This window comes from Argopecten irradians, chromosome 11, assembly GCF_041381155.1.
Source record: "Argopecten irradians isolate NY chromosome 11, Ai_NY, whole genome shotgun sequence".
Taxonomy (NCBI): domain Eukaryota; kingdom Metazoa; phylum Mollusca; class Bivalvia; order Pectinida; family Pectinidae; genus Argopecten; species Argopecten irradians.
Genome location: NC_091144.1, coordinates 30,908,049 through 30,980,137, shown reverse-complemented (window position 1 = coordinate 30,980,137; position 72,089 = coordinate 30,908,049). Strand labels below are relative to the sequence as shown.

The 72,089-nt window shown below is 36.4% G+C and overlaps 3 protein-coding genes and 1 pseudogene across 3 annotated transcripts; 2 read left to right on the top strand and 2 right to left on the bottom strand.

The window, feature by feature from the left end:
• The first annotated feature begins 30,056 nt into the window (after positions 1-30,056).
• Positions 30,057-52,530, top strand: LOC138334565 (chitinase domain-containing protein 1-like; annotated as a pseudogene).
• A 706-nt stretch (positions 52,531-53,236) lies between these two features.
• On the bottom strand, positions 53,237-60,820 carry LOC138335289 (RAD52 motif-containing protein 1-like). The gene is made up of 6 exons (XM_069284308.1): positions 60,498-60,820; positions 57,483-57,755; positions 55,926-56,042; positions 55,399-55,534; positions 54,402-54,589; positions 53,237-53,917 (listed from the first exon to the last, which is right to left on the bottom strand). Exons 1-6 carry the CDS (start codon positions 60,600-60,602, stop codon positions 53,807-53,809), a joined length of 930 nt encoding a protein of 309 aa, XP_069140409.1. The 5' UTR covers positions 60,603-60,820; the 3' UTR covers positions 53,237-53,806.
• A 34-nt stretch (positions 60,821-60,854) lies between these two features.
• On the top strand, positions 60,855-62,981 carry LOC138335290 (protein N-lysine methyltransferase METTL21D-like). Its single transcript, XM_069284309.1, has 4 exons — positions 60,855-61,114; positions 61,814-61,991; positions 62,244-62,363; positions 62,798-62,981. Exons 1-4 carry the CDS (start codon positions 60,876-60,878, stop codon positions 62,915-62,917), a joined length of 657 nt encoding a protein of 218 aa, XP_069140410.1. The 5' UTR covers positions 60,855-60,875; the 3' UTR covers positions 62,918-62,981.
• Positions 62,982-66,589: 3,608 nt separating this feature from the next.
• On the bottom strand, positions 66,590-70,083 carry LOC138335288 (apolipoprotein D-like). Its single transcript, XM_069284307.1, has 5 exons — positions 69,929-70,083; positions 68,808-68,938; positions 68,522-68,604; positions 67,320-67,415; positions 66,590-66,933 (listed from the first exon to the last, which is right to left on the bottom strand). Exons 1-5 carry the CDS (start codon positions 70,028-70,030, stop codon positions 66,797-66,799), a joined length of 549 nt encoding a protein of 182 aa, XP_069140408.1. The 5' UTR covers positions 70,031-70,083; the 3' UTR covers positions 66,590-66,796.
• Between the last annotated feature and the right edge of the window lie 2,006 nt (positions 70,084-72,089).

Sequence of the window (72,089 nt, the reverse complement as noted above, 5' to 3'; positions counted from 1 at the left end):
TTAGTCTTATGGTCTAGTAGTGCCTTTTTGCTATTTTAAGGTTTTCACTTTATGTACTTTTTTCTGGAACCATGGAAACATTGCTGAAAATGGCAGATTTTTGTGTAAGAATCGTTTCCGGAGCATAACTCTAAAACCAGCAGAGATATTTCCATGAAAACTTCATAGACACATTGTTCTTATGGTCTAGTAGTGCCTTTTGCTATTTTTAGGTTTTCATTTTTTCCGTAACCATGGAAACATTGCTGAAAATATCATATTTTTGTACCAGGTTCGTTTCCGCAGCATAACTCTAAAATATATACATCTTTGTGTATATAGTCTAATATAAATGTCAAGGCTGTATACCTGATTCAACAAATGCAGCCCCGCTCTACTTGAATTATACTCCATCTTTCTTTAGCTCAACTTCCTTTTTCCTGGTATTTTTCATACACATGAGTCTCCACAATCAAACTTACTTCAGCTTTGATATCTCCATTGGCGGGGGATCTGAATGACTATGTCCTTGTTATTTTAATATTTGCACTGTAGCAATTTTGAGAAGCATAACCTTTATGACTATTGAGAAATTTACTTGAAGAGAAATAAAATGATTTGTCTCAGAACGCAGAAATAAAAGTAAACAGGCTAATTAAGCCTACACGTTAAAGTACTGTAAGAAAAACCGACCAAATGACGTTTATTAAGCTAAGAAGTGCCTATATAAATCAATATATGTGTATCAAGATCCATATTTGGTACATGTACATGCGTTATAAATACCCAAATTACATGTAATATAAAAACAAATATACATATATTTTGTCTCCATCTTGAATTAAACAGAAAAAATAATGATAGTACTGATATTTGTAGGTTACTGTGATTACAATAAAAACATATGTTCGATCAATATTTATACATGTAGTATCAACAAACTCCTCCATACAGAGATATAGAATTTGAGTGAAAAACTAAACTAAATTGAAGTTTAATGAATTCCTCAAATTAATTACTTTTAACAACGCCATGTAGTAGATTGTAACTTCTTGGTAATTATGTTAATTAAAACTCTCCGACGAATTGAATTAGTCGACAATAGCTTGATGAATTTGTTTTCTTGGATACATGAAAATATATAAACTGAGTACAAATAGTTGGACAAGTTTCGCGGCAGAGTTTGTAAATATTGTATTTATAATGTATACTTGTAGAATGATAAAAACGACACAGACGATACAATGGTGTGTATAATGTAAATAAGTATGACTAGAACTAGAATATTATTCCCATCAAATTTTAATCACATGCGCATGTAAGCGACATGGAATTATTGAATGTTAATTATCATTTTAAAAAGGGATTTTCGCTCATTTACACAGTCCAACAACATAAGCAAAATACAAATAAAGCATGTCTTTCCAATGAAACGACCTAAGAGTAAATTCAACGTTTGATCACAGTTGAAATAATTGGGCTTTAGAATTAGTTTTGCTTCTCACACTATGAAACAAAGTTTTCTGTGGGATGGTTACCTAGATGCTTTCCTTAAATTGATTAAGATGACTTTTCTGAAGATGAGGTAAAGAATGTCGCAGATTGTCTAGGCGGTTCCAGGGCCTTACATCTACATGTAGTCTAACAACCCAAATACAAAACCCTGGAAAAGGTTCAATTATCTATACGGTATGTAAAATAAGCTATATACATATATTTTATGTTACCCGCTACTCGATAACCTAAACGCTTCTGCCTTCGAGGCAAAATGAAACAATTTCGGGTTGATACGTTTATGACCTTTTTCCCTCTTAATATGTCCCATACCGAAGCCCTCGCGGGGAGTGTTTTTAACTTATTAATTATGAATTATTTAAATAGGATTTAAGCCATAACTAACTACTAAAAAAGACTTCCGTAGTTTCATGTGCTTACTGAGAATACTGATAAACAGAATTTCTGAAGGACAGATTGAAATATATTGAATGATATGCATTAAAAAAAAAATTCCCCTCAATAATGTAAATTGGGAATACAGTAATAACTGAGTTTACAATACTTCACCTCCTATTGAAGCGTAAAAGTGTATTTGAAATAAAGAAATTGCTCTGATATTTACACTCAAGCCAGGCAACCAATCAACCTGGTAGGATTTTCCAAATCGTTGTGTTATAATTGCGACTTAGCTACGTTGTAACAAAATAGACTATGTCGCATGCCTAATTGCGAATTAGTTGTCATATAAATATAATATAATTACAACACAGACTATATCAAACTACATTCCACCTTATGTCTGTTGCTTATAGTTATGAAGTTAAGTCCAGATGTGATCAAGTGTGACTGACAAAGTGACACATCACATTAAAGGTAGGTTTCGCCCAATGAAATATAAAGACTACGAAATTGAAATTTATCCTATACATAGATATAATCTTCAGATCATTTTCAATGCATACAGCGAACAATATGGGTGGTCAGTTGCCTAGCTTGACCAGGAAAATACTCCTCTAAAAATAGAGCGAAGTCAAGCTTTACATAGAACATGACGTATTTTTTCCAAAACGAGGCCGCAGCAACAAACGGAAGCGTGCACCAAAATGTCAGATAGAAGTGACAGTCTTGCCACGGCATGTTTAGTTAAAAAAACAAAAACAACAAATCGAAGTGCGAGGGACTGTTTATACATATCATATCATACGCTCGCTAACTTTGTACACCAAATATACACGTAGTTAGTCAGCGGCTGTTTGTGCGCTGGCATATGTGTTGAAATTTAACTCACCACGTGCAATGCCGTTACACGAGTCCCAACAGATCCCGGCAAGTTCCGCTTGAGATGTGGCTTCTGTTTCTTCTATTGCTACATGCCATCTCTGAATTTAATTCCCTATAGATATCCTAGGGTGCTACCTAATCCATTATAATTTCCTCCTCTTTGTTGCCGATTCAGATATATTTTTTTCATCGCACACACTTTCGTTCAGCCATTTTGTTTACTTTTAGTGCGTGACAATGCGCATGCGCCAAACTTCGACAACACAATCCATCGCAGCTTCATTTGCATATTATTTTGTCTGACGGACACCGTAATAAATCAAGGATTTCCTTCAATTTTGTATTCAAGACACATTTGTTCAATCTCAAACACATAAAGAAATTAAATTGAGATATTTTAATATGTATTTTTCATCTTTTCTTCCGCTTATCGCATTTCACAAAAAAATATTTATTTGGTTGGGCGAAACCTACCTTTAAGTAACCCTAAAACCAACATAAAGTTATAACATCTCGTTTAAATAAAATATTCCTAGAAGTATAACTACATATGGCGGCACTTAATTCCAATGACAACTTACATTGACAAGTAATATATATTGACTAGTGGTCGGGGTTTTTGGAGGACATTGTAAGTCCATAACTCCAATACATGGCCGTAACTACTCATCTATTTCACAATTATTTCCAACATGACATGGGGATATACAACTACAATAAGCTTAATTATCATGAAACACATCACAATGACACATCTGCCAACAATTACATGTGGGCTTAACCTTTGATTTTAAAATATATTTTATTTGTCCTTTTAAAGTTGACATTTAAAGGGTTGGACAGAAGACAAGTTCTAACAACTTATAAAATATCCGAATTGTAAAATATATACAGTACTTTAGTATTGGTTTAAACTCAAGTTAACGTTACCGTTGCCAACTCATTCAATTATTACTCTTTATTTAAGATTTTTATTAGGTTGCCTGACCATAGGGCATGGTGACCTATTGCGATAATCTTTTTGTCTGTCGTCGTGTGTCGTCCGTTAAAATTTCCTTGTGAACGTGATAACTGAGTAAATATAAACCAAGCCTTATGAAACATTGTATGCAACATTGGACAGATATCGGACGAATTCGACAATCAGCATGATTCGCCTGTACTTTACGGAGTTATTGCCCTTTGCACTAAAATTATTATTGAACCTAGTGAACGCGATTACTGGAGTAAATATAAAATGATCTTAATGAAACCTTGTATGTAGACTAACATTGGAAAGATCTCGGACGAGTTCGACAATTAGCACGACTCGATTGTAATTTATGGAGTTATTGTCCTTTGCTGTTTGTTTGATTAATTAACGTCCTATTAACAGCTATGGTGATGTAAGGACGGCCTCCCATGTATGCGGTGTGTTGCGTGTGTGTTATGCGAGGTGTGTGTTTTGGTAGACTGCTGTATATTCATGTTGTGTCTTCTTGTATAGTGGAACTGTTGTCCCTTTAATAGTTCTATATCAATGAAGCATGCCGCCGAAGATACCAAGCAACACACCCCACCCGGTCACATTATACTGACAACGGGCGAACCAGTCGTCCCACTCCCCGTTTGCTGAGCGCTAAGCAGGAGCAGAAACTACTACTTTTATAGACTTTGGTGTGTATCGGCCAGGGGACTGAACCCAGGTGCCTTCCTCACTGGGGAGACCGCTCAACCCAAGGCCAAAAGTGATGCAATAGGGGCAGAAGGTACAATTCAAACGCCCTACCTGTAGGGCTGACTTTTGCACTAATTATTATTATTGGACATTAAGAAAGCGATAACCTGAGTAATTATAAACCGATCTTAACGAAACTTTGTATGTAGACTAATATTGAAAAGATCTTGAGAGAATTCTAACATCAGCGTGATCTGATTTTTATTAAAGGAGTTATTGCCCTTTGCACTACTTATTATTATTGAATATATAAACCGATCTTAAAGATGCTCCACCGGCGACAGAGCTTAAAGGTGATAAAAACAGATTTTAAATATGCTATTTTTGTGTTGATATTTGTTTATTGTGATGCACTTTATGATTTCCAACAAAAAATACAGGTTGTATTTGACGTAATTTCAATAAAATGTGCTTGAAACGAAGTCCATAAACACCCTTGTCTAGAACGATCGCATCGCTTATCGCCCCTGATATCACCAGGTGGCCGTAGATTCGTGACGTCATCTGAGACCAACAGCTGTGACAAGAGCCGGGAAATTCAATGGGACAGTGTTGCGGTATTGGCGATTATAAATATATAAAACAGTCGCGCTACGTGTAGTTGCTATATTGATAAGTGGAAATGTATCCGTACATATAGTATACAATCTATAACATACCCTGATATAATAAAAACGATCGTTTACTCATTCTAATCGTTATATTCTGGGCTATAAAATTGTTATGTTCTTTAGGTCAAAAGTCATTTGACATCGTGTCCGTGTGTGTCAACTCAGGTTCGAGGAGGTTGCGGTTGACTTTTGTCTGTAAATTAAAACTCTAAACATACACTTTAAAGTTAATATCAACAAGAAGAAATAAAAGTTTACAAGAAAATGGACCAAAACAAAAATGACACTACATATACATACATATAATGGATATTTATAAAAGTAGACCCCGACATCCTTCATACCCTTTCTAAAACCCTATCATACCGCGACAAACGTGCCCCTTTCCTAGTCCGCTAAACCTGCCTATATTATTACGCTTTTTTTTTTTTTTTAATTTTTTTTGCCTAATATATAGTCAGCTTGCGGTACCTCTTAAAAATGTGAAATCTTAGGACAGATTTGGCCTACGCTACGTCAGCGGTATATTTCTAATATAACGTCCATGCAATGCCGGAAAAGCCTAATGATATAGGCAGGTTTAGCGGACTACCCCTTTCCCGCCTCATGTATGTATGTACTACATACCTCGATTTCCTATTTGGAAATCCTTCAGAACACCGCACAGAAAGGATTAGGCTTATTTATTTTTTAAAGTTCTGTAATAATTTTTACGGATTTATTCGACAAAATTTCGGGGCTTTCCGTGTACGAAAATAGAATAACATGTACAGTAGTAATAATGCACGCACGACCGATAAAAAAAGACGGGACAAAACATAGATACTAGATACAATGGCCAAATATGCATGACATGTACTCGTGGACAAGATATGCACGTTTAATAGTTCAACTAACACAGGGCCATGAAACAACTTATTTCTTATAAAAAACAAATCATTTACAAGACTGCTTCATTGTATTATCTAACCGTGCGCAGTTTTGGAAAATTTCAAAAGTATACGAACAGTCCACAGGGATTTGAGAATTAGTTTGTATCAATATGGACACGCTAGATAGCCTATTGACCATTATGAGACGATTTAGGGGTCTAGATAAAAAAAAATCGGTAAAAATCGTATTCTACATATACGCATGTGTACTATGAATAATATAACAGGAAATTAATGAGCACGCAAATTGCGGGCGAAATTGGCGAGCATACTATTTACAATGGCTGTGACGAGTTTTACGATGTATTATGATGATTTTAAAGCGTTCTTAACATTGTAATTTTTCGATTTTAAATTACCTGCATTTATATAATGATAACATTGTGAATGTCGTCATATCATTATGCAACCCTGCTCGATCTGAACATACCGGCTTCACACCATCGGCACATTGTTGTGTAACTCAAAGTACATGTACAAAGAAATCTAATAATGAATTTATTGTCTTGCTAAGACTTATACACATTTTTTTTAAATACATGTAGTAGAATCTCTAAAAGGAAGTATGAAAACTGTGCAGGAGGACCCTTTGTTTTTTCTTTTAATCATGTGCGTATGTTTGTAACGGATGATTTTTTTCATCAAAACGTAGGTCTAAGGAGGTGGGCCGCAATAATTGTCCATTTTCACTACAATCTTATTTTGCACATAAAATGACCAGTATGTATATTAAAACTCCCCGGTTAATTTTATGTGTAAACTATAAATTACATACATGCACAGTCGTATTACTCCAGGGTGGACTGAATAGGAAAGTAATACTTATTCATTCGTGAAAAATGACCTTATGTTTAACCCCCACATGATACTCTACATGATATATGTACTCGACATTAATGACCATCATCATTTACATATAGTGACGTCATTTTATAGGTTATGACGTCAATAATGTGTCATTATGTAAGGGGATAAACATGCTACCCAATAAGTCGGAATATACCATATTTTCTCCGTGTGTAAGACCTAAGACCTGTGGCTAAAATCCACATGCATGTTGACAGTTCCGCGATCGGCACACCGGCTTCCGGTAGTTGATTGTCTCAGATGACGTCACAACTCATCGGAACTCAAGGGAGGTAAGTCATTGAAAAAAATCTGTCGTCAAAAAGATGTGAAGATTGATTTCATTAATTTTACTATTTAGAGACAAAATATAAGCAAATATCAAACTGATATATGTTTTAATAGGACATACAAATGTTTCTAGCGTATTATCTCATTTTCCATGCCCCTTCTGTTTTTATCACCTTTAAATGATATTCATCATTTGAACAATAATTGGTGTTTAATCGTGTATATATATGGCTAATTAGCACAAAAAATAACATAAAATAATTTAGTTCGCCTTTGGTGCATGCGCAATTATTTCTTCGTTCCATATAGGATTTTTTGTTTGTTTGTTTGATTAATTAACGTCCTATTAACAGCTATGGTCATGTAAGGACGGCCTCCCATGTATGCGGTGTGTTGCGTGTATGTTGTGCGAGGTGAGTGTACTGGGAGACTGCGGTATGCTCGTGTTGTGTCTTCTTGTTTGTTTGATTAATTAACGTCCTATTAACAGCAATGGTCATGTAAGGACGGCCTCCTATGTATGCGGTGTGTTGCGTGTATGTTGTGCGAGGTGAGCGTACTGGGAGACTGCGGTATGGTCGTGTTGTATCTTCTTGTTTGTTTGATTAATTAACGTCCTATTAACAGCTATGGTCATGTAAGGACGGCCTCCCATGTATGCGGTGTGTTGCGTGTATGTTGTGCGAGGTGCGTGAGGAAGGCTCTGGGTTCTGTCCCCTGGCCGAGACACACCAAAGTCTATAAAAGTGGTAGTTTCTGCTCCTGCTTAGCGTTCAGCATATACAGAGAATGGGACGACTGGTTCGCCCGTTGTCAGTATAATGTGACCGGTGGGGTGTGTTGCTTGGTGTCTTCGGCGGCATGCTTCAGTGATATAGCACTATAAAAAGGGCAACAGTTCCACTATACAAGAAGACACAACACAAACATACCGCAGTCTCCCAGTACACTCACCTCGCACAACATACACGCAACACACTGCATTCATGGGAGGCCGTCCTTACATGACCATAGCTGTTAATAGGACGTTAATAAATCAATCAAAGTGTTTTGGTAGACTGCGGTATGTTCATTTTGTGTCTTCTTGTATAGTGGAACTGTTGCCCTTTTTATAGTGCTATATCACTGAAACATGCCGCCGAAGACACCAAGCAACACACCCCACCCGGTCACATTATAATGACAACGGGCGAACCAGTCGTCCCACTCCCTGTATGCTGAATGCTAAGCAGGAGCAGAAAATACCACTTTTATAGACAAGTCGCAATAAATAACAAAAAAATAAAATAAAATAAGTAACAACATAGTATGTTTCTAAAAGTATTTGTTAAATGAGAAATAATTAATCCAATTACTTCATCTTTCAGAAAGAAGATAAAAGCAAGGGTGGTGCAAGTGCCCAGACAGTGTTTACAAGTTATATAAAGGGTGGAAACACTATTCCAGTGTGAAATGCAGATAAGTCAAGACGGTGGAAAGCATCGTCAGAAAAGGCACAAAGTACTTCTTTCAGAAGTAAGTTTGGCGACTTGGAAGATATGGATTTATCATTGGCTAGTTTTTCTAGCGACTGCATAGAAACATTCACAGACTTAGAACGTTTTGAAAGTACATTACAGACATATCTCAAGTCAATGTTTTTCTTCTCTATACCAATTATAACTGAGATCAAAAAGAAAAGCAAATAAATTACCAAAACATAAAACGCCCGATTCGATAAAACAGTTCAAAGGTACCAACCAATGTCAGCGAGAACGAAAATGACGATTACGTCGATATGTGAAAGAATCCTTTGGTCTTCCAGGAAATATAAAATTGTTTTCAGAATGACAAATATTTCACATATTCTAATGATGAAAGTTCAATTTAGACTGCATCAATGAAAACTTGATAAATGCATTAAGTTTTCAATGGTTAATATGTTTCAATGTGAATAATAAGATTTGTTGCGTTACGAGGAAAAACAAATGTTTCAAAAGACAAGTGTACTCATATTGGAACTATATGCAACACGCTTTGGCCCTGCAGGTACGGGTAAGAATTGTACCTGCTGCCCCTATTGCATGATCGTAAAAGGCGACTAAATTTAGGTATTATCTTTTCTCTTCTTCCTAACTGACTTTATCTTTCCTAATACCTTCCTTGGCACCGCCTCACTTTTGTCCTTGAGTTGAGCGTTCGCCCTTGTAAGGAAGGCTCTGGGTTCTGTTCCCTGGCCGAGATACACCAAAGTCTATAAAAGTGGAGGAAGTGGGACGACTGGTTCGCCCGTTGTCAGTATAATGTGACCGTGTGCGGTGTGTTGCTTGGTGTCTTCGTTGGCATGCTTTAGTGATATAGCACTATATAAAGGGCAACAGTTCCACTATACAAGAAGACACAAAATGAACATACCGCAGTCTACCAAAACACGCACATCGCATAACATACACGACCATAGCTGTTAATAGGACGTAAATTAATCAAACAAACAAAGCAACAAGCTTTTGTTGAGGGTTACCGAGTGCATTCAAGGTGACAGGTGTAAAATATGTGAAACTCCTCAGACGACTTCTTGTCACCGAAAGACCTAGGATACTAACTAAAAGACTTCTGTCCACTACTGTATACTTCTACTGTGTTGTATTGTGTATACCAACAGTCAGATGACCGTTAAGGCCCTTGGGCCTAATTTGCTACAAGGCCAAAACATATCTGTTAAGGGTTACTTTGGCAAAAAAACAGGGTCGGTAGGTCGAGATTTTTTTAGTGTCTTTCACTCTAAAATAATGGCCGGAACCAGAGTCCGAGAGTGAAATCCCGGCTGTTAATTTTATTTTTTCGTAGAAAAGTATTAAAAAATAGGGTCGGGGGTAAATAATTAGGATCAGTCGGTTAACCCTGAACAGACATATATTTTTGGCCCAATGTCTACACATATAAGGAGTAAACCATTCCAAACTGTAATAACAAAGGGATGAATAGAAATTTTATATCAATTAGATGGAGACACGCAAAACGGGGACTGCTGTACATGAACATGCGAGGTGTTGATTGGCTTATCGGACAGGTGCAAAATGATGCGTTTGGTTTGTTTGATTACTTAACGTCCTATTAACAGCCAGGATCATGTAAGGACGGCCTCCCATGTATGCGGTGTGTTGCGTGTATGTTGTGCGAGATGTGTGTTTTAAGAGACTGCGGTATATTCATGTAGTGTTTTCTTGTATAGTGGAACTGTTGCCCTTTTTATAGTGCTATATCACTGAAGCTTGCCGCCGAAGACACCAAGTAACACACCCCACCCGGTCACATTATACTGATAACTGGCGAGCCAGTCGTCTCACTCCCTGTATGCTGAGCGCTTAGCAGGAGCAGAATCTATCGCTTTTACAGACTTTGGTGTGGCTCGGCCAGGGAACAGAACCCAGAGCCTTCCTCACAGGGGCGAAAACTCAAGGCAAGACCAAAAGTGAGGTGGTACCAAGGGAGGCATTAGGAAACAAAGTCTGTTAGGAAGAAGAGAAAGCTAAGATCCTAAATTTAGTCGCCTTTTACGATCATGCAACAGGGGTAGCAGGTACAATTCTAACGCCCTAACTGCAGTGCCAACATGCCAGATCAAAAATGGCCTCAGTATAAGCTTCCATATAAAGCATCGTGTTTTATTTTCGTTTTCATTAGTCTCCTCTACAAAAAGAGTTCCAATCTCAGCATACCGGGAGTGGGACGACTGGTTCGCCCGTTGTCAGTATAATGTGACCGGGTGGGGTTTGTTGCTTGGTGTCTTTTGCGGCATGCGTCAGTGATATAGTACTATGAAAAGAGCAACAGTTTCACTATACAAGAAGACACAACACGAGCATACCGCAGTCTCCCAAAAGACGTACCTCTCACTTCACACACGCTACACACTGCATACATGGGTTTGTTTGTTTGATTTATTAACGTCCTATAAACAGCTATGGTCATGTAAGGACGGCCTCCCATGTATGCGGTGTGTTGCGTGTATGTAGTGCGAGGTGAGTGTTTTGGGAGACTGTGGTATATTCATGTTGTGTCTTCTTGTATAGTGGAACTATTGCCCTTTTATAGTGCTATATCACTGAAGCATGCCGCCGAAGACACCAAGCAACACACCCCACCCGGTCACATTATACTGACAACGGGCGAACCAGTCGTCCCCACTCCCTGTATGCTGAACGCTAAGCAGGAGCAGAAACTACCACTTTTATAGACTTTGGTGTGTCTCGGCCAGGAGACAGAACCAGAGCCTTCCTCACAGGGGCGAACGCTCAACTCAAGGCCAAAAGTGAGGCGGTGCCAAGGGAGGCATTAGGAAAGATAAAGTCAGTTAGGAAGAAGAGAAAAGATAAGATCCTAAATTTAGTCGCCTTTTACGATCATGCAATAGGGGCAGCAGGTACAATTCTAACGCCCTAACTGCAGTGCCAACATGCCAGATCAAAAATGGCCTCAGTATAAAGCTTCCATATAAAGCATTGTGTTTTATATTTTCGTTTTCATTAGTCTCCTCTACAAAAGAGTTACAATCTCAGCTTAACGGGAGTGGGACGACTGGTTCGCCCGTTGTCAGTATAATGTGACCGGGTGGGGTTTGTTGCTTGGTGTCTTTTGCGGCATGCGTCAGTGATATAGTACTATGAAAAGAGCAACAGTTTCACTATACAAGAAGACACAACACGAGCATACCGCAGTCTCCCAAAAGACGAACCTCTCACCTCTCACTTACACACTGCAATACATGGGCAGGGCTGTCCTTACATAACCATGGCGCAGTGAAATAGGACGTTAAAGTAATCTAACAATCAAGCTCTTCTTGTAAGTGGTAGGATAGACAATATTGCATAAAATGGTATCCTTATACTTGATTCGGAGACACAAAACTGTTTTCAGGTTACATTGTATCTGAATATTAATTAAATTAATCTATGACTGTTATTGCCCGATATAATATAGCCTTTATAAAACATTTTGAAAGATGCTCCACCGCCGGACCAGAGCTTAAATGATCGTTAAACATTCGAACAATATTTGGTGTTGTAATCGTGTATATATATGCCCTAAATTAACACAAATAATAATATATAAATGATTTATTTTCGTAATTTTCGATGCATAACGAATATCAGTACTTAATCACCATATAGTGGATATATAGTCGCACCGGGATTTCGTTTTCGGAGTAAAACACTACGAATTACTTTAATCACCCCTATCAAATGCATTAAATTATTCTTTTATTTTATCAATTTAACAATAAAATAAGAAGCACCTAACTTTTCGATGGCGGTCTAATGGTTTGTTATGTATGCTAAACTTTAGTAACTGATTGAAACACTCTTACTAATCGTCTGCTCTGTTTTTTTATAGTGAATTATCTAACATTTGACATCGGTGGAGCAGCATTGCTTTAATAATAATCTATTTTTACACATTGTACAATGTATATGTAAAAACAAATATTTTCTAAACTTTGAGACTACTATCCATGTTGATTCCTGTCTTGCCATGGTGATTCATAAATACTAACAGTGTCATGACTGTACTGTACCGCTTTCATTTGTTTCGTACTAATTTCCTGCTGTCCTTATTCACTATCCGTGTCCGACCTATTCTGGTTTTCAACAGAGAGCTTTTCAAAAGAATGAAGTGCAGTTGCACATACTTTTGCAAAACTAACTAAAATGTGAAGCCCACTGAAAAAATGTTCATGCGTCCACACACTCCTTTCGGCATCATTCATATGCTTCCATTCTTCCTTCACACTTGGCAGAACTTCCATTCTATTACCTCTAAAAGAGTTTGAAATTTTTTTCCGTGTCTGCACGGTCAGACATTGTGTGCAAGGATCATTTTGCCAGTGTCCGTCCCTTCACAAGTGTCATCAATGTCACCAAGAATCTCATTGAAAGTGCCAAGAACAGTTGATGTACTTTTGCATGTCGCCTAAGCCTAAGAGATAGATATTCTCTGCATCCGATACTGCGAAAACCTGATTTGCCAACTTTAGATGTTTCGTCGGAGTATAATGTCAAATTATCTTTAGCTGCAACTGCTTTGTAGCTATACTTCCTATATTCTTTGATCATTTTATTCTATCAACGGTCTGCCTTCTTGGTAATCTTGTTTGTTCACGCCCACAAAGAGTTGTGAAATTCCTTATCACTTGTGTGCTATTATAAAAAGTGACATTACAGCCAAGGAGATTCTTAACACACTGTGAAAGCTCTTGAGTGAAATTGTTGGATTTCTCATCAAATGTGTTCGATGAAGTATTGTCATTTATAATTTTCTGTAATTAATCATTACTTGCAGATAACTCTTTGTTTGCTTTACGCAATTTTATGCCCCATTCTTTCCTTCCTCAAGTAAAGAAATACACTGGTCCAAACATTCTTCCGATTTTTTTTCTCGTGTTGTTATCCTGATATAATTTCTTCATTCCAGCTTTCGTCAGGTCACAAACTTGCTTTGATAAAGATTTCTTGGGTTCTTGTATACTTTCTTGTTAGGAGGTAATTTTCTGTACTTATTTCTTCAATCTAAAAACTTGTCTTGATTTTTGTGTAACTTCACTTTTGATTTTTCAGCTTTTCCTGTTGTGCCTTGGAACGTTCAAATTTCCGCTTTAACAATATGTTTTCAATCCCTCTTGTCACATCCATAGCACCAGGACATTGTGATGTTTCTTGTGGGGATGGTAACACTGATAAGGAGATACATGGGCAGCAACAGACGAAAAAACAGGAATGACAAACACTTCTTTCAGCAACAGTCTTGCTTCTTTCCCTCCTGCCTTTTCTTTGAGTTCAGTAAGCGGTAAAATTTGGTTCTTAATGAGGATTGTGAAAGAGATTTGTTTGTTTGTTTGATTCAAATAACGTCCTAATAACAGCTAGGGTCACTTATGGACGGCCTCCAATGTGTGCTGTGTATTGAATTTGTGTATATGTAGTTCGAAGTGCATGATATGGGAGGCTGCGATATATTCGTGTTGTGTCTTATATAATGTAAATATTGTCCTCTTTATAGTGCTATATCAATGAAGCATGCCGCCCAAGACACCAAACAACACACACATGACAACGGGCGAACCAGTCGTCCCACTTCCGGTATGCTGAGCGCTAAGCAGGAGCAGAAACTACCACCTTTTATAGACTTTGGTGTGTCCTCGGCCAGGGGGCAGAACCCAAGGCCTTCCTCACAACGCTCAACTCAAGTCCAAAAGTGAGGCGGTGATAAGGGAGGCATGCATTAGGAAAGATAAAGTCAGTTAGGAATAAGAGAAAAGATAAAATCATAAATTTAGTCGCCTTTTACGATCATGCAATAGGGGCAGCAGGTACAATTCTAACGCCCTACCTGCAGGGCAGTGTGAAAGAGAACTTAGATCATATCTTAAAGATGCTCCACCGCCGACAGATAGTATTTTTTCACCATCAAAAACGGGAGTAGATGATTTAGTATTTTTCTTCAGTAACAAAAATTACTTACTTTACACCATTACCACCATTGAAAAGTTTGAGCTTCTAATTCTACGTCAAGTTAAAAAATACGAAAAATAATTAACTGCATCCTGAAAAAATTCCGACGCACTATATCCTATATGGAATGAAGTACTGATTGCGCATGCACCAAAGACAAAATGAAAATATATATATTATTTTTGTGTTAATTAGACATACATACACACGATTGAACACAAATTATTGTTCAAATAATGAATATCATTCATGCTCTGTCGGCGGTGTAGCGATCTTTAATAATTTTAGACATTCATACAATACAACAATGAACAGGATCGTGATGGTAATGATTTTGTATAGATTGTACAGTTCTAATGCCATTCCTTTCTTAAATTCCGTCTCTTTGATTTTACACAAAAGAAAACTTGTCCCTGGGTTGCAGGTGTAATGCTGTATGCTTCTTCATATGGACCCAACATAATGAATTTGTATTTTTGTATTTGAATTCAGAAAGAACATTTGAGGGTTCCCCCCCCCCATGTTATTTTTCCTTCAAGTCGCCAAATTGTTTGCTTACCAGATTTATCTTTGCTAATTGATAGGTTATCTTGACTTTTGTAGTCTGAGGTCAGTAACAGTCACTGTAAGTCTCCCATTATCTGCTTGAAAAGTAATTTTTATAAAGTACCTACTAAATTTTTTCAACTTGATATCTTCTATCATTTTAATTGTGCTTCAGCAGACATTTCCAGTCTTTATTAATTATTATTTCGTCGATTATTTGCAAAACAATTCAAGTAAATTATAATATAATGGTTAGGGATATATTCTCTTCTTAATCAAGTTACTTTATTCGAAATACTTTATCATTATCTGAAATGTAGCATGAATCACTTGAAATTTTATGATAGAAAATATACCAGTACAATAATCAATATTGAATACCTCTAGCTCACTGTATGAGGGTTTCTTATCATGTGTTATAGTGCGGGGTCGCTTTTGCCGTTTCACAACCTTGTTCTTCTGGTGTCTCAAAGACAAAGTCATCGCTATCAGATATCACATTGTTGTTTTATCATGGAATAAAGACACATATGTATTCGGTAGAGTTAATTCAGGACCCTGCTCCATAAAACTTTCTCATCAGATTTTTTACTCAAGTCTATGTAAAATCATATGCTTGAGTAAAAAATATTTCTGAGAATAGTTTTATGGTGCCGGATCGAGGGTCAAAAGAAGAAATATCTTCTACACTTTCATCAAGTCTTTATTGTTTATTAGTTTAACGTCCTATTTACAGCCAGGGTCATGTAAGGACGTGCTAGGTTTGATGGAAGAGAAAACCCACAGTACCAGAGAAAAAACACCGACCAGCGGCCAGTATATGGCAACTGCCCCCATAGGATTCAAACTCGCGACCTAGAGATGGAGGGCTTGTGGTAATATATCGGGATATCTTAACCACTTGACCATCGCGGCCCCAACTTTCATCAAGACAGACCAGTGTATGAAATGAAACGTTAAACAGGTATATATCGGAGGTGCTGCTATGAAAGGGATCCACTTCAAATCTATATTCTTATCATTAATTTCAAAATTACGCATTCTACGGATTTCGGATGTTAAACTTAGTAAAGGTTTTAGATAAGTCTTAAAGAATCTGAAGGAGTGCTACGAGGTCATTGTAACACACTTTGAATATACTGTGGAGAGCAGAAAAGGTTCAGCAGAAGTCCAAGGCAGAGCAAAGTTTATTCTGACTAATTTAACAACATCCATGTACATTTTGAAAGATGTTCTGCATGTATTAAGTGTTCTGTCACTTGAGTACCAAAAGGAGGGCTGTGCGTTACCAGATTACGGAAACGGCATGCTTGCGGGTCTAACACAACGGCCAGATGAACATTTTGCAGTATTATTAGGAAAGTCGAGCAAGAGATGAATTTCAAAGTGTGAAGCTGAAACAAAGTAGTTTTCTTCCCATCAAGAACTAGGAAAACCCATTGATTGATGTCACATGAGCAGTCGAGTTAATGACACAAGAATGAGTTTTGTTTTGTTTGAAAATTAACGTCCAGCTATGGTCATGTAAGGACGGCTCTCATGCTGTATGTTGTGCGAGTGCAATCTGAATTAAAATGCAGATCCTTATTATCACTACGTTTGATAAGAGGATTGAGAAAATGGGGTCATGTCCAGGTGACCTTTGAAAATGGCCAATTAAAATTGCTACTTGCAAAATTTTGACCGTGAATTTCAGGGACTCGAAATAGTTTGAAAAAACTGTCAGAATTATTTTGGTTTACGTAGTCATCTCGCCCAAAGAGTACAATAAAGCTGATTGCATCGGTACACTGGGACGAAAGTATCGTTTTCAATGGTCTTAATATGAAGACCACTTGTGGTATAAAGGTCATCTGAACGTGACCCCCTATGGGACATGTGTCAGATCCTTTATATATAACGGAGTGGTTTATAAGAACTGTATTTCAATCAGATTGTGCGAGGTGCGTGTTTCGGGAGACTGCGTATATTCATGTTGTGTCTCTTGTATAGTGGAACTTTATGTTCTTCTGAAGTCCATGCCTATATTCTTTCAAGTCAATCATCCGAAATCATAGGGAGGAGATAGCAGCAGCATGGGAGAAGATGATATAAATGCTCTGTGTAACATGTGTCTTCTAATGAACATTCTTGATCATGAAGGTTTGTGACAAATGTTCTAAAAACACACAGAGTGGGCTGCATTAACAAGAGGCCAATGGGCCTTAACGGTCATCTGAAAATCTTTTCAACAAATTATAAAAAAGAGGGAGGGAAAACAATTATTTGGTGAATAAGAAGCTGCAACAGCGGTGTGTGGCAAAGTCACTATACAAAATCTTTTCTCATTCCGATAAGGTTTTTTGATAAGATTTGGCAAACATTTTTTTGTTTGTTTTGTTTTAGATTAGATTAAAGTCCTATTAAACAGCTTTGGTCATGTCACAGGACGGCCTCCCATGCATGCGGTGTGTTGCGTGTATGGTTATGCGAGGTGCGTGTTTTGGGAAGACTGCGGTATGTTTATTACGATGTGTTATATGACTACACTAGCTTTTCTACAAAAACAAATTCTTCATCTTTCTATTGACGCCAAAAGAGTACGACCATCCTGCCACCAGGGAAGGGTCAGAGCCATCATTTTGTACAAAAATTTCTTCACATTCCTCCTCCCCCCACTGTAGGTATTACCATACAAAGTATGTACCAACTACTGCTACTACTCTAAACCTAGAGCAAAAGTTTCACAACATACTGATGTAAGTTGAAATTGTGCTGTTGTGTGCCAATATCCTGTTCAGTTTGTAAGAGAGACTTCTGTGTCACCTTCACCAATGAGATGCCAAATTTGAGTAATAAATATGCCTCTTAATATATATTGACAAGGTTACGTTATTGAAGTCCTATTTCACGTATTGTTTATATCTATGTCTCACCTGAACGATTGTTTAGGTAACACCGATAAACCTTATCGTGTGTAATCATGTGTATCATTACACCTTTCACTCCTGTTTTAACCGGTGACGTAATTACGACTAGATAATTCAGGTTACTCCATACTATTATAAGGCCAGTGGTCACTTCCTTTTGCTCTCTTTTTTTCCACTTCTACCATCGGAACGATACAGAGCTACCAAAGGTAATATTCCTTGATACATATTAGGACCTCGCTTTACTTGCCGGCATGGAATTGCCGGCGTAACTGGGAACCAGAGTGCGGAGCAGCAGAGGGAATTGACGCGGCGTTGAGTACACGAGTGGCCACACAATTAATAGGTGTGGAAGCCGTTTTCTTTAAGATGTACCACTTTTAATGTATATAATGTATATTCAACTTGACACCAAATTAAACTTATATCAAACCCGTTCGTCAACTGAGTTTGTCGTCTGTTGCTATTTGCCTATATTACGGAATCTCGAAGGTACGTTACAAATTACTTGACAGCTATGTCCATTTCTTTGCTCAACATTAGAAGATTACAATGCAGAAAGGGTCCTTTCTCTGTGTTGGCATGATGGTGAGAGGATGAGAACAGGCCTGGAATGTGACTACAGTGACTACTGTAATACCAAAAAAACATGAATTTGTGGACTGTGGTAAACTGCTTTTTGATTAATTTGTAATTAGTGAATAAAAGATAAAACTAAAACACAAAGTGTTGTTTTTCGACAAAATGTATTGGGTAAGTCAAATTGGCATTCGGGAAGGTAGGTTTATGTGTATTAACTGCCCGCTGGGCAAGTACTTTAACAAAAGGCCCAAGGGCTAAACGATCATCTGACTAACTTGGTAATAATCGTATAGGAAATTAATTAGATATTGTGTCACGGTAGCCATTTTCGATTTTTGGGATCACCCAGAGATGTAACAACACCTTGTTGGGGCCATGTCAGGATCATTTCATGCTAGATTCAGCCAAATCACACCGGTAGAACTTGAGAAGACGTTCAAAATTTGTTTTCAAAATGGCGGCTTTGGCAGGCATCTTGGATGTCGGATCTACCCGAAAAATAACAGCAGTTTGTTTGGACCATGTCAGGATCATATCATGCCATCTTGGATTTCAGATTTATTTTCTATTCCATGGTTTGCTCTTAAAAAGTTTTGCGAACGCAACTAAAGCCATTAAAGCCAATCTGATTAAATGCAGATCCTTATTATCACTACGTTTGATAGTATAGGTACACTGAGACGAAATGTCGTTTTCAATGGATGTGACAAGATGTAGAAAATGTATCTTATATGAAGACCACGTGGTATAAAGGTCATTTGGACGTGACCCCCTATGGGATATTGTTAGATAACATTAAGCAATCTAAATAATGATAATTTTGCAATAACAGATGGATTGTTAGTGGACGCAACCTAAAGCCACAAGGCTTTGCGACTATTCCAGCAATGCTATTTGACCCATGGATACAAAATCAAACGATTTAAGTTTGTCATACCCATCTACATGCGATGTAATTAGGTCCTTTCTTTGATACACCTTTACGTTGTAACCTAATCGTCGTTCTTCTTTTGCATATAGATCATTTCTTTCTTTTATAATTTTCATATCGTTTTTCTTTTTTACGGCAATGCCATAGTCTCGCACAATTCTTTTCCCGAATACCTTTTAACCTACGCACGATCTACTAACAATACATTCTTGTTTGATTATGTTGACTACATTAATATTTAGGTGATATTGAGGAAGTCTTCGAAGATGCAGGCGCCTTAAGATACATTACAAGTACCGAACTCATATTTTAATGTTATGTCTTCAGAACAAGAACAACATACTTGAGTCCTTCGATGAAATATACCTTTATCAAATCGTCTCGGCTAATGGTGTTCCCAGACACTGGTTAACTTGAAGGATTTGTTTGTTTGTTTGATTAATTAACGTCCATTTAACTGCTATGGTCATGTAAGGACGCCCTCCCATGTATGTGGTGTGTTGCGATTATGTTGTGCGAGGTGCATGTTTTGGAAGACTGTGGTATATTCATATTGTGTCTTCTTGTATAGTGGAAACTGTTGCCTTTTTATAGTGCTATATCACTGAAGCATGCCGCCGAAGACACCAAGCAACACACCCCACCCGGTCGCATTATACTGACAACGGGCGAACCAGTCGTCCCACTCCCTGTGTGCTGAGCGCCAAGCAGGAGCAGAAACTACACTTTTATAGACTTTGGTGTGTCTCGGCCAGGGGACAGAACCCAGAGCCTTCCTCACAGGGGCAAACGCTCAAGGCCAAAAATGAGGCGGTGCCAAGAGAGGCATTAGGAAACAAAAGTCAATTAGGAAGAAGAGAAAATTTAAGATCCTAAATTTAGTCGCCTTTATGATCCATTCAACACTTACATACTGGCCTTTAAAGTCGGTCAGTGATTTTATAAATGAGTTTTTAATCTATGAAGAGAATTTGCTTCCATCAAACCTCTGAACTCGGAAGATTTTTCGAAATTTTTAAGTCATTTTGACCCCCAGGGGGTCAGCGAGGACTGTTATGGATGTTAAAATACTTTATCTCAGGCTAATAATTCTAATCAAGTTTGACTCATTTCCTATAAAAATTGAGCAAATAATGTTCATAAATGTATTTTTCAGATAAAGAGATAAAGTAAACTTGACCCCCTCCCCAAGGGGAAACGTGAGACCCCAGGGTCATATAATTCACAATTGAAAATATGTTAATAAGATTCAATGGCCATCTCATACTGATAATTCTGACAATATTTGACTCTTTTCTTGTTACAAATGACCAAATAAATATTTTCCCTATATAAACAATAGTAAACTTAACCCCCTCCCCAGGGGAAAACGAGAGACCCCAGGGTCATATAATTCATATTTTTTGTAAAGGACCTTAAGACCTTTCTACCTATGAAGAATATTTGATTCCACCACATCTGTGAGTGAAGAAGATTTTTGAAATCTTAGTCAATTTTACTACTTTATGCCCCTCCCACGGAGGGTGGTGACCATATAATTCACAATTTTGATTGGCCTATGCAAAAGAAGGTTTGTGCAAAATTTCATCGAAATCGCTTCAGAGAAGAAGTCGAAAATGTAAAAAGTTTATCGTCGCACGAAGGATGAAGAACGACGACGGACAAAAGGCGATTAGAATAGGTCATCAAGAGACTTTGACTCAGGTGACCTAAAAACCGTTGATATCACTTCCTTGACCCATACTATACACAACATAGAAACATACACGACTAAATTACTGAAACGTGGTATTGGATTTCATACACAGCCAAACTTAAAAATGACAAACATCAAACACGGATTTACTTAGAATATGTGCTGAGATTATACAGTAGGCCTTATAACCGTGTTATTGGTCTGGCTTCTGTTATCACGCTAACGTTATACACTACTTTGAATTATTGTGGTCCAGTGTTTTGCGGCGTATCTTCTTTTCTTTTATCAACATTACGTCTACGGAATATTTATGGAATGATAACTTTCCCAATTCATCGTAACTGAAATCGTAGGTACACAAAAGTGAAACGCACTACTGATACCAAACGTGCTGCCCATTTTATTTGCGTGTCTAGCCTCGTTTTGAAAGTTAATGACGGATGTCGTGAATATATTGCATGATCGTAAAAGGCGACTATATTTAGGATATTTTTTCTCTTCTTCCATCCTTACTTTCTTCTTCCTAACGTCAACCTTCACAACTCCTCACATTTGGCCTTCTGTGAGCGCTCACCCATGGAGGTGGCATTATATTAGGTCCTGTCCTTTGGCCGAGAAGTATATAAAAATGGTAGATTATTCTCGTTCTTAGCTCTCAGCTTACAGGGAGTTCGACCGTTGTCAGTATTTTGTGACCGGCAGCATGTTTCAGTGATATAGCTATACACAGGCTCCCAAAAACACGCATCACACACTTCATACACGCTGCACACCTCATACATGAGACGCCGTCCTTACTGTGAATTGGACGTTAATTTATCAAACAAACAATCAAAGCACACATTAGCAAAATCAAGGAAAACTGCGGTAAATATATACACTTGCACAATCAACTGAATTGCATTATTCCCTAATAAGATTATTAAATAATTCAAAAGTTCCTCTTTTGTATCCATACTGGGAATATCACGACTATCTCCAGCTCCTAATTTCGGCAGACTCATCTTTCTCGGTAAGAAATATGAAGATTCCGTACAATTCTAGAATGTCCCCATCATTAATTTTTTTGTTTGTTTGTTTGATAAATTAACGTGCTATTAACAGCTACCCCATCATTAAATAATAGTATCCTAATATGGAATGCTAACAAAGGCTGCGCTATTGCAGAATCACTTGCCAACTCGGACTCAATGCTAAGAGTGATGAACGGAACAAAGGTATCAATGTTCTAAATCGTTAACAACGAACAGCCTCCCCAAAGCTAATCCTTATTATGTTGAAGTCGAGAAAGAGCAACAAGGCCTTCACATCGGAAAAATATGTCCCCCCTTCTGACGGATGGATAGCATTATATCAATTTTCTAAACAAATATTGGCTGAGAAGGATCATCAAGTACTTTTACCGCTTTTACCCAAAACGATGTCCAAAATGATATATGTGGGAAACTAACGACTATGTTCTCGAACTGTGATACCCTAACACAAACTGAAAAGGCTGAATAAGAAGACACTATATGGATGAATGACCCTAACATAATGTGTCTAACCGAGATTCTTAAAAAAACACATCATATACTTACGACGATCGTCACTACAAGATAAAAAAACTTCCACCACTATGTATGGAGAAACATGAAGAGAGGAGCAGTGATTGTAACTTCAGTTCAGAATACCTTGAACTCCTTAGAATCTTGCATGATAAACTTAGAAATAGAGACCAATTCCTTATTTGGAATATCTAACAACACAAAAGATAACAACAAAATCCTAGAAATCTTTGAAAGGCTGAACACCATGAACTTTACCCACATATTACTAGTTGGAGATCTGACTTACAAAACAAACTAACTGGAAGACAATGATAACATCAGTTGGACCTAACCACCCTGCTAACAAATTTCTGTCTACGATTGAGGACTGCTACATGTTCTAACATAATGTAAAATAATCTACTAGAGACAGAAAAGGCCAAGCATGCAATAATCTGGACCTGGTCAATACATGAGGAAGTAATGGTAGAAGATCTTGAGTGTAATCCAAGTCCAGGTTACAGTGACCACTTAGTACTATTATTTGACTTAATCGTGTACGTTGACAGCAATCCAAGAGACAAGATACAAACATAGAGGACACTATGAAGCTATAAGGCAAAATCTTACCAACATACAACTACAAGATTTTGAACTGTCTTAAAGTCTCAGAGCCTGGGAAGTCCTCAGTTAGCACATTGATAAGGATATAGATCATTCCACTACATGCATCAAAACATTATATATCGAATATACCGCAGTCTCCCAAAATACGCACCACGCACATACCGCACATGGGTTGCCGTCCTTACATGACCTTTCCTAGTGCCTCCCTTGGCCCCGCCTCACTTTTGGCCTTGGGTTGAGCGTTCGCCCCTGTGAGGAAGGCTCTGGGTTCTGTCCCCTGGCCGAGACACACCAAAGTCTATAAAAGTGGTAGTTTCTACTCTTGCTTAGCGCTCAGCATACAGGGAGTGGGACGACTGGTTCGCCCGTTGTCAGTATAATGTGACCGGGTGGGGTGTGTTGCTTGGTGTCTTCGGCGGCATGCTTCAGTGATATAGCACTATAAAAAGGGCAACAGTTCCACTATACAAGAAGACACAACATGAATATACAGCAGTCTCCCAAAACACGCACCTCGCACAACATACACGCAACACACCCGCATACATGGGAGGCCGTCCTTACATGACCATAGCTGTTAATAGGACGTTAATTAATCAAACAAACAAACAAACAAACCTTACATGACCATAGCTGTTAATAGGACTTTAATTAATCAAACATACAAACAAACCAAAACAACCAGGGATGTAGTCAGACAAAAACGGAAATGGTAGTCTTAATACTTACAATGCAAATTAGCTCAAAATTCCGCTGAATAGAAATCAGCTAGGAACCACGATACACCGACTTAGAGACAATCCAAATACCAATATGAGAAAGACTTGGCTGACAAAATTAAAACAAAATCCGAACCTCTTCTGGAAATATTTCCAAACCAAAACCAACACAGCTACAACGATTGGGAATGTTACTATGACAACAGGAGAGCTAACATCGACCTACGAAGAAATAGCCAATTGCATGAATAAACATTTTGCCAGTGTGTTCTTCGGCGGCATGCTTCAGTGATATAGCACTATAAAAAGGGCAATAGTTCCACTATACAAGAAGACACAACACGAACATACCGCAGTCTCCCAGTACACCCACCTCGCACAACATACACGCAACACACCGCATACATGGGAGGCCGTCCTTACATGACCATTGCTGTTAATAGGACGTTAATAAATCAAACAAACAAATCATTACAGTAGATAGCACCATAGAAAGACAGGACCTACCAACCAGAAACTATGTTGAACCTATTGAGACCATCACTCCCGGCCCAATACAAAAAAAAACAATGTAAGAAAGACCCCGGTAACTATAGCCCATTCGGCCTAACCTCAGTACCCATTAAGATCCTACAAAGAATAGTGACACATGAAATAGTAAAACACATGAGTAAAAACAATGAATTCGCAAAAGAGTAACACGGATTTAGACAGGGACGTTCATGCTCCATTCCATAAGTGCATCGAAGACTGGACAATATCAATAGATGAAGGCCACAATAGCGATGTGATATACCTGGACTTTATTAAGGCCTTACACAAGGTATGTCACAGCTTACTACACAAACTAAAACAGTACGGTATTAAAGGGATATTACACCTGAATCTTCTTCGCATACATGGAACAGCACGTAATTGTCAACGGAGCCTGCCAGAAACAAGTAGAGTTCCCCAAGGAAGTTTTTGTTTGTTTGATTAATTAACGTCCGATTAACAGCTAGGGTCATGTAAGGACGGCCTCCCATGTATGTTGTGTGTTGCGTGTATGTTGTGCGAGGTGCATGTTTTGGGAGACTGCGGTATATTCATGTAGTATCTTCTTGTATAGTGGAACTGTTGCCCTTTTTATAGTGCTATATCACGGAAGTGTCTTGGGACCAATACTGTTTCTGATATATGTAAATGACATTCCAGAAGCTGTGCCATGCCTTGTTAAAATTTTTGCTGAAAAAAGTAAAACAATAGCTCTCTAATCCTGATAACAGACAGGAATTACAAAACAGTATAGATAATATGGTTAAGTGGGCAGAGGACTGGTTGATGATCCATAATCTTACTAAGTCTAAGCAACTTTGAGATCAGAATCCTCGAACATAATTATACAGAAAGTTTCAACAGAGAAGGATCTAGGTGTGACCATGGATGAAAAGCCGAACTTCTTAGATAAAGCCAACAAAGCAGCACAAAATGTAGTTGCGTACATGGATCAACACAAAACCCTCTACAAATCGGCACCTAGAATACGTCACAACCATCTTGTCACCATTTCTATAAAAAGATATGATTAAAATTGAAAGCGTGCAGCATAGAGCTACAAAGAGGATCACAGATTTGTCCTATGAAGACTTAAAAACACTGCGTTCTCCGACATTGGAGTATAGACGTAAACGTTGGGATTTGTTTCAACCATACAAAATTATTTTTAAAAACAAACACGATAAAATAGTCTCGTACATAATGTTTAATAGTAGAACATACCAGTCAAGTCGAGGGAATACCCACAAACTGTACAAGAGGCTTGTCAGGCCGAACACAACAAAAATGTCTTCTCCAATAGAGAACCTGAATCGAAGAGACGGCCTTATCTCATTTGGAATGAATAAATCATTTAAGTTATTCAAAGACGCTACTGCAATGAGGATCAATATCTCAGGTCCGCTATTGAAAACAAAGGTTCCTAGTGTGCGGAGGATTTGGTGAAAACAAATTTCAAGCCATCACAAGGAAGGCTACAAAGTTTTACAAAGCGATTCAATATAGTTTTTGGGTCCATGAGCGCAGAAAGGGGTAATGTAAACAAACTTGCTGAGTGGACTAGTAAAATATCAGAAATCTGTGAATCGTACCCGGTGTTCTTTTAATAGTGCTATAACACTGAAGCATGCCGCCCAAGACACCAAGCAACACACCCTACCCGGTCACATAACACAGACAACGGGCGAACCAGTCGTCCCAATCCCTGTTTCCTAAGTGCTAAGCAGGAGCAGAAACTATTCCCCTGGTTCAGCAATTCATGGAGTGAAGTAGTAGGTTCAAGATGAGATCCTCTATGGAATCATGTGAAACTGAAAGCAGTCAAAACAACAATGATGTTGGCGACGACGAAGATGTGGCATTGGCAGCCATGCAACTTTCGCGAAAGCTATTTGACTGCGAATTTCGTTAACAAGTTCATATTTATAAAGAATTTTTGCACATATGACACAGAAATAACAGGACAAAATCTTCTTCAGAGTTGCTGAAAGATTTCAGCCATGACGACCATCGATCCGACAGTGCTAACCAAGGACATACAGCCATGTTTTTAGCCCACCATCATCAGACGGTGGGCTATTCAAATCGCCCTGCGTCCTTGGTCCGTCGTCCGTCCGTAAACAATGCTTGTTATCACTATTTCTTAAAAACTGCTGCAGGGATTTTGTCCAAACTTCACATGGAGAGTCCCCTTGGTCCATATTTGTGCCATACAGATTTTGAGGCTGATCGGAAAAACAAGATGGCCGCAAGCCAGCCAATTTGATTTTGGCGGTTGAAGTTTGTTATCGATATTTCTTGAGAACTACTAAAGGGATTTTGTTCAAACTTCACATGAAGGTTACCCTTGGTCCATATTTGTGCCATACAGATATAACACTATAAAAAGGGAACAGTTCCACTTGTATAGAAGACACAACACGAACATTCCGCAGTCTACATAATGCAATACACTGCATACATGGGAGGCCGTCCTTACACGACCCTAGCTGTTAATAGGACGTTAATTAAATCAAACAAACTAAGAGATCGTATTTCATCTATCTAATATATCTATATATTTTTGCAAATGTACTTAAACGATCGTATTTAATTTGATAATCCCGATATACATAGCTATTATATTTTATAAAGAATCTATAAAGAATTTTGCACATATGACACAGAAATAACAGGACAAAATCTTCTTCAGAGTTGCTGAAAGATTTCAGCCATGACGACCATCGATCCGACAGTGCTAACCAAGGACATACAGCCATGTTTTTAGCCCACCATCATCAGACGGTGGGCTATTCAAATCGCCCTGCGTCCTTGGTCCGTCGTCCGTCCGTAAACAATGCTTGTTATCACTATTTCTTAAAAACTGCTGCAGGGATTTTGTCCAAACTTCACATGGAGAGTCCCCTTGGTCCATATTTGTGCCATACAGATTTTGAGGCTGATCGGAAAAACAAGATGGCCGCAAGCCAGCCAATTTGATTTTGGCGGTTGAAGTTTGTTATCGATATTTCTTGAGAACTACTAAAGGGATATTGTTTAAACTTCACATGAAGGTTACCCTTGGTCCATATTTGTGCCATACAGATATAACACTATAAAAAGGGAACAGTTCCACTTGTATAGAAGACACAACACGAACATTCCGCAGTCTACATAATGCAATACACTGCATACATGGGAGGCCGTCCTTACACGACCCTAGCTGTTAGTAGGACGTTAATTAAATCAAACAAACTAAGAGATCGTATTTCATCTATCTAATATATCTATATATTTTTGCAAATGTACTTAACGATCGTATTTAATTTGATAATCCCGATATACATAGCTATTATATTTTATAAAGAATCTATAAAGAATTTTGCACATATGACACAGAAATAACAGGACAAAATCTTCTTCAGAGATGCTGAAAGATTTCAGCCATGACGACCATCGATCCGACAGTGCTAACCAAGGACATACAGCCATGTTTTTAGCCCACCATCATCAGACGGTGGGCTATTCAAATCGCCCTGCGTCCTTGGTCCGTCGTCCGTCCGTAAACAATGCTTGTTATCACTATTTCTTAAAAACTGCTGCAGGGATTTTGTCCAAACTTCACATGGAGAGTCCCCTTGGTCCATATTTGTGCCATACAGATTTTGAGGCTGATCGGAAAAACAAGATGGCCGCAAGCCAGCCAATTTGATTTTGGCGGTTGAAGTTTGTTATCGATATTTCTTGAGAACTACTAAAGGGATTTTGTTCAAACTTCACATGAAGGTTACCCTTGGTCCATATTTGTGCCATACAGATTTTGAGGCTGATCGGAAAAACAAGATGGCCGTTTTCTTGGATTTTGATAGTTAATGTTTGATATCCCTATTTCTCAAAAAGTGCTGAAGGGATCTTTCTCAAATTTAATATGTAGGTTCCCCTAGGGCCCTTGTTGTGCATATTGCATTTTTGGACCAATCGGTGGACAAGATGGCCGCCAGGCCGCCATTTTGGATTTTGATAGTTAAGTTTGTTATGGCTATTTCTCAGATAGTACTGAAGGGATCTGTCTCAAATTTCATATGTAGGTTGCCCTAGGGACCTAGTTGTGCATATTGCATTTTGGGACCGATCGGTCAACAAGATGGCAGCCAGGCAGCCATCTTGGATTTTGTTATTCAAAGTTTGTTATCGCTATTTCTCAGAAAGTACTGAAGGGATCTGTCTCAAAATTCATATGTAGGTTCCCCTAGGGCCCTAGTTGTGCATATTGTGATTTGGGACCGATCGGTCAACAAAATTGCTGCCAGGCAGCCATCTTGTATTTTTATATTCAAAGTTTGTTATCGCTATTTCTCAGAAAGTATTGAATGGATCTTTCTCAAATTTCACATGTAGGTTCCCCTAGGGCCCTAGTTGTGCATATTGTGATTTTGGACCTTTACAATTTTCAGATACGCATGATCTGAACACTGAGTAATAATATGTATTTTTTGACTGTTTATTAAAGGGTTTATTATAACTAATATTTTTCAAGTCAGATAAATTGATTTAACTAACATACATTGTATTTTAATCATAATTTTTATTATTTTGTAATTTGAAGATTTGTATCATTTGAATTTTGATAAATAACTTTCTTAATTATTTTGGAAAAAATTATTTGAATTTATTAATAAAGATAATTGCGTGTACTTGTGTTTTATCATTTAATAATGCAAATGTTTCGTAAATTGTGCAAGTTTTTAATCAACTTTTTTCGCTGGCCCTACAGGTAGGGACGTTAGAATGTGTACCTGATGCCCCTATTTGCATGATCGTAAAAGGCGACTAAATTTAGGATCTTATCTATTCTTCCTAACTGACTTTATGTTCCCTAATGCCTCCCTTTGGCACCGCCCCACTTCTGGCCTCGAGTTCGCCCCTGTGAGGAAGGCTCTGGGTTCTGTCCCCTGGCTGAAACACACCAAAGTCTATAATAGTGGTAGTTCTTCGTCCTGCTTAGCGCTCAGCAAACAGAGAATGGGGTGGTGGGTGGGGTGTGTTGCTTGGTGTATTCGGCGGCATGCTTAAGTGACATAACACTATAAAAAGGGCAACAGTTCCACTTGTATAGAAGACACAACACGAACATTCCGCAGTCTACATAATGCAATACACTGCATACATGGGAGGCCGTCCTTACACGACCCTAGCTGTTAGTAGGACGTTAATTAAATCAAACAAACTAAGAGATCGTATTTCATCTATCTAATATATCTATATATTTTTCCAAATGTACTTAACGATCGTATTTAATTTAATAATCCCGATATACATAGCTATTATATTTTATAGGCGTCTCTAGAACTGACCACAGATTGATGGTTAAAGGTTCACTGAACCTTCCCTGGAAATGCAGCGCCTGCAAAGTTAGAGAGCCAGATACTTCTTTTACTGTCCTCGAGAGTTTCCAGGAACCCCAGTCATCACAGGAGGAGTCATTGGTAGAGGAAGAGACATCTGTGGACATACCGGCAGTTGATAGTATTATCACTTACCACGAGTGGACCTTGGGACGTGTAGAGGAAAGCGCGTAAACTTGTGGACAACCGCGGTTATTATTTTACATTGAAGGTAATTAGTATGAATTTAAGTAGCTCAGACATTTAGCAAAGCACAAATTATATTTATATAAAGTCTCTTCCTTTATTGTCCCCTAAATATTAAAGTATTAATTAACAACTGACATAGCTTTAATAGAAAGAAGGTTTAAAACAAATGGTCCTATTTTTCAGAATTAGAACGTTGACCCATGCTACTTTGCGCTGCAGTATCCGGAACAAGACGACCAGGCTGCCCGGCGACAGTGATACAGAACAGGAGTCTTTAATCGATGAGGGAAGGAAGGCCCACGTATCAACCACAACGCGGGATACATTATTCAATGCAGATAACGGCCCAAGGGATACACTAAAAAACTGGTTATTGCTTGATTGACACATTAATCATTAAAATGGCCTATTTTCAAAATATGAATATGACAGTTGATTTGTTTGTTTGTTTGATAATTTTTAACGTTTCTATTAACAGCCAGGATCATGTAAGGACGGAGCTTGTTTGAGTGCGGGTGCGTCCCATGTATGGAACTGTTGCCCTTTTTATAGTGCCATATCACTGAAGCATGCCGCTGAAGACACCAAGCAACACACCCCCAACCGGTCACATTATACTGACAACGGGGGAACCAGTCGTCCCCACTCCCTGTTTGCTGACTGCTATGCTAAGCAGGAGCAGAAACTACCACTTATAGACTTTGGTGTGTCTCGGCCAGGGGACAGAACCCAACGCCTTCCTCACAGAGGGCGAAACGCTCAACTAAGGCCAAAAGTGAGGTGGTGTCAAGAGAGACTTTAGGAAGAATAAAGTATTTAGGAAGAATGAAAAAGATAAGATCCTAAATTGAGTCTCCTTTTAACGATCATTGCAATGGGGACAGCAGGTACATTTAATACTTTTGACCAAAACGATAAGATAACAGCAGCTCGTTTTTTTACTGTAGTGTGATGTGACGGTATGATGATGTTACGTGACAATGTGGTGATTAGATGATAACTGATGATATGGTGCTTATATGATGGTGATAATGATAATGTATTGATTAATAATGATATATTGTTAAGATGATGATATATTGATTAGATTATTGATTATATGATGAATAGGATGTTAAGATGTATGATATGGTATTATGTGGATCATACGGAAATACGATCCAGGGTACATGTTTAGGGTTCCGCCTCTCGAGCATCAACTCGTCCGAAGGTGATGTGCTGATTACACCTGGTCAAGCTAGTATTCTGACATATTATACGAAACTCGGATCTCGCGTGTGACCGTATATACTACGACTGCCCATTATCGGCAACTTTAAGCACATTGGGCATATTCACCACAATATATCCATGGGCATATTCACCACAATACAGTAAAACCCTTTTTAACTAAGAACTGTAGGGGGACCAGGTTCATAGTTTCGAGGAATACGGGGTATTCGACTCATCCGAGGTTTTGCCAAAATAGGCATATGTTCTGGCCACAATCTGTGACGAACCTTGCATGTCAATAACGTTTTGAAGTATTATTTTACAGCATTTAAAACATTTGTATATATATAAGGGCGATATTCAATCGCTTCAATGTTGTTTGTGACAAACCTTGTATGTCGATAACGTAGTAAGTATTGTTTTCTAGCATCTGAAATATTCATAGCGGTGATTTTCAATCATTAATGTTAATAAAAATGTGAATTTTATAAAAATGCACAGTATGAAATGCTGAAAAATTGCCACAGTCTGTGACAAAGCTTGCATGGTCAATAACGATTTAAGTATTGTTTTCCAGTATTTGAAATATTTATAACGGTGAGTTTCGATCGTTATGTTAATCATGTGTATTTTATAAAAATGCACGTTTTGAAATGCTGGAGATAATTTGAAGTGTAAATTAGGCAGAGCAAATGTCTAGTTAGCTATCTACATGAAGGTCAAGAGGTACAGTGCAGTACATGTATATTGATTAAAATTCGCCATTCGCAGATGATTTAAAAAATAATGCATAATCACTGTAAATTGCTAATCAAAATGTTACCGTATTTGAAAGGCACTAATGTAAGAGCAAATGATGCTTACAGAAACCGGGAAAGTTAAATGACCCAATTGTAAAAAAAACATAATATACGGAAGACGCAGATTAAAAATAACATTGATTTGTGCTGCAATATGGATGAGCTCTGTCCTTTCAACCTTAACTTTCTGTTAGATAATACCCAATTGACAAAATTTCGCATCCATACGATAGAAGCACTGTTTCGACGAAATAGATGGTTTCTTTACTATGCATTTTTATGGGAACGGGATATATTTCTGTTCGAGGAATGAGGGGTAATTCGGCGAATAGCAGTTCGTTTCGAGCTATCCGGGGTTTTATTTCATAAATATATAAGGGCACGGTCGGGACCATGCGAGCTCAGTTTGAGGAATGGGGAGTATTCGAGGAAGTGCGAAGTTCGAATTTAGAGGGCTTATACTGTATATCCATAGTAAAGCCAGAGTAACGTGTTATGTTAGTCTGATGGATAGTTCTTCCGTGTACAATGTCTTGTGTGAGATTTTTGTTTGTTTGTTTAATTAAACGTCCCTATTAACAGCTATGGTCATGTTAGGATGACATCTCATGTATGCGGTGTGATGCGTGTATGTTGTGCGAGGATTTTATGATGCGTCTTCTTATATACTGTGGTACTGATGGCCTTTTTTATAGTGCTAAATCACTTAAGCATGGCGCCCAAGGCACCAAGAAACACATCCTACCCCGGTCACATTATACTGACATTATGCCTTCCTCACAGGGGCGACCGCTCAACTCGAGGCCAAAAGTAAGGCAGTGCCAAGGGAGGCATTAGTAAGGATAAAGTCAGTTAGGAAGAAAAGAAAAGATAATATCCTTTTAGCTGTCCTTTACGATCATGCAATAGGGGCAGCAGGTACTACCTGCAGGGCACTCTTGTGTGATAGAAATCAGGGAATTCGTTAAGAATTTTATACATATATATGTATGGCATTTCATTTAATATTGGTTTCATTTTATGTATCATGTAATATGGGCAGCAGTTGTGTTTGATTAATTTACGTCCTATCAACAGCCAGGGTCGTGTAAGAAGGGCCTCTCATGTATGTAGAGTGGTATTTAGTGCGTGGTGCGTGTTTCGGGAGTCTGCGTTATATTCATGTATAATTCTTACCCCCTAGCAGTAGGGCAGATATATTTCATAAAAAATATCAAGACAATATAAGTTTTTATACACCAGATGGGCAGCTCTAAATTTTAAGGGTGCAGGATTTTTGTTTGTTTGTTTGTTTGATTAATTATTTTAACGTACTATAAACAGCCAGGGTCATGTAAGGACGGCCTCCCCCATGTATACAGTGTGTAGCCGCGTGTATGAATGTAAGTGCGAGGTATGTTGTTTTGGGGAAAATGCAGTATTTTTCGTGTTGTGTCTTTTTGTAACATGTATAGTGAAATTTTTTGTCCTTTTTATAGTGCTATATCACTGAAGCATGCAGCCGAAGAGACCAAGATACCCACCCCCAATTTTATGATGAAATAAGAAGACACATATGCACAAAAGCGAGGGATTGGTGTTTAAGTTCATTCAAAACTGGTTTTAGTAATAACTCCAAAAGATTGGAAAAAAGGTATTATATTTATTATTTTGTGTACAAAAGGTCAAGGTAAAAAGAAAGACGACCCAAATAGTTTACAGGGGAATCACCTTGCTACATGTATTTTTCAAATGTTTGAAATGAAATAATTGTATCGGAAAGAATTTAAAACAGTTCCTAAATTCTAACTTGTTTCCAAATCAACAGCAGTCTGCTTATTAAAAAAATGCAGTTTATGAATGTCATTTAGTCTGCAACAATGTATTAATCACAATATCGGATATGGTTCAAATGTTCATGTTGCATTTCTAGATAGAAATAAAGCGTTTTATTTTGTGTGTGGCATGCTGGATTACTGTACAAACTTCATGAATTAGTTTTTAATTCAAATAAACAATGTTGAAATTTGCGTTTTACATAATGGGTTAAAGTCTCCCACGCTCAAAATGGAGCATGGAATGTTACAGGGAGGGGCATTGTCTGCCGAAATGTATTTAGTATTTACTAATGATTTATTAAAATAAAATAGATAATTCTGGTCTAGGTTCAAGTGGATTTGTAGATTTTTAATATTAATTCTTACCACACAAAGATGGATTATATTGTTTAGTTTAGTACCAGATTACAAAAGCCCTTCAGAAAATTATATAAAATTAGTGATGATCTATAGTAGTAAATGTTCGTTTTTTCTTCATTACTACCGTTTAAAAGCTATTTCTATTGGACAAACTGCATCATTATGTTTTTGAATTTCGAAAAATAGAAATTCCATTTCCCAAATTATTCCTAAAAATACAAGAAAGTTGATAAATAGTTCTATCATTTACAAATCTGTGAGATGGATATTAGATGAAGTTAGTTTGTATTTTGTTTGATTAATTAACGTCCTATTAACAACCATGGGTTATGTAATGGACTCCCATATGTGGCTGTTATGTTGCATGTAATGAAGTGCGCAACGTGGCGGTTTTAGGGGACTGCAGTATATTCATGTTATGTATACTCGAAGTGCTATATCACTGAAGACATGCCATCGAAGACACACCAAAACAACAAACACCCCAACCGGTCACATCATATTGACAATGGGCAAACTACAGTCGTCCTACTTCCCGTATGCTGAGCGCTAAGCTAGAACATGAATCAACCAATTTTTAAAGACTTTGGTGTGTCCCGGCCAGGAGACAGAACATAGAGCCTACCTCACAGGGGTGAGCTCCAAACAGAAATCAAAATACCACGAGCCGGTGTCAAGGGAGACGTTAGGAAGAATAAAATTAGGTAGGAGGAAGAGAAAAATAAGATCCTACCGTCTTAGGAAAACGTATCAATAAAAACAAGGCATGCATCGGATGACGTCATTGTCAACTACCCTGGTATATGCAAGTTATCTTTTAAAAGAATCTTAAATGGGTCAGTCAAGTGGACATGGATTATCTCGTCCCGAGTGAAAAAAAATGGACTAATCAACCCGAGTCTTCTTGAAGGTTGATGGTCAATATCTTTTACGGGGTTTAAGATATCCCTGTCCACCTGACTGGCCCATCTAAGAATCTTTTTCTCCCCATACTTTAACGAGAAATGGTGAAAATTCAGCCCGACATGAACGTCACTTTGCATAAACATGGTCGCCGCATGTACTGATGATGTCACTGTCTAGCGCGTGTGAGGTGTCTTTTCCCTACCCCTAGCAACTGCGTGATAACCATGCCAAGTATGAGAGAACGAAACAATATTTGTCAAGGCGCTATATTGGTGAAAATATTCGTACAGTATATGACATATTGCAGTATGCAGAATATCTTTATTATATGCTAACTCATAATTGATTTGAAAAACAAGAGATTCCAGAGGGATCTTGGCGCCCACCAAAGAAAGATCTATGTCTGACAATGGAAAGAGGGGTCTTTTCCCTGCTTTTCAAACTTTTTCAAACACATGGCATATAAAATTTGAGACAGATCGCTATAGTACTTTCTAAGAAATAGTGGTAACAAACTTCAACAATGAAATCTAAGATGGCGGCCTAATCTTGTACTATGCACAAGGCATACTAGGGTACAAGGGGAACTACACATAAAATTTGAGATTAATTATCCTTTCTGAGAAATAGCTAACAATGTAAGGACGCCTCAAAATCCAATATGTGGGTGTGTTGCGTTGTATGTTGAACGAGGTGCGTGTTTCGGGGAGCCGTATAAGTCTTGTTGATTCTTCTTGTATAAGTGGAACTTTTTTGCCCTTTTATAGTGCTATATCACTGAAGCATGCCGCCGAAGACACCTAGCAACACACCCCATAACACCCGGTCACATTATACTGACAACGGGCGAGACCCAGTCGTACCCACTCCCTTTGTTGCTGAGCGCTAAGCAGGACAGAAACTAACCACATTTAACAGACTTTGGAGTGTGTCTCGGCCAGGGGACAGAAACCCAGAGCACTTCACTCACAGGATGCGAACGGCTCAACAACTAGGCGTACAAGGGGAACCTACACATAAAATTTGAGAAGATCCCTTCAGCTACTTTCTGAAGAAAATAGCCGGTCAACAAACTTCGTACTTTTCAATACAATCAAAACACCAAAAAAACCAAAACTCCAATATGATCCGTCAATATATATATAGCGGTCGGCCGATCTTGTTTTACCGATCCGGTCCCAATTAACAATATTGCACAACTAGGGTCCTAGGGGAACCTGTATATGAAATTTGAGAAAGATACCTTCAGCACTTTTTTTGAGAAATAGCGGTAACAAACTTTAACTATCAAAATCCAAGATGGCCACCTGTCGGCCCATCTTGTTGACCGATCGGTTCCCAAAATGCAATATGCACAACTAGAGTCCTAGGGAAACCTGTACATAAATTTTGAGAAAGATCCTTCCAGCACTTTTTGAAGAATAGCGGTAACAAACTTTAACTATCAAAATCCAAGATGGCCACCTGTCGGCCATCTTGTTGACTGATCGGTCCCAAAATGCAATATGCACAACAAGGGTCCTAGGGGAACCTACATATGAAATTTGAGAAAGATCCCTTCAGTACTTTCTGAGAAATTAGCGGTAACAAACTTTAACTATCAAAATCCAAGATGGCCGCCCGTCGGCCATCTTGTTTTGACCGATCGACGTCCCAAAATGCAATATGCACAACTAGGGCCCTAGGGGAACCTTATATATGAAATTTGAGAAAGATCCCTGCAGTACTTTTGAGAAATAGCGGTAACAAACTTTAACTATCAAAAATCCAAGATGGCTGCCTGTCGGCCATCTTGTTGACCGATCAGTCCCAAAATGCAATATGTACAACTAAAAGTCCTAGGGAAACCTGTACATAAAATTTGAGAAAGATCCCTTCAGAGCACTTTTTGAGAAATAGCGGTAACAAACTTTAACTATCAAAATCCAAGAAACAAGAATTGTTAACGGACGGACGGATGGACGGACCACGGACGAAAGGCGATTTGAATAGCCCACCATCTGATGATTGGTGGGCTAAAAAAAACCATTTGATGTGTTTTTCCATGGAGTTTTATTTGATAAAGTTCTTAATTATTTTGATTTTTGGGATAGATATCAGACATTGGGTTAAAAATTTGCATAAAAAAACGTGTTTTCGGTCAAAATCAGGTGCGTATCCATATCTTAGAGGGATCAGTCATTAATATTGACTTGTATCCAAACAATATGTTCAAAATTTACTTTTAGACCGTATATAAAGCAATCTTCGGCATTTTCCGAACATTTGTAGTGAACCTTTGTATTTTTTCTCTAATCCGCTGCGGCAGCTTTTTTTGGATGGATCATTACTATACAAAATTACTTAACATCCTCAGGTAGATTATGATATTTTCCTTGAGTGTAACCAGGATGTCACCATACATCACCGGATGAGTTGTTAAGCTTTTGTTTGTTTGTTTGATTAATTAAAGTCCTATTAACAGCTATGGTCATGTAAGGACGGCCCCTCCCATGTATGTGGTGTGCTGCGTGTATGGTGTGCGAGCTGCGGTAAGCTCTTAAAATGAGCAAACTCTCCAAAGTCAACTTTATATTTTTCCTTTGGTCTTGGATACTAGGGCGTACCTGATGTAATAACAAAGTATTACAAATATATGTTATTCAAATACCAACATATAATTAAATTTTGTAGCAAATAATTTATCGCTTTTAAGCAGTCTTTAATATGTTCAGTACAAATTTTCATAAATATATATTTGTATGTGTAGTGCGCAGTGTTCTGCCATCATGTCTCGCCAGGTAAACGGGCACGTAAAAAATGTACGGACGCCTGTATACGACATTTTCAATGCATGTACAAGAATCGTGTATTTTCCCCCGATTTCGAGATATAATACTAATATTAAGTTGCATTATTGTTAACATATTTGAAATAAACTTGTGTGGAATCTTGTTAATGATTTACGATTAGTCTACATGTATTTTGAAAACATTGTGTAAATAAAAAGTCGATAACCCAGGTTTATCGTCGATAAAATAGGTAAACAAATCATTATCGATTCGATAAACCTACTTTATCGTTGATAATCAGGTTTATCGATCATTAATTTAAGTTTCATTCGATAAATATAATATATCGTCGATACACCGATATTACGACGACAAAGTAGGTTTATCGAACAAAACTTGTTATGATCGATCGATAAACATTGAATATCATCGATAAACCAGGTTTATTTATCGATAAAGCAGTTAATCAAATAAACACTAACATTAAGATAATATTAAGTTTATCGTCGATGTGGGTTTTAGTTGATAAACCCAGGTTTTTTCAAGAGAAACCTCTATTAGCACAATGTACGTCCATTTAAAGTTATATGTGCCGTAACTGGAAAAGCCGTGAAAATCATTCAAATAGTTTCCAGATGTTTGACAAACGTTAGTTGCAACACAGAATTTAAGTAATGCAAAATTGTTGGTTTTTATGCCTTATGTATGTTTATATGGAAACATACCTGCAGAAATCACTTTACAATGACTAATAACATTATAAAAATGCTAAATGAAATTGTAGACCACGATTTGGCTTTATGGTCCGACCGTATGTACTCATTTCACTTCACTATAGATGTACATATAATGATTTTTGGCAGTACTGCCAAAAATCATTTTCAGCTCTTATATGTACTCGTAAAATTAAAACGTTAGCATTGAAAATACTGTAATTCTCAAAATGTTGGTAACTTTTGGTAATAAATAACATATCAAAAGCTCATCTTGATGATTCGTGATATGAAAAATACGGCACATATAACTTTAACGTAAATGTTCAAATGCAATAGTTTATGAACGACTAAAGCCCACATTATTGACGAAAAGTGTAGTTTTATATCGGTCGATAATGCACATTTCTTTTGGTAAACCGACTTTATAACAGATATACTAGGCTTATCGTTTTTATAAGTGGTTAACCCACTAAATACATTATCGACGATAAATAATGATCCACAGAAAGAACAAGTATGTGATGGGTTGGGAAACGGTAAAGGTATCATTTGTCTTTTTTTTTACTGCTTCTATTATGTACCGTCTTTGAAAGCAGCCCTCGTCATTACAGAAACTTGGATATAATACATGTGATTACATTACTGCTTTCAATTCTTGATATTCCATTTTTTGGTGTCGATGTTGTGAACATTTGTACCGCATTAGACGCTTTGCCTCCGGTTGTCCTTTCTACAAGAAACGTGCTATTTGTGGACGATGAAGCCCCTTTGTATCCCGGATGTGACGTTTTTACTTCACTTTCCCATACGCTGCTTATATTCTATGATGCAACTGGCAAGACACCGGAAACGTTTCTTGAACTTTATCGATCCTTTACTGGATATAGGGTGGCCTCAATTTTACCAATGAGGTCCAATACTGTTTTGAATTTAAAAAAAATGAATTATTGCTAACTTTGATAATGTGTAATAGTGGTAATGTTCTTATCCTTACTCTAATACTTTGTCACTTATTAGCTCTACTAATATCTCTACCGTTGATAGAATAGTCGACTGAACATGGCACCTTTTATATGAATATTTTGAAGAGGCCCTCTCGGAATGAATAGCGGGAAATGCGCGGAAAATCGGTAGCAACTTTCTGGCTATTTTGGAAGCATTGATGGCACTTCGCATAGGATTTATCGCCCCAGTACTGGACCACAGGAATTTTACTACAGCGAACATCGCTACATTCTTGCGTTCATACACACAGATAGTAATAGATAAAATAGGTTAAAGGTAGGTTTCGCCCAATGAAATATAAAGACTACGAAATTGAAATTTATCCTATACATAGATATAATCTTCAGATCATTTTCAATGCATACAGCGAACGATATGGGTGGTCAGTTGCCTAGCTTGACCAGGAAAATACTCCTCTAAAAATAGAGCGAAGTCAAGCTTTACATAGAACATGACGTATTTTTTCCAAAACGAGGCCGCAGCAACAAACGGAAGCGTGCAACAAAATGTCAAATAGAAGTGACAGTCTTGCCACGGCATGTTTAGTTAAAAAACAACAACAAATCGAAGTGCGAGGGACTGTTTATACATATCATATAATCTAAAACACTTCATGTTACTTACATACGCTCGCTAACTTGGTACACCCAAATATACATGTAGTTAGTCTGCGGTTGTTTTGTGCGCTGGCATATGTCACGACGACGACACCGTTACACGAGTCCCAACAGATCCCGGCAAGTTCCGCTTGAGATGTGGCTTCTGTTTCTTCTATTGCTACATGCCATCTCTGAATTCAATTCCCTATAGATATCCTAGGGTGCTACCGAATCCATTATAATTTCCTCCACTTTGTTGCCGATTCAGATATATTTTTTTTAATCTCACACACATTCGTTCAGCCATTTTGTTTACTTTTTGTGCGTGACAATGCGCATGCGCCAAACTTCGACAACACAATCCATCGCAGCTTCATTTGCATATTATTTTGTCTGACGGACACCGTAATAAATCAAGAATTTCCTTCAATTTTGGATTCAAGACACATTTGTTCAATCTCAAACACATAAAGAAATTAATTGAGATATTTTAATATGTTTTTTCCTCTTTAACTTCCGCTTATTGAATTTCACAAAAAAAATATTTATTTGGTTTGGCGAAACCTACCCATGACATGTAGAGGCGGGTTTCAATGTCACTTGAATGACGCAAAATGTACAACACCGGCTATCGGTTTGTTTGTTTGATTAATTAACGTCCTATTAACAGCTATGGTCATGTAAGGACGGCCTCCCATGTATGCGGTGTGTTGCGTGTATGTTGTGCGAGGTATGTTTCGGGAGACTGCGGTATATTCATGTTGTGTCTTCTTGTATAGTGGAACTTTTGCCCTTTTTATAGTGCTATATCACTGATGCATGCCGCCGAAGACACCAAGCAACACACCCCACCCGGTCACATTATACTGACAACGGGCGAACCAGTCGTCCCACTCCCTTTTTGCTGAGCGCTAAGCAGGAGCAGAAACTACCACTTTTATAGACTTTGGTGTGTCTCGGCCAGGGGACAGAACCCAGAGCCTTCCTCACAGGGGCGAACGCTCAACTCAAGGCCAAAAGTGAAGCGGTGCCAAGGGAGGCATTAGGAAAGATAAAGTCAGTTAGGAAGAATAGAAAAGATAAGATCCTAAATTTAGTCGCCTTTTACGAGAGAATCGGACATCCCACGGAACTGTTACCTGTTATGAGATTGCATTTTTCTATTGCAATTATTTCTGATAGTGTTTCCAAATCGTTTACAATGAAAGTCCATTGCTTATACCGCTGTCTCTAATATTGGGATATTGGAGGGGTTGATATTGTTTAATATATTAATAGATAATAATAATAATTTTAATAGATATTATACAGGTTGATAGGACTAATACTTGTGTTGTTCAACTTGTTGTTTTTCATATCTGCTGTGTACTGGTGCCCCTGACCTGGGGGAGGAACCAAGGAAGAGGACACAGGCCCTGTGTCATTGCTGGATCCACAACATCAAAGCGGTTTGGGGACACACCTGTTGTTTGCACAAGGATATGAGAGCTTTGTCAAGGCTCGTTTGAAATAATATAAAATCACCAGACCTGTCTTTAATTCGCAAACGAACAACTATAGGTCAAGTGTAGCTAGGGCAAGGGGAAAGGATTGGCGACAGCATTCCTGGGGAGGCCGCTCATGGGAAAAGGGGAGTTAGTAGGATTTAATGTAGTAACTGATAGGGGGTGGGGGCAAGTTAAATTCTGAAACTTATAGGCCTGTACTGAAAATGTAACTTTCTGTAATTGGGATATTGGAGGGGTTAGTATTGTTTAATAGAATAGATATTATACAGGTTGATAGGACGAATACTTGTGTTGTTCAAATTGTTGTTTTTCATATCTCTGCTGTATACTGGTGCTCCTGACCTGGGGGAGGAACCAAGGAAGACGATACAATCCCTGTGTCATTGCTGGATCCACAACATCAAAGCGGTTTGGGGGAAACACATGTGGCCCTGCCAGGACCCAGACGCCCTTAGTGATATTCCGGAAGTGCAAAGTGAGATATAAAGTGCCCGGAGGAAATACGATAAGTATCGGGTCACTGGGGTGTTAATATACAATACAAGGATTGAGATAGATAAGTTATAAACACGATTAATATACAATACAAGTATTGAGATAGATAAGTTATACTCGACACAATTAATATACAATACAAGTATTGAGATAGATAAGTTATACCCAACACGATTAATATACAATACAAGGATTGAGATAGATAATTATACTCGACACAATTAATATACAATACAAGGATTGAATGATAGATAAGTTAATACTCGACACGATTAATATACAATACAAGGATTGAGATAGATAAGTTATACTCGACACGGTTAATATACAATACAAGGATTGAGATAGATAAGTTATACTCGACACGATTAATATACAATACAAGGATTGAGATAGATAAGTTATTGAACTTACATTAGATAATATACAATACAAGGATTGAGATAGATAAGTTATACTCGACACGATTAATATAGAATACAAGGATTGAGATAGATAAGTTATACTCGACACGATTAATAGGTACAATACAAGGATTGAGATAGATAAGTTATACTCGACACAATTAATATAGAATACAAGGATTGAGATAGATAAGTTATACTCGACACGATTAATATAGAATACAAGGATTGAGATAGATAAGTTATACTCGACACGATTAATATAGAATACAAGGATTGAGATAGATAAGTTATACTCGACACGAGGATTAATGTAAAATACAAGGATTGAGATAGATAAGTTATACTCTACACAATTAAGTATAGAATACAAGGATTGAGATAGATAAGTTATACTCGACACATTTAATTACAATACAAGGATTGAGATAGATAAGTTATACTCGACACGATTAATATACAATACAAGGATTGAGATAGATAAGTTATACTCGACACGATTAATATACAATACAAAGGATTGAGATAGATAAGTTATACTCGACACGATTAATATACAATACAAGGATTGAGATAGATAAGTTATACTCGACACGATTAATATACAATACAAGGATTGAGATAGATAAGTTATACTCTACACAATTAATATAGAATACAAGGATTGAGATAGATAAGTTATACTCGACAGATTTAGGTAATATACAATGATTGAGATAGATAAATTATACTCGACACGATTAAGGTAAAAATACAAGGATTAAGATAGATAAGTTATACTCGACACAATAAATGTACAATACAAGGATTGAGATAAATAAGTTATACTCGACACAATTAATATACAATACAAGGATTGAGATAATAAGTTATACTCGACACAATTAATATACAATACAAGGATTGAGATAAATAAGTTATACTCGACACAATTAATATACAATACAAGGATTGAGATAGATAAGTTATACTTGTCACAATTAATATACAATACAAGGATTGAGATAAATAAGTTATACTCGACACAATTAATATACAATACAAGGATTGAGATAAATAAGTTATACTCTACACAATTAATATACAATACAAGGATTGAGATAAATAAGTTATACTCGACACAATTAATATACAATACAAGGATTGAGATAGATAAGTTATACTTGACACAATTAATATACAATACAAGGATTGAGATAGATAAGTTATATTCGACACAATTAATATACAATACAAGGATTGAGATAGATAGTTATATACTCGACAGGATTAATGTACAATACAAGGATTGAGATAGATAAGTTATACTCGACAGGATTAAAGGCCCACTACCTTTCCGAAACGGCTTTAAATTTTTAAATTTGGGAATGTAAAACAAGATCGATAATTTTGTAGAGTCGCAAAAAATATTAACTTTGCGTTAATACTACATTTATTAACACCTTCTGAAGGATTTGATTAAAATAAATAAAATGTTTATTTTTCATAACGCGGGTCGTATTATGTTTCCCGCTGTCGTCCTAAATACCGGGCGGTAGTTGACTATCACTGCGCCAGACGGCAAAACAGCGAATTGATTCTTCACTGTTTTCATATATTACGCAGGAAATCTTGCATATGTTTGGTGTCGTAACCTTATTTTAAGTCATCGGTATGCATTTTCGGATGTTATTAACGTTTCTTAAGAAACTTTTATGTTTTGCTCCGGAAAGGTAATGGGCTTTAAGGTAAAATACAAGGATTGAGATAGATAAGTTATACTCGACACAATTAATGTACAATATAAGGATTGAGATAGATAAGTTATACTCGACAGGATTAAGGTACAATACAAGAATTGAGATAGATAAGTTATACACGACACGATTAATATACAATACAAGGATTGAGATAGATAAGTTATACTTGACACAATTAATATACAATACAAGGATTGAGATAGATAAGTTATACTCGACACAATTAATATACAATACAAGGATTGAGATAGATAAGTTATACTCGACACAATTAATATACAATACAAGGATTGAGATAGATAAGTTATATTCGACACGATTAATATACAATACAAGGATTGAGATAGATAAGTTATACTCGACACGATTAATATACAATACAAGGATTGAGATAGATAAGTTATACTCGACACGATTAATATACAATACAAGGATTGAGATAGATAAGTTATACTCGACACAATTAATATACAATACAAGGATTGAGATAGATAAAGTTATATTCGACACGATTAATATACAATACAAGGATTGAGATAGATAAGTTATACTCGACACAATTAATATACAATACAAGGATTGAGATAGATAAGTTATACTTGACACGAGTAATATACAATACAAGGATTGAGATAGATAAGTTATACTCGACAGGATTAAGGTACAATACAAGGATTGAGATAGATAAGTTATACTCGACACGATTAATATACACATTAATATACAATACAAGGATTGAGATAGATAAGTTATACTTGACACGAGTAATATACAATACAATGATTGAGATAGATAAGTTATACTCGACAGGATTAAGGTAAAGTACAAGGATTGAGATAGATATGTTATACTCTACACAATTAATATAGAATACAAGGATTTAGATAGATAAGTTATACTCGACAGGATTAATATACAATACAAGGATTGAGATAGATAAGTTATACTCGACAGGATTAATATACAATACAAGGATTGAGATAGATAAGTTATACTCGACAGGATTAAGGTACAATACAAGGATTGAGATAGATAAGTTTATACTTGACACAATTAATATACAATACAAGGATTGAGATAGATAAGTTATACTTGACACAATTAATGTACAATACAAGGATTGAGATAGATAAGTTATACTTGACACAATTAATGTACAATACAAGGATTGAGATAGATAAGTTATACTTGACACAATTAAGGTAAAATACAAGGATTGAGATAGATATGTTATAATGATTTCATAATCATCAAGATTTTGGAGCCATATCATTGACTCTCCACAGGATTTTATACTTAAAATGAGGTCAACTACCTTTAAATTATCTGTGAATGATGAGAAAGTTTCATTACCTTCCTAGGGAGGGGAGGGAAATGGTAGGTGATCGGTTGATGTAGTGGTTATGTCACTCACCTTTCACCTGTCCATCTGGGGGGCCCGACCATGTGGGATTTCTCTTGGCACTCCATGTTCCTTCCACTTTCAGTTCCATTATGTATTTACACGAGGGTTATCGGAAGTGATTTGTATAAGAAATAAGTAATATGCAATCAATGTATAATGAATAAAGTGTATATATAGTTAAGGAAAGGAGAGTACTCAAAATATCAATTGATAATGATTTGTCTGAGGAATAGTGGTACTTATAGGAACGCATTATAGTTTTTTTTTCTTTCATTCTATAATACTTTACTGCAGTGAAATTCAGGGATGAAAAATTTACCATATTTTCCGGACATTAAGTTGCACTTGTGTATGAGCCGTAGTAAAGGGACATTGTGAATTGGTGTAACAAGAATGAAAAACAATCTTTACATAATGTATTGATTTGTAAATTTTTCTTTTTGTTTTACAGCAGAACAAATTTGCTGGAGTGGTGATAGAAATTTGGTCACAACTCGGGGGGACAGGCTAGCAAGTAGGTTTCACTAGGCAGAATCACTTCTGTCCCTTTATATTGAAGCATTGTATATGATTTAAGAGCTGTTTATGGTTATTAATTTGTGATAATATCCATGGCTTGTGTAAAATATTTTACCTCTGACACATATCTAATGGGTATCTAATTGCTGTTTTAGCAACAAGGATTTGACACATTCTCAATGACCAAGAATAAAACAAAATAAATCAAATAAATTCCAGTATTGACCCAACCTTCAGACACCTTATATGTATCTTGATATATGGTTTCCACGGGGAAGGTCAATATAGGTCATAGGAAAATGTCAAGTCCCTGTGGTTAAAGCATATGTTCATGTGTAAATATGAATATTATTTGTTATCTGTTTAAAAACAATAAATATCAAATAGGGTTTTAGTGTAATTAATATATCACAGACTTATCGATAACTTTACTTTTTATGGTGTTCTCTATCTACAGGGAACTGAGACATTTTCTGAACCATCTTGGGGAAATGTTCCACAAAGCTAAGAAGCAGTTTATACTGGTCATTCCCCCACCTGTCTATCCTGGGTAAGTTCTGGTGTTAGATTTCTACTATCAACCTGGAAGTCGGAATTATTATCAACATTCTACACAATGAGTCCATTACCTTCTTATACAAATGGGCAGGAGTTTCCAATTTTGCAAAGTGACACAACAAGTATACCCCAGCCTCCCAAAAAATGCAGACATTTACACATGGAACACACTGCATACAGGGATGGATGTCTTTAAATAAGAGCAAACAACCAACCAATCAGCATTGACAGCATCCTCGATGCTCCAGGGGTTACGATCACATACGATCTCTACACCCCTGGACTATCTCATAGTAAAACTGGAGGCAACAGAATAGAACAGGTAATTTAGTCCTTTGGTATACATCAAAAGAGCTGTATAACGGAACACTGTGGTTGACTGTGTGGCTTTGAAGCTGGGTGTCTCTCTTTCTGTAGTCTTCAAAGGAATTCTTTGCCGGCTTGTGATTGGTCAGATATTTTCTACGGAACTACCTTCAGTTTTACTAATGAGATAGTCCATTGGTGGACATAACGTCAGTTATGGTAACCCCTGGAGTATCGAGGATGCATTGACAGCAGATGGCTATGATTGAAACATATCAATTGGAATTGTGTTTTACAGTACAGATTTCTATTAGAATATAACCACTGAGTTTCTAGGGTCATCTCTGAAATGCATGCATTAACTATTGAATGTCATGTACTAAATAAGATTATATATCTATTTCAGTGGTGTTGTAGGCATGTTTACCAGGGAGGACTTTGAGGCTCTGGAAGATAATGTAGACGGATTCAGCCTGATGACTTACGACTTCTCCAGTCAGAGAAAGTAATTAATAATAACACCAACATCTTTTATCAGGACATTGAAAGACATTAAGTCAAAACATAAAAAACACTTATTCTAGCAAGCTTACGTAGATTTGATGGCAATGTTGAATCTTAGCTAAATCATGTTTATATCAATTCATAAAGACTATCTACCTGTCATATGAATCCAGAGTCTAACTGGATTTGGCCTCTTCTACTTCTAGAATACAACTTCTGAGCACTTAATTTGTAGCTCTTCTGCTACTGAAAGCTCTTCCATCTATATGATGAAATAACTTGTGAAAAGACATCTCTTCTTAGAAGAGCACAAATCAAGTTGAGCCCATGTAAAGAATAGACTGGTTCCCTTCTCTTAGATCTGTTCTCTCTGCCAGACTGCGCTCCCCTCACAAAGAACCATGTAGCGGGTAACCATGTTGATTGAAATGATGTCAATTGTGGAGTAAGAATTGCCACTCAATATGGCTGGTCTCTCTCTCTCTCTCTATATATATATATATATACACTGGTCCTCTGTGTAGCTTCAGCAAGGGATGTAACTGAGGCGGAAACCAATCACTATTATTTGAGTGGAACACTTTAACCTCAGTACATACTGAAATAAAACTAGAAAAGCCTTTAAAACTAAAAACATAATGTCCTTGCCTCCAATAATGTATATGAAATTAGATTGGAATGGAACACCATTGGACACATAAGAATTGAATAATGATTTAATATTTAAGCATTGCAAATTTTGTTTGCAAACTGTGTGAATCCAAGGGATTTCTTTTCCAAATCAATACCTAAAATCAATAGCTCTATGGTAACATCACGATAGCATGTTTTCCACGCCATTCTCAGATATTTTTTTTTCATAGTGGTATGAAAAAAAATGAATCGGCTTATCAGAAAGCTAGATTTAGTATGAAAACAAAGAAAAATTAATCATTTGGTTATGGTATGAAGATGATTATATTTAGAGTGTGCTACGCTGTTTTTACAGACCAGGAGCCAACAGTCCTATAACTTGGGTTAAGGATTGCATTGAATCGTTGGTGCCAGAAGAGGAATCGTCATCAAGGTCTAAAATCCTACTCGGTCTCAATTTCTACGGTAATGACTATACAATGGTTAAAGGAGGTAATGGTGGAGCAATAGTAGGTCATCAGTAAGTATCTATATGTTGTGTTGATAAATACTTTATTCCAAAACTTTCATAATGTGAGATTAGCTGTATTTGACCAAATAAGGGCCTAGGTTATAAAAAATGAGAATATGAGGGAGATGCTTAATGAGGTCAGATAATCACAGATTTAGATCTAATATGTAAATTACTGTATGAAAAAGTCACAAAAAGCCGGGAAAATCAATATAGAAAGTATGTGGTATATTTTAGCCTTCAATTAATAACAATTTTAAGTAAAGGTAAGGGTTCTTGAGATCTTGAAACTTAAATGGACTGGGGTCCTCATTGGGTCGATACCTTCCATTACTGCAGTGTTACGTCTTGTCTATGGGGTGTTTAATTATTTTATGTAATATCCTGTATAAAATAGTATGAAAATGTATGTACCAAAACCTTAACCATTCAGGGAGTCCTAACCTAGTTTCCAAGCTAAAAACAAGTGTTCCAACTGTACTTGCCTCTTCAAAAGATGTGAGTGTGTCATTTTATTAATGTGTAAAACAATTACTGTCAGAACTATACCTGCTTTTACAGTCATTATTAAAAATTTCTATTCTTTTAATTCAGATACATAGATATTCTGAAGAAATTTAAGCCTAAGCTTAAGTGGATGGAGGATACAGCTGAACATGTTGGAGAGTACACGTAAGTGTTTTTTATCCGGCACTTAAACATTATTAAATACTCTTTCATAGGTGGAATTTGACAGATAGGAATATTCTAATGTTGTAAAACACGGGGCTTTTTGCCTATAGGGTTTTACAACATTTTGTGATTCCGAGGGTATAATATCACTATCCTTCATATTCACATATAAAGAGTTAAATTTTCTCATACCATGATGTTATATTGTAATTTCACAGTAAATCCAAATGTTTGCATATTAAATAGAAAAACCAGACAAGTTTCTGGGGGAAAAAATACTGAAACTTTGCTGAGAAGATAGTAATTTTGTTGGCTCTGTGACGTCACTAGGCTGTATTGCTTGGGTTGTCATGCAATATAGCCTCAGGTGACACGAGTGCATTGAATAGGTATGTGAGAAAAAACTCTCCTCACCTTTTAAATGTCTCTATATTTCTATATAAAAGAAATTGAATCTACAGTTGATAATTATCTTCAGGTTGATATTGCTATACTTGATCCGTTATATAGAGGTTTTAGATTTCAATTCACAAATCATACAGCTTTATCCTGCCTCGAATTTGAGGTTATTTGGTCCTGCATATTACAGAATTAACCTCCATGTGGGTAGGTTTCCATTGTTACATTATTTTTTTAGTAAAACTCACAATTTTCTCTGCTAAGGAAAGATAATTTAGAGATGCTTAGTCTAAAATTAAAATAGGGATTTAAACAATTTACTTGGTAGATACTATGATATGTGTCATGCCTACAGGGGTTGAAAAAGTTTGAAAGAGAGTAAAACCTGGCAAGTGTTTCATGGCATTTGAAGTTAAATTGAATTTCTGGAAATTTCTAATAATGAACAAATATATTGACACAGAGATTAGAACATTATCATTGTTGATTTTTTCAGATCGATGGGAGAGACACACAGTGTACATTTCCCGACCCTGAAGTCTATACAAGTGCGACTAGACCTGGCTAAGGCTATGGGTACTGGGATCTCCATCTGGGAAATAGGTCAAGGCCTTGATTACTTCTACGACCTATTGTAGACTATTGGAAATATAGCCGATTATTTTTACGAGGTTGTTATTTTTGCAGGATATTGCTATAGTCATGAAGATTTGATCTGCAGCAAATTGAGGAATTGACGATTTATATAATCCTTTATAGCCAAATTGCAAAACATGTATTTTAAAAGTGCTGAAATTTAATTTTCTCCTTTTTAGTCCAATTCATGAAAATTTTGAGCTGTGAAAATAACTGGCTATGTGGTAGGTCAATTAAATACTTCTACGACTTCTTGAAAAACACAGGTACATGTATTTCATCGAAAATAAGTCAAGGCCTTAATTATTTTATATCTATCATCTTTTGTAAACTGAAAAAAGTGTAAAAGGATTGCATTCCACCTACGTTCGATAGAACAAATTACTCGCTGAATTATATGGAAAAATTGCAGATTTATAATTTATAACACTGAATTGAATATTGATTTCCTAAGAAAAAAACACAGAGGAGTTATTGATGAATGCAAAATTCCTTTTACACATATAACACAGTAAATACCATTATTTTCTATGAAGAACACAGGAATTAATGTTACAAATGATCTGTGAATACTACAGAATAAATCTAGACATTACCAAGCTTTACACCAGAAACGCAATTATTAAAATGATTGTAAATGATGTGGTTTTTTTTAGTTATAGTACCAAGTACTGTTTGTTGTGTTTTGTTTAGTAGTTTCATTGTTATGAATGGTGTCATAAAGTAATGAGTGATTTTTGCTGTAATGATTTTGTTAAGAAATAGAATGACTCTGTATGAAATGCTCAAATGGTAGACGGCTAAACTGAATGCTTATTGTGATAAATATTTCTCTGTAGTTCATTTCTTCCTAGGTCTATCCTTCAACCATCAACTTCTTTGTAATCTCTGGTCAGAATTTATCATTTGACTGGTAGCATCCTTATGGGGTGGTAACAAATGGTTGGGCTAACCCTCTTGGGCCTGAGGGGTGGGGCCAAAAGGGGTCACTTTGGCTATTTCCATATAAACAACTTCTTCTCAGAAACTATGCAATGCATTATACTCATATTAGATTGGTAGCATTCTTATAGTGTGAGGATTGAAATTGTACACATGGTAGCAATGATCCTCTGGTTGCCGGAGGTAGGGGAATGCAAGTGGGATGGGGCAAAATTAACCCAATATTGCTATTTTTAATTGTAAGAGTTTTTTTATACCATTTGTATTAGTGACTGAAGGGTTACAATTGTGATAAAGCAAATTTAGATTTATTATATAGGTAAGTAATTCCTAACTCTATCGAAGAGTCTGAAAATAACATAGGAAGATATTTTATTTTATTTGGTTTACATCAATTACTTTTGTTATAGGACCATGAACTAATATACTATCCTATTAGAGAAGTTTTGTGTTCGATTTTTCTTTGATTCCCAAATCTTCTCATTTTCATGACTGTTTTTTTCACAATTTTAAGAAATCAGTTTAGAATAAGGAAAGCAATGGAGATGTGTAATTTTAAGTGTATTTTAAATTACTATGCATTTTATATGTCAGAAGATCCTCAACAATTTAAACTAAAAAAATAATCCAATATACAGTGTATTTGTTACTGATCATCTATACATTTTTGATTGAATATGTATGTGTCTGTTTGATTTTGAAACAATGGTGTGAGGTATCTGTTATTAGTGAATTAACTAATTTATGTGAGTGTGTGTTGGATCAAAGTTTGTTAACTGAACTGAATTATCCAATAAATCTTTATTTTTGTTATAAAAAATTGTTGTTTCTATTTTAAAAGACTGCAGAAATGACCTTTATCAGATCCAGAGAAGATACAAAGTTCATGATATAATACTTACCATAACTTTATGGAGTTCAACCCTTCAGTTTCCTGCCCATTCCTTCTCAGGCATGTTGCCCTCTGTGGCTCCATAAAGGTTTTTGAAGAAGGGAGACCACTCTATGTTACTCTCGTCTAGTAAGAGACGAGGTACGGTAGGGAGACGAAACTCTCAAATCTTATATTTGTTGGGTCTACAAAGATGGGTGTAAGTAGTGTATTTATACTTTCATCAAGCTTTAAATAGCTATACACAGGCTAAATGTTTTCAAAATAAATTCAGGTAAATATAACCTGAAATACACCTGAAAATGAGATTGTTTCACTATTATTGTGGGAAATTATTACAATTCGTCATGATTCGATTTGGAAATATATTTGTACATTGCAATGATGTGCTTTCAAAATAGATAGAAGGATATTACATGCTCTTTCTTTTTCATTTAGAAATATATTTAGTTGTTTGCAGCCCTCCATGATCATTAGCTCAATATCTTCATAAATGCAGCATGTACAGTTATGACAAAATTTTTAGAATATAATACACTGTCAAGACCAATAACATCTATAAAATATTTATTGAATTGTGAAAATATACATACATAACAGGTTCAAATAACAAGAAATAACAAAAATATAAATATTTTATATAAACAAACATATAAGAGTACACAACTATAATATTTTGAGTCTTGAAATTTGTGTAAAAATATATGCATGTATCTCTGATAATGAAAGTTCTAGATCAAGTTGAACAAGGTCTATATAACAAGGGGCATCATGTATGATCCAAAAACATTCTGATTTTATAAATCATGTGGAGTCTGTATTTATTTCATTTAACAGTTGGAATCTTGATAATTATATATAAAGTGGTCAGTATAGATACACTCTGACCTCAGGGTGAAGGCCATTTATATTGACCTCTGTTGAATGTCTGTAATGATAGACCTTAGAGACTTCAATAAGGACAAATAGGAATCAGGAATCTCAAAGAAAGAATTGATTCAACTTGTACAAATTGACTTTCCATGAGTCACTATTAACTCTTTGTTTGAGAATATGTTCCGTTTATTGCTATTAATGCAAACATCAGGAAGACCTTGATCAGATGAAAATATTAACGTGATGCAGATGTAGAATGCAAGGATCCACAGTAAGGCAAACATTGGAAAGATCCTCATGAAGATATCCATCTGTTCCAGGTTGGTATTCTAATTTACATTTCCTCTTCTAACTGCTGTAGGATGTGAAGGTTGATGTCGTCCATGTTGTCCATGTCTAGGGAAATATCTTGTTCCTCTTGAGGTTCCTCGTCTAGCTCGTTAACCTGTAATTAGTGAATATCATTCAGTGTTTTTTACCTGTTTCTGTTCTTTTGCTACATCATTTTAAAGTTACTGTGTTGTCATTGATAAAAACAAACACATTTGGCTGGAACCAGAGATGCACATTGATCTAAAAGACACACTTTTTATCATTTTGGTTATAACATACCTTTAGTCCTAGTACATGTGGTAACTTCCATTCCCTGCAAAGTTCCTATAAGATGTTTGCGTCATGTGTATAGGGAACTATGCTTATAATAAAGTAATTTTGTTGGTCCCAGCATTAAGTTATATCACTGTTTTACTGCATAGGGTCTAAAATACTAATTATATGTATATTACACTGTATTCTTGATTATGTCTTTCGGAAATAGTTGTATCAGGGGTGTTCAGCACGATATCCTCCTAGTGTATGAAGAGGAAGATATTGAATTGTAACTCGAAGTGTAAGACAAAACAAGAATACTCCTGGACATTTTGCCTTACCTTTAGAACAGGTTCTGTGTTTGCTTGTTTCTGTGCTAACAGAGCATCTGGTCGAGTAGTGTCTATCTCCACAGAAACCTTGCCGTTACTAAGGACAATGAGGAGAACCCTGGAGAAGGCGTCCTCCACCGCTCTCTGGTAGGACAGCTTCTTACTCTTACAGATGGCTTTGGCTCTACTGGTGGGATCTCCACAGGTAAGTAAAATAATATATATTAATAAAAGGGAGGTAATTCTATTTGTGGGATCTACACAGGTAAGTAAAATAATATATATTAATATAAGTGAGGTTACTCTATTTGTGGGATCTACACAGGTAAGTAAAATAATATATATTAATATAAGCGAGGTAACTCTATTTGTGGGATCTACACAGGTAAGTAAAACAATATATATATATTACAACACAGGTAAGTAAAACAATATATATTAATGCAGGGGAGGTAACTATTTGTCGGATCTACACATGTAAGTAAAACAATATATGTATATCAATGCAGGGAGCTGAGGTTACTCTATTTGTGGAATTTACACGGGTAAGGTTTGGTATTATTAATTAGTCTAATGTCCTCTTAACAATCAGTGTCATTATTAAAGGATGTGTCAGGTTTGTTGATGGAGGAAAGTCTGAGTACCTGGAGGAAAACCAGTGGTCAGTACTAAAATGTAAACCTGTTGCTTATTTTCATGACACAAAGACCTGTGTTGCTCTTTGAATAGAAGTAAGATTTAATTAATATACTCGTAATTGATTCATTGCAAGAAATTATATGTTGCTTGGGTTACTTTAAAATGGTTTTATTTTTCCTTTACTTACTAGCTACCAGAATCAATTTATGTTTACCAGGCGTTTAAGGAATAGTAAAGCCAGATAAACTTGAGAAAGATTACCAGCTTTAGGTTAGTATATAGAGAATATTTCATGTTGATTTACTATTTGCAACCCAGAGATGGGGAACTTATGGCTTGACTACTGTAAGTGTATGTACATACTTACCTTTAGAGAGGTAGGCCTCCTGCCAGGCCCCTAACCCAGCAGTATTTAAATAATGGTCAGTGATGTTCAGTGTGACCACACAAACGTACCGCAACTTCTTAATGTCACCTTCCTGCTCCTCCGAGTCGCAGTCTAGCTGTAACAAATATGAAAAATTGAAAATGTAAAGTGGTATTTTAATGAGATTTTATATATAAGTCACAATTTTCTGTGAAAGACCTAATGTAATATAAATTATGTAGGATAGATTGCTTGAATTAAATTATTGCTCACTTAATATGAATTATATTATTTTCTAATTAAGATGCACATCTACTGCAAAGGATCATCTGAACATTTCCTTTTAAGCAAATTAAGATTCCCTTTAAACCCTGATAAAAAAAAGACCTTAATATTGAATGAAGACCAATGAAGACCAGTTTTCCAATGATATTTCTTAAGCTTTCAGTCCATGCATTTCAAAAACGGATTCAGGCATGTGAGAAATGTTGACAAATCTGATGGCTAAATCAAAAAGGTTTGCTTACCATATTGACAGAAGTAGACCAGCCATTGAAACCTATATAGTGATTTGCCAGTTCCTGACACTTTGTGAAGTGTAGAGCAGTCCGAACTACCTCAGTCTTTCTCTTGGCAGTGGTTATCTGAAAGAATGAAATATCAAGTATTTTACTCATGATAAAAAACAGCACTTAACAAAAACATTGATCAAATACTACCTGTCTGTGCATGTCAATGATTTATCAACAACTACCAGCTTAAGTTGAAAGTTAAATGATCTAAAATATATGAACAAGAATTATAGAATTTATGAGTTACTTCCCTTTGCATTACCACTCGATCTTTTGACACACTCGAACTTTCTGTACATTTATGGGGCTGTGGTGGCCAAGTGGTTAAGATGTCCCTACGTATTACCACAAGCCCTCAGGGTCATGAATTTGAATCCCATGTTGGGCAGTACCAGGTACTGATTGCTAGACACTGGTTTTTCTCTGGGAACTCCGGTTTTCCTCCACCATCATACCTGACATGTCCTTAAGATATATATGTAGGTCCATACTTTTGAAAACAGCGACAATTCATATGACGCAATACCAGAAGCTGCGAAGGTTGTTTTGAATTTCAGAATGGTTTCCGATAAGCTACGACATTTCACTTGGACCTTTTTTCAATAGGTGAAAATTGTCTACATATAATATTTAATGTTTAAATCAAACAAAAGCAATGAAACGAAAATTAGATGATATCTCTGACGTTTTTGCAATCCCTGTCAAAACTGGGAATGGAATTTCAAACACTGGAAGTAATGTTCGTTGCAATAAATGATAAGCAGAGGCCTGTCCGGACTGGAATTAAAAAAAAATGCACACAGATTTTCTTAAAACACACAATTTAGAGAAAATCATAAAAACAAACAGACATAAACCAGATATAATATCACAAAAACAAATGAAATGATGTGGAATGGGTTTATTTTTTTTTTTTTTGCGATATGATTTTCAAAAAATAGTCAAATATCTTAGCACTTGATGAAATGGGGTTAGGGTTGTGAGTTACAAACTTCAAGCTTACAAAATTGAGGAAATTCAATGGAGGACCCCATGTTTTTATGTGATATTTGAAAAATATATTATCTTGGACACATCATATACAAATACTGTGAAATTGACATGGCTATTAATTTCCTTTTTGGCCTATTCATTGATTTTTAAGGGGTGAAAATATGGCAAAACACGATAATTACGTATAGAAATGGTCCCAGGAAATGAATTAGTTAGCATTTGCAAAAATACAAGAGTTGTGTATACTGTTCTATCGCTAGAAATTTAGGACAAAACATCAACAGGATCGAGATCATACATTCACCCTAATATTACAGAAAACCATAATTTTATGAATTTTTCTATTTTCGACTAGCAAATTTGCATGGATGGCATATTTCAAGCTCAAATACATGTATCTCAAAAAGTAGTTCAAGAACACTCATTTTTCTTTATAGGTTTGAAATCTACATGAAAGATGCAAGAATATAAGACCTGTTAGATAAAAATGAACAAGCTAAATTGTACATATACACTTACCTTACACTCATTTCCTTGGATAACAAGTCGACATTTTAAATGTTCTTTAGCTCGTTTAGCACTCATTGCCAAATAAAATGTCACAAAGGCGTAGTACCCATTTTGCTCATTTTTATCTTCAGTGGGTGTTAACTTGTCAGTGCTGGTATTAGAAGTCCTGGTGAAAGGCGGTGTATCGTGCTCGCAGACGGGCCGGGAGATTTTTATACTCGCTGGAAACAAACGTATACCATAAACGGGACCAAAGGCTGTAAAAAGTTGATAGAATTTATCCTGTAAAAGAAAAAAGAAATTTAAACTTAAATGTAAAGAAAACTGCTATAAATTGAATTGATAATCCTATACACTCTTCAGGCCAAAAAAAAATAATATGCCTGTTTAGGGTAACATTGGCAAAACAAAATAGGGTCGGTAGGTCGGGAGGAATTTTTTTTCTTTCACTCTAAACTAATGGCCTGAACTGGAGTCTGAGATTGAAATCCCAACATTTTTTTCATAGAAAAGAGGGGAAAATTAGGGTTGGAGGTAAAAAATTAGGGTCGGTCGGGTAACCCTTAAAAACAGACATATTATTTTTTCTGGCCTTAGTAATAATCAATTCAAAATTCAATTATATAATTTGTACAATTTGTAGTTTCAATATGACTTATGGGTATACATGTATGATTCTGACTTGTACACATGGTGTTTAAAATTACCTCTAAATCTACAATAAAACACATGCAGTTACATTTATAACATACTTCTGGGGACCAAAGAAAATAAAGAAATATCATTTTGTTATAGCACATAGTTCATTATACACACTTTACAGACATAAAAGGGGCTAATTTAGCTATTTCCATATAAACGTAAATTTTCACGTTAAACGTAAAATTCCACATAAATTTTTGCAACTTAAGAATGGAAAGGAGCACTTATAATGCAATGGTAGCATCCTTATAGGGTTGGGATTTGAAATTGTACAAATGATAGGGCTGACCCCCGGGGCCTTAGACGGCTGCGAGGTCAAAAAGGTCAATTAGGCTACTACTTTCACTTTAAATTACTTTGTCTCTGAACCTATGTATTGGATAGCAATTTTGTATGTATCAATAGCATCATTGTATGGTTGTGATTCAAAATTAAACTTTGGGAGTCAATTTTGCTTATTTTTCTAATTGTCAGAGTCTTGTGATAATTACTAACAAAAAACACAGGTGAGCGATACAGGCCCTCTGGGTCTCATGTTCTTTATAGGTTGAAATCTACATGAAAGATGCAAAGAATATAAGACCTGTTAGATAAAAATGAACAAGCTAAATTGTACATATATACCACTTACCTTACACTCATTTTCCTTGGATATACAAGTCGACATTTTAAATGTTCCTTAGCTCGTTTAGCACTCATTGCCAAATAATAATGTCACAAAGGCATAGTACCATTTTGCTCATTTTTATCTTCAGTGGGTGTTAACTTGTCAGTGCTGGTATTAGAAGTCCTGATGAAAGGCGGTGTATCGTGCTCGCAGACGGGCCGGGAGATTTTTATACTCGCTGGAAACAAACGTATACCATAAACGGGACCATAGGCTGTAAAAAGTTGATAGAATTTATCCTGTAAAATAAAAAGAAATTTAAACTTAAATGTAAAGAAAACTGCTATAAATTGAATTGATAATCCTATACACTCTTCAGGCCAAAAAAAATAATATGCCTGTTTAGGGTAACATTGGCAAAACAAAATAGGGTCGGTAGGTCGGGAGGAATTTTTTTTCTTTCACTCTAAAATAATGGCCTGAACTGGAGTCTGAGATTGAAATCCCAACATTTTTTTTCGTAGAAAAGAGGGGAAAAATTAGGGTTGGGGGTAAAAAATTAGGGTCGGTCGGGTAACCCTTTAAAAACAGACATATTATTTTTTTCTGGCCTTAGTAATAATCAATTCAAAATTCAATTATATAATTTGTACAATTTGTAGTTTCAATATGACTTATGGGTATACATGTATGATTCTGACTTGTACACATGGTGTTTTAAATTACCTCTAAATCTACAATAAAAACACATGCAGTTACATTTATAACATACTTCTGGGGACCAAAGAAAATAAAGAAATATCACTTTGTTATAGCACATAGTTCATTATACACACTTTACAGACATATTGTAGGAACATTGAGAGGGAATGAAAATCACTTTGTTATGAATTTGTTTAAGTATAATGTTCATTTTAAATATATCTTTTACTGTATTTTGGTTTATGAGGTTAAGAGGCCTATAGGTACATCAATTATCGGTTTTTGTACAAATTGTAAACATCGATAACATATTTAATGTTCGAGTCAGATTCTTGATACTCCTGGGGTTATTATCACCGATGTATCCATCCCTGAAATATCTCATATTAAAACTGGAGGCAGTTCAGGAGAAAAAAAAACTGACAAATCATAGGCCGGAGGTAGATTACAGAGAGCTAAATAAAAGTGATGCTCATCTTCAAAGCAGCACAGTCAACCACAGAGTATCAAAGAATCAAATTACCAATGTCTTCTGTTGCCTCCAGTTTTTACTATGTCATGAGATAGTCCAAAATGAAATCAGTGATATTATATACAATGTAGTTATGTAACCCCTGGATATTCATATACCCTTTATATTGTTACTAATGGATGTTATTCTGATTGGGGCATTTACAATTTAATGTATATATATTACAGAATGATGTTTTGATTTTAATCTAGATCGTATATGCCAAAGTTATATAGCGTTAACTGTTAAGCTTAGATATTAAAACGAAACAATTTAACTTAAAATAATTTGCCAACGGTACATTTTTTTTAAAATTAAATCTAATATATTCTTTCGCATTTTTGCTGAATTATTTACAGTATGATTAAAAATGTAAAATGAAGCTGTATATGATTAAGAAATTCAGATGTTTAATAATAAACATTAATTTATTTCATTGTTTTTTGAAAGTGAAACTGAAAGCAGTTTGGCAAGTTGGTTTAAATATATCTATATGTCTTACTGTAATGTCAGCTTCTTCCATCCATGGTATACCGGTTATATACAGGTTCTTGCTGTTTTTCTCGGGGCGAATAAACTCTAAAATTTCTAGATCTATACCAGACATTGTCGGTGACGTCGAACCTACATTTGTATCTCCCTCCTCACATTTTTTGTATTATAGTCTATATCTGATAAGTAGTATATAATAGGAAAATGCGTACAAAATAACATGAGCAACATATAAAGATATCTTTCTATTCAATATTTTAAAATTTTATTCTTGAGTACAAACAATGTATGCTGATTTTGTAGAATTGCGACTTATAAAATGTATCGAAATAATCGGAAGGATTTATAGGATACAGACTATAGTTAACCGGAAGTCGCCATTTCCAACATGGCTGCGCCCATTGAAAATACATTTATTCGCGAGTTGGAAATGAAAAATGGCGAAAACCTCAAAATCCACCAATTAGAAGTAGGTGACGTTGGATGTGTGGTATGGGATGCGGCCCTTGTGATGTGTAAATATCTTGAGACCGCGGATTTCGATGCTGGTGAGTCTTGGCGGGGATTGGATGTCGTGGAAGTAGGAGCCGGCACCGGTGTTCTTGGCGTATTCGCTGCAGCCTATGGGTATGTACGTACACACTCTTCTTCTTCTTTCAGCGAGTTAGCATGGTCAGTGCTTTGATTTTTTTGAATGCAAAACACAGATATAGTAAAGACAAAAACCCGATATACTCTAACAAGATCCAGATTTATTCTTAGTTTCATTTTTTTATTTTAATTTTTTAAATTGTACTTTTGCCACGTCTTTTTGGGATCTCAAAACCCTCGTATGGGACTTGGTCGATCATGACATCGGTGACCATATCTAGCTCAGCGGTAGCGCATTCGGTTAGTGTTTTTTGGTCCCTGTCTGGCTAGCTACATTTTATCCACTCCTAATCTTATTTTATTTACAGTTTTTAAGTTTTATGACATTGGTAATTCATTCATAAATAGGGCCAATGGTAGGCAAATATAAAGAATGAACTGAAAATGTTGTTACATCAATTAAATTCAAAATATTTTATTGGGAAACAAAAGGATTGTTACTTACATGTATGGTCCTAGATATTATTTAAAACCCTCCATCTATGTTCTGACTTTACATTAGCATATATAACATGCACAAGAGACATACAGTATGTGTAACTCTAGCTAGTGAGATGATTTATAGATCAGATATCTGAATATTGATTTTTGTCTTTTGTTATTTGAGTTTCTCCAGAGAATGCTTGTGGAAAATATTAATCAATATTCTCAATAAAACTTTTTTTTCTTTCGCAGAGCTAAAGTAACAATAACAGATTTGCCAGAGTTTATCCCACTAATGAATCTGAACATTGACACCAATCAGCATCACATAACAGGAACGGCCAAGGCAGAGTCTTTAAAGTGGGGAGAGGAATCACTTGGCCGCACTGTGGACTGTGTCCTTATGGCAGACTGCATCTACTATGATCAAGTAGGGTTCTAATTGATGGCAACAAGAAATGTTTATTTCAGTAATAAAGAGACTTAATAGTCATAATCTAACTGTTTAGTGCTTTGAAAGTACTGTTCATGTCAGGTTAGCAAATAAAATATTTTAAACTTGAATTGGCTAATCTGAAACATTTGGTTCTGGTTCATTTTCTTAATTTTGTCCAGTGATTCAAACGTTTCAGCCAATGTGATGAAACTTTAATAACTCATGGACTTATTTCCTGGTTTTCAGTCCCTTGGCCCATTAGTAGAAACTGTTCGCTCTCTGTGTTCAGACAGGACAGCTGTGTACTGTTGTTATGAGCAGAGAACAACTGGAAATAAACCAGAACTGGAACGCAAGTTTTTAGAGGTAAACACCTATATGTTGTTAAGTGGTCTGTGGCAAATACAGTCAAAATTGCTGTTAGCAACAACCTCTGCATAAAGACCACCTGCTTAATAAGTCCACCTTTTTAGGGTCCAAAATGACCAATTTTAACATAATTTGACTTGTGAATAAAGATCGCCTGGCTATGAGGACTGTTTTTCTCTATCCCTTTGGTGGTCTTCGTAGACAGATTTGACTGTACTTAATGTGCTTCTGTTGGCAATCAATAAAAATGGCGTAATGTCTCACCATGTCATGTTTAAATTAAATTGGACTTGTAATTGAATATCATGAAATCAACATCAATCATGTACAAAGCATAAGAAATGATATTTGTAATGGAAGTTTGACGGCATGCTTGCATGAAGTTATTGGTGGAATGAAGTGATTTTCTGTTATTTTGATATTTTTTTCAGATGATGCAAGAAATATTTAATGTAGAAGACATTCCATTAGAAAGACAGGATTCCCATTTCCGAAGTGAGGACATTCTTATTAAACGATTTTGGAAAAAGTCAGTAACAGAGGTTGGATGAATTGGTGATGTCGATTTGATGGATTTTGTGATAATTTTATGTATTTATATTGTTTATTTTTAAATGTTAAGTTTTTGTAATAAAATATTTTACAAAATATTGTTTGTATACGTCTTATGAATATACAGGGGCCCCCCCCGTTCCCATGTCTTTTTGCCCCCTCATTTTCGCCGACTGAAATTTTCTAAAAAAGCTTATTTGAAAGAAAAAAGGGTCCTCCTACACATTTTTCGTACTTCATTCTAGAAAATTTTTCCGCTGCACAGCGCATTTCCTAAAAGGTTCAAGCACATAATGTCAAACCTTATATTGTAAAAATTCAATACACACAAACTAGACTAAAAATGTCCATCAAGGGATTCTATGTACTATTTAAAAAAATGTCTCTTAAAAGATCAATTTGTTTATATATGTCTTAGCGAGACAATTAATTCATTTTTTTTCTGTTACACAACAATGTACCGATGGTGTGAAGCCGGTATATTCAGATCGAGTAGGGTTCCATAATGTTATGACGACACAATTATCATTTCTAAATGCAGGTAGCTTTAAATCGAAAAATTACCATGTTAAAAACGCTTTATAATCATTAAAGTGAACAGTTGGGCAAGGATGGCTAAATTCGGTAAAAATGGTGTGAATGTATCCAGTATAATTTCTTATGAAATGGAAAAATAAAATCTCTCGTCAAAATCTGTCTGTGTACGAAGAAATTAATTTAAAGTATGGAAATTCTAAAACGTCCTCCCGGCTCACTATGTCCATGGTTACATTTTCACGCAGCCTCGCTTTCAATGCTTTCAACATCATCAGATGGTGGGCTATTCAAATCGCTTTTTGTCCGTGGTCCGTCGTCCGTCCTTCCGTCCGTTAACATTTCTTGTTACCGCTATTTCTCGGAAAGGGCTGAAGGGATCTTTCTCAAATTTCATATGTAGGTTCCCCCTAGGGCCCTAGTTGTGCATATTGCATTTTAGGACCGATCGGTTAACAAGATGGCCGCCAGTCCGCCATCTTGGATTTTGATAGTTAAAGTTTGTTACCGCTATTTCTCAGAAAGTACTAAAGTGATCTCTCTCAAATTTTACATGTAGGTTCCCCTAGGGCCCTAGTTGTGCATATTGCATTTTAGGACCGATCGGTTAACAAGATGGCCGCCAGGCCGCCATCTTGGATTTTGATTGTTAAAGTTTGTTACCGCTATTTCTCAGAAAGTACTGAAGGGATCTCTCTCAAATTTCACATGTAGGTTCCCCTAGGGCCCTTGTTGTGCATATTGGATTTTGGGACCGATCGGTCAACAAGATGGCCGCCAGGCCGCCATCTTGGATTTTGATAGTTAAAGTTTGTTACCGCTATTTCTCAGAAAGTACTGAAGGGATCTCTCTCAAATTTCACATGTAGGTTCCCCTAGGGCCCTAGTTGTGCATATTGCATTTTAGGACCGATCGGTTAACAAGATGGCCGCCAGGCCGCCATCTTGGATTTTGATAGTTAAAGTTTTTTACCGCTATTTCTCAGAAAGTACTGAAGGGATCTCTCAAATTTTACATGTAGGTTCCCCTAGGGCCCTAGTTGTGCATATTGCATTTTAGGACCGATCGGTTAACAAGATGGCCGCCAGGCCGCCATCTTGGATTTTGATAGTTGAAATTTGTTACCGCTATTTCTCTCAGAAAGTACTGAAGGGATCTCTCTCAAATTTCACATGTAGGTTCCCCTAGGGCCCTTGTTGTGCATATTTCATTTTGGGACCGATCGGTCAACAAGATGGCCGCCATCTTGGATTTTGATAGTTGAAGTTTGTTACCGCTATTTCTCAGAAAGTACTGAAGGGATATGTCTCAAATTTCATGTGCAGGTTCCCTTAGGTCCCTAATTACATTTTGGGTCCGAACGGTCAACAAGATGGCCGACAGGCCACCATTTTGAATTTTGATAATTGAAGTTTGTTACCGCTATTTCTCAGAAAGTACTGAAGTGATCTGTCTCATATTTTATATGTAGGTACTCCTAGGACCTGCATATTGCATATTGGGACTAATCGGTCAACAACATCTTTGATTTTGATTATTGAAGTTTGTCAGTATTATATATCTCAGAAAGTACTGAAAGGATCTTTCTCAAATTTCATATGTAGTAATATGTAGTAAAAAGTTGAAAAGCAGAGAAAAGATCCGTCTTTCTATTGTCAGACATAGATCATTCTTTGGTGGGCGCCAAGATCCCTCTGGGATCTCTTGTTTTCTTTAATGGTCAGAACTGGGAAACTAAGCAGAACTTGGCCGTCGTATTAATATGCGAAAACTTTTGGAAGGCTAATGAACGCATTTAGACTGGTTTTCTTTGCCCGACTATTCACTTTAAACTTTATCGTAAAACTCATCTCGGCCATTCTAAATCGTAATTTTTTTCCCGGGGGAGACCCCCCTAACACCGAATTCTCGCGCCTTTGGGCGCTTGCAAATTCATCAAAATGCATCGTAAAACTCATCTAAGCCATTCTAAATTGTAATATTTTTCCCGGGGGAGACCCCCGGAGCCCCCAAACACCAAATTTCTCGTGCTTTCGGGCGATCGCAAAATCATCAAAATACATAAAACTCATCCCGGGGGTCACCCTCAGACCCCTAATAAAACACCAAAATCTTGCGCCTTCGACGCTCACACGCTAATTTCCTTTTAGCGACCCCACTGTCTATAAATGTGTACAAGGATTAAATTTAGTGATATATGAAAAATGTACATAAAGCATATATTATATGGTTTGGGAGTTGAATTAATCTCCTCATGTAGGTGTGGCGGGGGGGGGGGGACAAAATATTGAGGACCTTTGCCCCCCCCCCCCCCTGACGTTTCATCTTCCTACGCCACTGATATATGATATCTTATGATGAAAATTGTTTCAGTTTTTCTTGCATGTATATGCACGACTGCACGTGCACTCTTGCAGAAGACTATTCTTATAGAGGTACTTCCCTTTTAACCCATTATAACTCTAGAGCTGATAGTTCTGTACAATATAATGCTGGGGGTGTTCAAATTATTTGATAGGTAGAAAGAATCCTATAGAACTGCTTATTGAAGCATTTTAGTATTTAAAGTTTCTGCATGTACTTAGTTTCTAGGGACATGAAATTATGTAGTTTTATTGCAGAATCAACATCAACTATGTAGCCATCCTAGAATAGATAAATAAGTAAATAGTGGGATATTGGGTCATATTGTATTCACAAGTGTTGAGGCGTGAGTTGATGTGTGCTCTATATGACAGTCAAAATCATCTACATATTGCCTTTTATTTTCACGGGCACAAACTTGACTGATTTGGCAAACAAACTAAAAATTAAAAAAAAATCTTTATTTATAATAGATATTTCGCGATATGACAGTATGAGTATAAATATTTATTTATGACCGGTATTTTCGTCGACGAATTCTTTACAACCATTTACATCCAGATTCCTTGTACCGCGAAATCGCAAAAAAAAAAAAAAAAACCAACTGATAAATAGGATCGTATTTTATGTTATTTCTATTTTCCATCTATTAGCTCATGGTTTCAAAATTAAGCAGCCATGCCCATGTTTTGAAAGAAATTCTTTATGCAGCATGGTTCAAACATTTCATCAACGATATACAACCTGTAGATAAGTATAACACAAGAATGGAAACTTTCACATTTAAGGCTTATATTGCCCTTGTTTAATAAAGACATGCATACCAGTATGTGTAAAATAAAAATGATATCAGAAACAGTTTAGATGAGTATTTACAATATATAAATTTTGATTTAATACTGGAAGTTATAGATCTCTAGAATGGACAATGGATCGTGCACGTGCTGAAATCACAATCCTTTCTATGACGTATTTATAATTAAGCGTCACACCGACTTTGGTCGGACACAATAAACCGAGAAGTGTCGATACCCAGAGATGTCAAACGTCTGTACAACTCTGATCTCTGTCTTCGTGACAAACTCTTCCTCTCTCTGGACATAATCCATGCCAATTCTTAAAAATGAAATAAAATAAAGTCAATCATTATGTCAGAAATAATCATTTCAACAAATTCGTGCCATGACCTTTTACAACCGAGGTTTGCGGCAACATTTAACTTAATGCTTATAATGAGGCTACAAAAAGGACTTTGTTCACTTTAGACTTGTTGGCGTAGATAATCTACTTCTCATAAGAAACTGACCATTAAATCCCCACTCCAAATTTTGAAAGGGCGTAAATGCACCAAACCCCAAATCCTAAAAAAAAATCAAGGAACATATAGATCTAACTGCACTGTTAGAATTACAGGCGTTGCCTCACTGTCACGACGTCAATCTGGTAGCGAGGGATCAAATAGAAGATGTTAATGCAGAAAGTTTGAAAATTGTTGTACTTACCGATTTGTGTGATTCCGAACATATCCGAACACGAATACACAATAGAATAGTCGTCATAATCTGTGTCTATAATCTCGTAGTTCCCAGATGGTAACCCTGGTAACAAGCAATGTACCATATGAATGTTGCATGACATTGTTCAAAGTTTTGATAAATTATGTAGATAAATTTAACAAAAATATGTATTGCATATGACCAGCCAAACCATTCTTATAACTTTTGGAATAGGGACAAACCTTTTTGAAAACAAATGACTCCTAAATTGTGAACTATTAGATTGCTCGTTGTCCGTCCATCTATAAGCAGATTTTGTTACAGCTATTTCAGTACTGAACTATCTCCTTAAATTTCATTGCTGTTCAACTGTTTCTCAGAAAGTACTAGAGCTATATCCTACAATTTTGTCGGGGACTAGTTGTCATCTTCGATTTGACAATTCGAGATTGTTATCGACACATCTCAGAAAAGATTGAAAAGATCTCTCTCAGATTGCTTCTTGAACGTTGGTCTTAATAAAACATGGTCGGCAGACGACCTTGTCGGCTTAGGTTGGTTGTAGAATGTTATCATGAAGTGTTTCCCAGTAAGGGACTGATTATCACATGCAAGATCCCTTTAGCCCCCATTGATCATGGTCCATTTTGCGACCAATGGGAAAATTTTATTACTGAAAATGATATTTGATTTTGACAATGGAACTTTTCCTGGCTTGCTTCCCTTTGAGATCTCTTGTTATACATTTATATATTTTATGAATCAATATTAAACAACAACCGAATATGTCTCGAATGTTGACGAAGCAAGCAAGGCTTGTCTCGATCTCCAGAGGTGTCGAGGACGGGCCTATCTGCATGCATTATGCATGATACAAAAGGAAATTCCTGGTCGCATGTACTTGTGTGATAAACACAATGTGTTATCATTGATTATGTAATATTATTTTGGTTATATCGCGAGATGTGTTTATCGCCTTCGGTTATATCGTATAGTTGGTGTATCTACTATTTCAGAGTCACCCTATGTACAGCATGAATGTCTTCAAAAAAGGAAATAATTTTACTTTTATTGTTTTCTAAAAGACGATTGCTCAGTTAGATTTACTTGTATAAATATACGATCAGATAAAATCGGCACCGACATGCTGTCGTATCAATATTGGTTTAAAGAAGTATTTATGAAATTATACATAAATCAAAACTTACATCCTGCAAACGAGGCTCTGAACCGGCCAGGACTTCCAGTGACAAGATCCAAAGCGCCCTCTGTTGTTCTGTTTGTCCCTGTCCTGAAATATCAAATTTTAGTATTGATAATTCTCTTATCACTTAAACAGAACAGACATACCTAAAATCGCATTTATTTTAATGATACTTATATAATTTCATTATTCAAGACGTGAAATAAAATAATAATTTCCTTTTGGAATTGAAAATATAATCCCAAATATATTTCCATGGCGTGACCCCCTCATCAGTATTTAACACTTACCATGTGCCTATCCTATTGTAGAGTACGGTGTAGCTGCCATCACCACGTGAAATGTACGTGTCCGACACGCATCTAGTGTACCACTCAAACGGGTTGTCGAACCTTTCTGTCTCGTACCAGGTGCCTTGATACTGTAGACAAAGAAATCAAGGGGTTCAATTTGAGAAGGGCATGTTAATGAACCGATATCGGGTAGGCAGTGAACCTTCGCGTGACAATTGCCAACATCCGTCTCATAAACGTGACATTACTCTTTGGGTCATCAGCAGATTCTGATAAGAGGCAAATGCTATTGCCTTCGAAGCTGCAAGAATGGAATATAAGAGGCAGATGCTATTGCCTTCGAAGCCGCAAGAATGGAACATAAGAGACAAATGCTATTGCCTTCGAAGCTGCAAGAATGGAACATAAGAGACAAATACTATTGCCTACGAAGCGGCAAGAATGAAACCTCTGATATCGAAGTCGTATAATGATGATACATTACATGTATTTATTTTACCTTTTGAACTAGTTTCTAGAACTGCAATAATTTTAGTCCGAATATAACTTTTAACGAATATATGGATTAAAGTTATATGTGTCGTAACTGACCGAAAATTTGGACATGTTATTTTTTCTTCAATTATCTATTTAAAAGCATAAGTTTTAATGAATAAAGCTGTGAAAATCATTCCAATGTACAGACAAACCTATATAATGCCTTACAAACGTTAGTTGGAACACATAGGTTATGCACTGTGAAATTCTTGTTTTTTTATGGCTTATACACGTTTAGACGGAAACATACCTTCAGAAATCACTTTACAATTACTTATAAAACTGTAAAAATATGCAATGAAATTGTGGACAACAATGTGGCTTCATGGTCTGACCGTATGTACTCATTTCACTACACTGAAGACGTTAATATAATGATTTTTGGCAGTACTGCCAAAAATCATTTTCAGCTCTCTTTTGTACTTGTAAAATCAAAACCTATACTTTGAAATATTGTAATTCTCAAAATGCTGGTTACTTTTGGAGTTTAATAACATATCAAAAGCTCTTCTTGATTCGTGACTATGAAAAATACGGCACATGTAACTTTAAGATTTACATATGTTATAATGACGACTTACTCTGTCATGATCGAAGTCGGTCATGGGTGGAATGGTCGGGCATCCTGCCTGGATTAGGGAGGCTGTCCCCAGAAGGAGCAGTACCTGTAGAGAACTCGTCATGCTTGGTGTCGTGTTATTAATGTCAGTATCTTGCACGGGTACAGTATATATATATATATATATATTTATCTTGCTTATATAAGGCATAATCGGACTAGATAACTTATCTCATTTAGCAAAATATTTACTTTATGAAATGTGGTACTGTACACGTGTTTGTGATATCTATAAGTACATGTTTGGTAAAGTACACGTGCGACGATAATCGCGTTGAAGATAGTGTGGTGTGTCCAAGGTCACATTTAAAACAACAACTTTTCTAGACTATAACACAAAACATGACTCCCTATTTTCAACATATACTGAATGCCAGATTTTATATGACAGTAGAATTAAAAACAAGTCCAACAATTAAAGTTCAATATAGATCATTGCTGGGATGCTATGTGTTCTCGTTTACTATGTTTTCCTGATGATTTACGTCTTTACGTCTTGTGAAGCGTTCCTGATGAGTGATGTTATGTAAAGCTTTCCTGATGAGTAATGTTCTGTGAACCTTTCCTGATGAGTGATGTTTTGTGAAGCTTTCCTGATGAGTGATGTTATGTGAAGCTTTCCTGATGGGCGATGCTATGTGAAGCTGTCATGATGAGTGATGTTAAGTGAAGCATTCCTAATGAGTGATGCTATATAAAGTTGTACTTATGAGTGATGTTATGTGAAGCTTTCCTGATGAGTGTTGTTTTGTGAAACTTTCCTGATGAGGAATGATGTTTGTGAAGCGTTCCTGATGAGTGATGTTTTGTGAAGCGTTCCTGATGAGTGATGTTTTGTGAAGCTTTTCTGATGGGCGATGTTATGTGAAGCTGTCCTGATGAGTGATGTTATGTGAAGCTGTCCTGATGAGTGATGTTATGTGAAGCTTTCCTGATGAAGGATGTTATGTGAAGCTTTCCTGATGAAGGATGTTATGTGAAGCTTTCCTGGTGAGTGATGTTATGTGAAGCTTTCCTGATGAGTGATGTTTTGTGAATTTTCCTGATGAGTGATGTTTTGTGAATTTTCCTGATGAGTGATGCTGTACAAAGCTGTCCTTATGACTGATGTTATGTGAAAATGTCCTTATGAGTGATGTTATGTGAAACTTTCCTGATGAGTGATGTCATGTGAAGCTTTCCTAATAAGTGTGTACAGGATGCGGATAAGACTGAAATATATATGTTCTTTCATAAAAAATTCGCTATTGTAAGAAAATTTAGGAAAAACTTTATTACGCTCCGCTCGAGATACCCTTAGTCATTAACAATTACAATGTGTTGATACTATGCTTGAAAGCAGATAAACATGCACAGAGTCTGGGGTATCATACGGCTTTCGGACTGAAGACATTTCCTCAGACCTTGGCCTAATGCAAAGTTAGTAGCTTTTGTCGTGGACGTTTCGTCATAAAAGTGAAAATATGGAAAGGGGTAGGTGAGCTTTCTTTTGGATTCCGTTAAAATAGAAGAAGATATTTTTAAAAAATCGAAATCATTGCTTAAATGCCAAACAACGTTCTAGTAAGGGCCAAATAAGCAAAAATAACGTAAATGACTGCAAACGATGTTATTATCAAGCAGGCCAAAAAATGTGTATGGATCTTAACAAAGTTTAAACAATACATCGTCGACCACTGTGGTCCACATAGTCCGCCCTGGTTTCTATAATTCACGTACCCGTGGTACCATATACTGTGTATGAGTATCACTCTGTTTGTTTGTGATGCCTTGGTCTATACCGGATTACACTCCTTAAATTGTCATCTACGACCGACATCGGATAGTTCATTGGTATTGGTTTTTTCTGAACCGATATTATATCTTTTTACTGGAGTTATGATAGATTACTGATACACAATCCTATCGATTGTGTGTTACGATCATTCGTCTTTAATTCAACAATATTAAGGAAATGACTATAGAAGGTATACATTATAATCCTTACTCGATGTCCTCAATGACCGCTGCCTTTAGTTTTAATAGTCGTTTTACATACGTTGACCTTTATAGAATTCGCGTTGTAACTTTTATTCCGCTGGGAGTACGTGATCATGATCGAGTATTGTTCTTGAATTTTATGT

Coding starts and splice junctions, on each gene's coding strand:
- LOC138335290 (XM_069284309.1), top strand. CDS start 60,876: ATGGCTGCGCCCATTGAAAATACATTTATTCGCGAGTTGGAAATGAAA. Junction 61,115..61,813: donor GTATTCGCTGCAGCCTATGG/GTATGTACGTAC, acceptor TTTCTTTCGCAG/AGCTAAAGTAACAATAACAG. Junction 62,364..62,797: donor TGGAACGCAAGTTTTTAGAG/GTAAACACCTAT, acceptor TATTTTTTTCAG/ATGATGCAAGAAATATTTAA.
- LOC138335288 (XM_069284307.1), bottom strand. CDS start 70,030: ATGACGAGTTCTCTACAGGTACTGCTCCTTCTGGGGACAGCCTCCCTA. Junction 67,416..68,521: donor CAGAGCCTCGTTTGCAGGAT/GTAAGTTTTGAT, acceptor GCTTGTTACCAG/GGTTACCATCTGGGAACTAC. Junction 66,934..67,319: donor GTTCGGAATCACACAAATCG/GTAAGTACAACA, acceptor TTCATTTTTAAG/AATTGGCATGGATTATGTCC.
- LOC138335289 (XM_069284308.1), bottom strand. CDS start 60,602: ATGTCTGGTATAGATCTAGAAATTTTAGAGTTTATTCGCCCCGAGAAA. Junction 57,756..60,497: donor TGGAAGAAGCTGACATTACA/GTAAGACATATA, acceptor TTTCTTTTACAG/GATAAATTCTATCAACTTTT. Junction 53,918..54,401: donor ACACAGAACCTGTTCTAAAG/GTAAGGCAAAAT, acceptor CACTAATTACAG/GTTAACGAGCTAGACGAGGA.